The sequence below is a fragment of the Oncorhynchus tshawytscha genome, unplaced genomic scaffold (genome assembly GCF_018296145.1).
Source record: "Oncorhynchus tshawytscha isolate Ot180627B unplaced genomic scaffold, Otsh_v2.0 Un_contig_4824_pilon_pilon, whole genome shotgun sequence".
NCBI lineage: Eukaryota > Metazoa > Chordata > Actinopteri > Salmoniformes > Salmonidae > Oncorhynchus > Oncorhynchus tshawytscha.
Genome location: NW_024609172.1, coordinates 43255 through 115343, shown reverse-complemented (window position 1 = coordinate 115343; position 72089 = coordinate 43255). Strand labels below are relative to the sequence as shown.

Below are 72089 nucleotides of genomic sequence, written 5' to 3'. Positions count from 1 at the left end.
TCTTGTAAAAGAAGTGACATCATCTGCAGTGGCTATGTGTTCCGTATCTTCTCTTGGAATGACCTCCATAACAGTGTCAACTATGGCAGAGATGGTTTGCCCTGTGTAATTTGTTGACCCTTGTGAATGAGTTGAGGAGTCACTCATATCAATGACCGAACTCCTAATGATAGGACAATAGATTTCAACAGGCCACTCATCGGGGACTGGAGTGCCTGGAAGAGAATTTGTAAAATCACTCTGGGACCCTCTGGTCATGGCAGAGGTGATGGACAGGGAGGACTTTGAGGAGGATGGCCGGTGTATCTCGTGTCCATCAGTTCTCACCATGTCAACATCCTCCAACATGGAGCCCACGATGGAACGAGTCAAGAGGCCTTTCTCTGAGGTGCTCATCCTCTCTGACATAGACACTCTCCTCTGGATTGTCATCAGAGTCTGACTAATTAAGGCTTTGGAATAATTTACCATGCTGGTCTGGCTGCCTTCATGTTCACTGTAAGTCATTTGTGTAGAAGTAGCTGTTCTGCATATGGATTCGGCATGTTTGGGGGCCTCAACCACATTGTCTAGGAGGACCGGTTGTTGCTGGGCAAAAAAATCCTTGACCTTGATGAACACATTGTTGAACAGGTTTACAGTGCCTGGCCAAATGATCTTTCCTTTCACATTGGCCCTGTTGTGAACACTGACAGGAAGGGTTGAAGCTGACAGGGATCTCTCTAACTGGACAGACACTGAAGCATCAGACATTTTAGTCATCTGGGTGAAGCTATTAAGGTCTTTAGTGATGCTTATGACGATGTTGGATGCTGCAGAATTGGTGTGCAGAGAAGAGGTGAACAAAGGTGGAGTTCCACTCTTCTGAAGGATTTTGACATCTCTATCATCACCATCGTTACTGGACTCTGCGCAAATGTCTGCACTTCTACCATCAAGGCTGGTATTTACAATGCCAATTAACCCTGATTGAAGGATCCCACCAGCCATATGTGAGGCTTTAGTTTGAAACTCATCAGTACATAGTTTGTCAAAGGCTGTGGATTTAAGACTTCTAGAGGATGCCTCCTCCTCATCATTGTTGATCTCACCATGCAAATTGTCCTGTGTATTGACAGCATAGTCATCAACATATAAATATGATTTGGAGGCGGCAAGGACGTCAATCTGAGAAACAACGGCATCCAAAAACTTGGACAGGTCTTCTGTATCTCCTTTTAGGCTAGAGAGGCATTCCTCCATGGATTCCTCAGAGTGATACACAGTCAGGATCTGACTGTTGACCTCCTTGGTACAGGTTTGAAGGTCCACTTGGATTTCAAGAGAATCCCTATTACAAGTCACCTGAGAATCTAAACTTTCACTAGGAGCCTGTTTGAGAGTCTCATCATGTATTGGTGTAACACCATCGATGACCTTTACAGAGTCTTGGCAGGGAGTGAGAAAACGCCTCAGCATTTCTCGAAATCTATGATATATAATACGAGCAGCATGAAGGGTGCTTACTTTTGAAATTCTGAAATTTTCAGAGTGATGTGCCTGCATGGACTGAACAATAGTCTCCACATCTGTTACAAAAGTGTCCAGCAATTTAGATGCTTCAGAGTCTCCCAATAAGCTGTTTGTAATGGGGTTGACAGAATTTATTTGGGCTCCAATCTGAGGTGCAGTTAACTCTACTGAACGTATCCTCTGCAGCAAAGGTAACTCTGGGTCTTCCTCATGAGAGCCAGTTTCATTATAGCGGTTCATGGTTTTTGCGACCTCACTAGAAGAATCTTTCAAAGTTCTTGAAATGTTCCGTATTGACTGACCTTCATGTCTTAAGCAACAATGGACTGTTGTTTCTCTTTGCTTATTTGAGCTGTTCTTGGCATAATATGGACTTGGTCTTTTACCAAATAGGGAGATCTTAGTCCTGAGGCCTGGTCCTCCGAGAGAGAGAAAGAAAGAGAGAATTAGAGAGAGCATACTTAAAGTCACACAGGACACCGGATAAGACAGGAGAAGTACTCCAGATATAACAAACTGACCCTAGCCCCCCGACACAAACTACTGCAGCATAAATACTGGAGGCTGAGACAGGAGGGGTCAGGAGACACTGTGGCCCCATCCGATGATACCCCCGGACAGGGCCAAACAGGAAGGAAATGGTCCACCCACACAGACCGCATGGTGAAGAAGGCACAACAGAGACTCTTCAACCTCAGGAGGCTGAAGAAATTTGGCTCGTCACCAAAAACGGTCACAAACTTTTACAGATGCACAATCGAGATTATCCTGTCAGGCTGAATCACCGCCTGGTACAGCAACTGCACAACGCATCACCGGGGGAAAACTACCTGCCCTCCAGGACACTTACACCACCCGATGTCACAGGAAGGCAAAAAAGACCATCAAGGACAACATGACGTTTGGCCATCGCACATCCATATATTTATATGTACATATTCTTATTAATGCCTTTACACTTGTGTGCGTATTAGGTAGTTGTTGTGAAATTGTTAAATTACTTGTTAGATATTACTGCAAGGTCAGAACTAGAAGCACAAGCATTTCGCTACACTCGCATTAACATCTGCTAACCATGAGTATGTGATTTGATTGAATGTTTTCCCCATAAAACCTACCACTGCTTTGATTTCTAATTTGATCAGTATTGGTTTATGCTGTGTTAAAAATTCGATGACCTTTACAGAGTCTTGGCAGGGAGTGAGAAAACGCCTCAGCATTTCTCGAAATCTATGATATATAATACGAGCAGCAGAAAGGGTGCTCACTTTTGAAATTTTGAAATTTTCAGATTCATGTGCCTGCATGGACTGAACAACAGTCTCCACATCTGTTGCAAAAGTGTCCAGCAATTTAGATGCTTCAGAGTCTCCCAGTAAGCTGTTTGTAAAGGGGTTGACAGATCTCAGAGCTTCGCTCACTGCCTTTCTAGCCTTTGTCTGGAAAGACACACTGGAGAGTTTCTTCATATTTATAACTGGAAGACTCAGGGTAGATTCACTGTTGGTGGTGCTGTCCTGCAGACCAAGTGGAAAAGTGAGATGGGAGAGACATTGTTCACTGTCTAACAACTCAGATGGTGAGGGGGAACACGAACTGGTGAAATCATTCAAGTCAGACATGATGCCATCCACAAATAGAATGGCCTCCAGAGACTCTTCAGAATCACACTCTCCAACAGAAGATGAGAACTTCTCCATCACCTCAGTCTTATACAAGACAAGAACCTGGCTGGCAATCGCTTTTGTGGTGTCAAGGAGGACTTGGTCTTGCAAATACTTTTTGAGAGCCAAGAGAGGTTTTGGGGTCTCACTTTGTCCTTTTTGTTCATTCATAGATGAGGGGGTTATTAAAAGTGGTTTACAAGAAATGGAGTCCGATGTGTCAGCCTCACCATTACTGGAATGACCGATGTCTAGGCACAAAGTTGGAACCATTGTGAAATAATCTTTTGTGCTCTCCACAAATGTACTTGCGAGATACCCTTTTTCTGGACAGGTAAGAATCCTCTTCAGCGTATTTTTCATGTCGTAGTAACAGCCAACAGTGTAAGACCAGATCTTACTCTGATGGTTTTCAAGAAGGATCTGCTCACTCTGTGCAGGAGAGCAGGATGCCCTGATAGACTGGGTAAGATTGTCCATGTCTGAAACAAAGGTACTTACCAACTCAGAGGCCTCAGGGTCAATCATAAGGTCTCTGATCTCACCTATCCTAGGAGTTGGACAAGATGATGTAGTGCCAGAACAACATGATGTACAACCCCTGAATCTTTTAACAATCTCCCGGATCGATTCAGTGGCCTTGGTCTGAAACTCCTCAGTGAGTAGTCTATCCATACTTTGTGTTGACAGACGAAGACTAGATTTGGCACCTTTGATATTGAGGTTGCTCTCTCCTTGTTTTAGCATCTCCTCAGGACTTTTACAAGCTTCAAGCATCTTCATATGGTCAGCAACAACACAAAGCAGTTCCCTCTTGTCGGGGTCATTTTCTTCCTTATTGCTGAAGTTCAAAACAGTGCCACTGAGGGCTGTCATGACCTGTCCTGTTAAATGTGTCATATCCACCTCAACACCATCCTCTCTGAGAACAACAATCTGCTCAACACTCTTCCCATTAATATACATCTGAAGTATGTTGGAAACGCCAGACACCATCTCCTCAACAACCTTGGTTCTGGAGACACCACCACTGGCAAAAATAACAGGGGACATTCGGCCAGAGATGGGAGTTTGGATGGCCACAGAGATTATGGAATTGACCTTCTTTGACACTTCTCCAACAATAACCCGGGATAGACTTTGAGTGTCTACCTGGTCCTCTCTTTGGATACAGAGGACATTGTTCAGCGACTCTTTGAAGGAATCCTGGACACCAGTGAGGAGACTGTCCTCAGTGATCCCAAAAAAGTCCCTGAGTGGCTCAGATGATATAGACTCACCATCTCCCTGAGTATTTGGCAACACTGTCTGAGACCTTTGAGAATACAAAGCAAACAATACAGCATTCCATATTCAATAGTAGACACGGTAGTGACATTAATACATCATTCAGTAATCAGTTAAACTGGTCATTAAGAGTAAACTGTTATACAGATAACAAAACATATTTTCACAAAATGGGTTATGAATAGTTAGGTGAAACCGGTTTCTTTAGGAATGACTGAACATACCCATTACGTGAGGAGCTTGATTTGGCCGTGCAACACCTTGAGGATTTGCTGCTGCCTCTCTTGCGAACCTTCAGGTTTGTGCTAGAGGATCTCTCTGATTCTGTCAGAGACTTGCTGGATACTGGAGACACATGGCTGTATATCCGTACAAAACGGAAAATTGCAGGGATGATGACCTCCAGGATGGCCTCAGATACAAACCGCACAATCTCCAGGCACATCTCTGCAAGCAATGCCCTCATCACCTGTAGGACCGAAACAGTGTAGGTAGATTACTCATAGCCGGGCTCTGAAACCAAGCTCCTCGAAGAGATACCAACAATCTCACATATGTTCATGAGAATCATGAAAGTGGCATACATTGGAAAGCATGAAAAGCAGTAGGCTACTAAAAAGCTATTTTAATGTAACTGTTTATGATAATGTGGATGATACTGTAGATAGATAAAAGGTTTGTATCTAATATTCTTGAAACATCTATTAATATATCTATTAATCATTTTCAGGGTTAAGGGACTTACAGGGTCCATCCTGCCAATGCTTAACTGCCTCCATTGCCTATAGGAGATAATTAGATGTTTTTAGCACCAAAAAGCACACCAACACACATACAATTTATAAAATCCTCCAGATGACATTGCATTCAAATACTACAATAGAAGTTTGGACATACTCCTCAGTAAGTTTTTCCAGAAACCGGATGATAATCGGGTTGAAAGCATCCGGATCGATTGGCGGGAGGTCAAGAGCCCTGGTCTGACAGGCCCTGGAGACACACTCACTTAGGATCTTCTCATTAGATTGTCCCTGGTGAGATGTCCCCTGAACTGCCATCCCAGAGAATTCCACAGATGTAGAGGGACCTGTGTGCAAAGCAGCATTCACCAAGGTAAAGAAGTCAGAAAACATGTAACCTCCTGAGGCAAATATGTATTAGCCAACTTTGTGTACTTTGTGAAGTTAAGTAGCCAAGAAAGTATAACATGTGCACTCTGCTATTAGTCCTCTGCTCAATAGATGTCCATACTAAATTACATTTACATGCAAAAGGATTACATTCAGTGAAATTAGAGTTTCATTTATGACCTGCATCAGTGGTCTGCTCCACTTTGTTTCTCTTGGTCCTCTTGGCCTAAAAAGACAATACAGTCAATGATATACACGTAGATACTGTATGAAGCCATTCCAATACAGCCCTTTGAGTAGAGCAAGGGTAAGACTGATTGCAGGGCTGTCCCCGACCAAAAAAGTCTTTGTCGACCGAGAGTCATCCTGTTCTAATGTTAAAATGTATTTTTCCATATCAGACACAGCCTATGTGTTTGAATACAATCACCTACATAGGCACTGAGCTTGGCTGATGCTTTAAGCATACTGTTTAATTAAATAATTAAGACACACAAATGACTCAAGAAAGAGCCCGATGGTGACACTGTATTAAAAGAAATGACAGCGAGTGCCTGTGTGACAGGTGCACGTTGTCTCGCTCTCCTCCCTACTGCAGCGAAAAGGCACCACATAACAGCAACTGTTTATTGTGCTGTCCATGCTGAAGACGCAATATCATTTCAGCCATTTAGTTTCTTAGCATTGTTCTCAATCCCAATATGCTGGTTAACATTTTGCTATGCATGAGGCATAGCAACAGAATCAGTAGGCTATTAAACAAATACTCAAACAGGCAACAGAAGCTATATCTGTCTTAGTATACCATGTATACAGTACCAGTCAAAAGTTTGGACACACCTACTCATTCAAGGCTTTTCTTTATTTGTACTATTTTCTACATTGTAGAATAGTAGTGAAGACATCAAAACTATGAAATAACACATATGGAATCATTTAGGTACCAAAAAGTGTTTAACAAATCAAAATATATTTTATATTTGTAACGGTTTTCTTTAGGTGAAGTAGAGGCGGACCAAAATGCAGCGTGTTGTTTATTCATTGTACTTTAATAAAGAAACTGTACACGAATAAACTAACAAAACAACAAATGTGCGAAAACCTAAAACAGACTAACACCTGCCTCTGATTGAGAACCATATCAGGCCAGACATAGAAATAGACAAACAAGACATCCAACATATGTGTGATCACACCCTGACCAACCAAAATATAGAAAACACTCTGGTCAACAATTTCTAAAACTGGTTAAATCACTTTGCTGATGACTTTAACAGAACGTCTTTGATGGCATTTCATCTCTCAACCAGCTTCACCTGGAATGCTTTTCCAACAGTCTTGAAGGAGTTCCCAAATATGCTGAGAACTATCCATGGCTGTTTTTCCTTCACTTGTGGTCCAATTCATCCCAAAACATCTCAATTGGCCGAGGTTGCAGTGATTGTGGATGTCAGGTCATCTGATGCAGCCCTCTCACTCTCCTTTTGGTCAAATAGCCCTTACACAGCCTGGAGAACGCAAACCAGATGGGATGGCGTATCACTGCAGAATACTATGGTAGCCATGCTGGTTAAGTGTGCCTTGAATTTTAAATAAATCACAGACAGTGTCACCAACAAAGCCCCCAATTATCACACCTCCTCCATGCTTCATGGTGGGAACCACACATGCGGAGATCATCTGTACGCCTACTCTCACAAAGTTGTTGGAATTTGGACTTATCAGACCAAAGGACAGATTTCCACCAGTCTAATGTCCATTGCTCGTGTTTCTTTTAAAAATCAAGTCTCTTCTTCCCTATTTTTTGTCCTTTAGTAGTTTATCACACAGTCTTCATAGATCGATATCTAGGCTATATATGGACCGATTTAATCGAAAAAAAGACCCAGTATTGATTATGGGACTGATTCAAGCAGTGCCTCTGAACAGTTGATGGTGAAATGTGTCTGTGATTGAACTGTTTTATATTTTATTTGGGCTGCAATGTGAGGTGCAGTTAACTCTAATGAACTTATCCTCTGCAGCCGAGTTAACTCTGTCTTCCTTTCCTGTGGCGGTCCTCATGAGAGCCAGTTTCATCATAGCTTGGTTTTTGATGCTTTTTGCACTTGATGAAAAGTTCAAAAATTCTTTAAATTTTCCGGATTGACTGAACTTCATGTCTTTAATTAATGACGGACTGTGTTTCTCTTTGCTTATTTGAGCTGTTCTTGCATTTTAATATGGACTTGGTCTTTTACCAAATAGGGCTATCTTCTGCATTTCCAACCCTACCTTGTCACAACACAACTGATTGGCTCAAATGCATTAAGAAGGAAAGAAATCCCAGTCAACCAACAGCCACACAAACTGTAGACCAAATGGGGTCAGCCCTAGATTTACTATTAGGAGATAAAAGGGTAAAGCCATGGGCAATTTACCTTCCTCAGAACAACATGCTGTGAGGGGCAGGTAATAGATATGAAAGATATCACAAATATCCACATCTCTGCTCAATCTATTCCCTTACCTTGACTTTATTTCTCTTTACAAAGCCAGGCCTTTCCATCTGAGGCAGGGGATCCTATTCACCTCTTCTTCTCATTCTGATTATCAACAAAATCTCTCTCAGCTGCATCAGTATCAGTGCTCTGTTCAACTGTGGACCTGTTGGCACTGGTCCTCCTCTTGGTCTAAAAAGACAATACTGTCAATGACATACTGTTCTCAATGCCAATTGCTATACAGGCCTTTGAGAAGAGCTACAGTAAACAATTGGTGATTGAATATTAAGAGATGAAGATCTGTTGAACCACGGACAATTTACCCTCCAACCTCACAACAACATGTTATAAAATGGCATATTTTACAGGTTTAAATTTTGGACAAGATAAGACCCCAGATTTCCCTTTCTCTCCTCAATCTATTCTCTCACCTTAACTTTTCGGCAATGGATTAGTCAACTGAGACAGTCGAATCAGACAGTGTCCATGTGGACAATGACCTTGTCACAGCCTTCAGCTAGATCTGAGGCAGGGGCATCCCTTCCTTCAACAATCTTCTGGGGGCAGGTTATAAACTGAGGATATCATTCTTCATTTTCTGGACTTGACTTAAACTTTGATGATCATGGGATCATCTTCTTTATCTGATTGGAAGAAATTACTTCATTCTTTAAATTCATCATTCTGATTATGGACAAAATCCACAGCTAAGAGCTGTTCAGTACACATGCACAACAACTGTGGATGTATAAACTGGTTACCAACTTAATTAGAAGAAAAACAATATAGTCAATGACATACTGTATGTTGCGCGTTGATATACAGGCTTTTGAGAAGAGCATTCAGTAAACAATTTATTGAATATTAATAGATGGAATTCTTTTGTACAGAACAATTTTTCCTCCAAATACAACAACATGTTATTGCCTGATATCAAGATTCGTAATTAATGGTTATGGAGTCACCTATTATTATAATAATAATTTAGGTTTCCCTTTCTCTCCTCAGTCTAGTCTCTCAATTATGATAAATAGCCTACAGCTGATCTTTGGCAGGGATCCTTTTCAAATTCACTATCTTCTGGACAATTAAAACCCAGGATATCATTCTTTATTTTCTGGACTTGACCTTCCAAACTTTGATGATCATGTGGATCATCTTCGTTTAAACTCTGGAAGAAATTAGACCATTCTTTAAATGCTCATGGATATGGACAATATACCACAGCTAAGAGCTGTTCTTACACATGACACAACGCACAGTTATTATAAACTGGTTACCAACTTAATTAGAAAAGTACAAATAAATGTTTTGTCATACCCGTGGTATACGCTCTGATATACCATAGCTTTTAGCCAATCAGCATGCAAGGCTCAAAACACCCAGTTTATAATGGCCAATATATAAAAAAATTTACAGAACAGGTTTTGACTATAAATACACATAGATCCTATTGCCTGATATCAAGATTCGTAATTAATGCGTTATGGAGTCACCTATTATTATTATAGTTTAGGTAAAATTATGATAAATAGCCTACTGCTCTTATCTTTGCAAGGATCATATTTCAAATCAAATCAATTTATATATCCCTTCGTACATCAGCTGATATCTCAAAGTGATGTACAGAAACCCAGCCTAAAACCCCAAACAGCAAGCAATGCAGGGGTAGAAGCACGGTTTGATGTATAACAAGTCCCATAGGTTATTATAATGCATACATTTTTTTACAATATTTAAAATGATAATATTAGCGGCACATTAACGTTAGCCCACACCGCCACCCAGCTGCCACTACTTGCGGCACCCCTACCGTCATGTCCTGTAAACCCTGTGGTTCCTGACGCAGCATAAAAAAAGACTGTGCAGCGATTCCTGCACCACTGCATGGGGCTTCTCTGTTAGCAATTCATAGGCTTACCTTATTATCCTCCATGGTTAAAGTCTATGGCTGGAGCCTATGTTCCCATCATGTAAAACTTTACCAAGTGATTACCAAAGAGATAAACTATCGCATTTTATAGGTAACTCAGCCAACGTCATAATGTGAATGCACTTTGACGTAATAAAACAACTTCAGGGATGATCTGTCAATCAATGCAATCAGCGACGCAATACTGGATCCCCATACCACTAAAAAGACCACTCGAAACAATAAATACTGGTGTATTAGCTACGTTTCCGTTTTTTTGTACAATCATGTGATGAGACAACAAATAAATAAGTAAAGAACAGCCAACACCAATGATGAGCAATACATAACATTGTAAATAAGAATGTGTTCTTAACTGACTTGCCTATTTAAATAAGGTTAAATCATTTTTTTTAAATCACAAAAAATTGAGGGCGACTACGAACCATTTTTGAATAAACGAGGACAGAAACTTGCCATGTGTTGTTGGGTCAGAGGCAAAGAGTCATAGTTGAAATGAGAAAAGATGGTGGCGCACGCAGAAATACACGTGGTTCACGGTGGTGGCAGCAAAATAAACTTCAGAGAGACAGTTATTACAAATGACATGAGCTAAACCTGAATTAACTGTATGACACAAGTATGTCATGGATGCAAACTGTAGCCCTGGCTAGCTACTGTGGCTAGCACGTTAGCTAACCTGTTACTGTATAGCTACAACACAAGTATTCTAATCTTGAGAGAAACGTAACGTTGGCTATTGTTGTCTGTGGTCCTGTAGCTCAGTTGGTTACAGCATGGCGCTTGCAATGCAATAATTATGGGTTCGATTCCCTGGGAGCACCCATACGTAAAATGTGTACGTGCATGGCCATTGCTTTGTCCCACAACGAACTATTGTTTATACAGACGACTCGTTGCAGAAGCTTCCGTACGTATTCTTGCGTCCTTTATCAAACAACTCAAACGAAAATAACGTTTCCACTGAACAGCGACATATTCAGTATCTCTAGGAACAATACTCGTAGCTAAGTCGCTTTGGGTAAAAGTTATTACTAAATCGCTTATACACAGAACAGTGCAGTGGTGGGAAAAGTACCCAATTGTCATACATGACTGAGTCATTTTCTATTAAGGTATCTTTACTTTTACTCAAGTTAAAGTCACCCAGTAAAATACTAGAGTAATAGTCTTTGGTTTTAAATATACTTAAGTATCAAAAAATGTAATTGGATAAAATATACGTAGAAACCTATAAATAATTTCAAATTCCTTATATTAATAAGCAAACCAGACAGCACCATATTCTTGTTTTTTTTTCATTTATGGATAGCCAGGGGCTCCAACACTGACATAATTTACAAATTAAGCAGATATAGATTAGAATGTTAGATTAGAACATTGTGCAAGGTTATTGTCCATTGTGCCAATGAAGCTGTTCTTATGCTACACCCTCGGGAGTGTGGTGTCAGGAAAATAACCTCACGCTCAACGTCAACAAAACAAAGGAGATGATCGTGGACTTCAGGAAACAGCAGAGGGAGCACCCCCCTATCCACATCAACAGGACAGTAGTGGAGAATTGGACAGTTTTGCGTACACATCACAGACAAAGTGAAAAAAAAGTGAAAGTGTGAATGGTCCACCCACACAGAACGCTTGGTGAAGAAGGCACACTTCAACCTCAGGAGGCTGAAGAAATTTGTCTTGTCACCAAAAACGGTCACAAACTTTTACAGATGCACAATCGAAAGCATCCTGTCAGGCTGTATAACCGCCTGGTACAGCAACTGCACAACGCATCACCGGGGGAAAACTACCTGCCCTCCAGAACACTTCCACCACCCAATGTCACAGGAAGGCAAAAAAGACCATCAAGGACAACAACAACCCGAGCCACTGCCTGTTCACCCTGCTATCATCCAGAAGGCGAGGTCAGTACAGGTGCATCAAAGCTGGGACCGAGAGACTGAAAAACAGCTTCTATCTCAAGGCCATCAGACTGTTAACCAGCCATCACTAACATTGAGTGGCTGCTGCCAACATACTGACTCAATCTCTTAGCCACTTTAATAATTAAAAATTGGATGTAATAAATGCATCACTAGTCACTTTAAACAATGCCACTTTATATAATGTTTACATACCCTACATTACTCACCTCATATGTATATACTGTACTCTATACCATCTACTGCATCTTGCCTATGCTGTTTGGCAATCGCTCATCCATATATTTATATGTACATATTCTTATTTATTCCTTTACACTCTTAGTCATTCATTTACACTTGTTGATTATTGTTAGATATTACTTGTAGAAACAAGCATTTCGCTACACTTTTATTAACATCTGCTAACCATGTGTATGTGATTTGATTTGATTGAATGTTTTCTGCCATAAAACCTACCACTGCTTTGATTTCTAATTTGATCAGTATTGGTTTATGCTGTGTTAAAATTTGTGTTTAAGCAATCCGGGTGTCGTGGGTGTGGAGTCAAATGCAGGAAACAGAGAGTTCAATGCTGTGCGTCTTTTAATAGCGCTTAACACACCACAGGGTGCTCACAAAAGTAACGTTCCCAAACACAGGGAATCAAAATGTACAATGGAACAAATCACGACCAGGCACAAAACACGTACCTCTACAACAGAGCCGAAGGTTACATAGAAATAATCCCGCACAACAACCAGGCGGGCCGGCTGTCTAATAAAGACAAACTAATTAACCCTACACAGGTGCTACCACTAAACATACAAGGAGGGGGAGGAAAAACAATCAGTGGCAGCTAATAGGCTGGTGACGACGACCGCCGAGCGCCACCCGCCCGGGAAAAGGAAACACCCTCGGTCGGACTCGTGACAGTACCCCCCCTTGACGCGCGGCTCCCGCAGCGCGCCGACACCGGCCTCGAGGTCGCCCCGGAGGACGAGGTGCAGGGCGATCTGGATGGAGGCGATGGAAATCCCTCAACATGGAGGGATCCAAGATGTCCCCCACCGGTACCCAGCACCTCTCCTCCGGACCGTACCCATCCCAGTCCACGAGGTACTGCAGGCCCCTCACCCGGCGCCTTGAGTCCAGAATGGCCCGGATCGTGTACGCCGGGGTCCCCTCGATGTCCAGAGGGGGGAGGGACCTCCGGTACCTCACTGTCCTGCAGGGGACCAGCCACCACCGGCCTGAGGAGAGACACATGAAACGAGGGGTTAATACGATAATAGGAAGGGAGTTGTAATCGATAACACACCTCGTTTATTCTCCTCAGGACTTTAAAGGGCCCTACACACTGCGGACCCAGCTTCCGGCAGGGCAAGCGGAGAGGTAGGTTTCGGGTCGAGAGCCAGACCCTGTCCCCCGGTACAAACACGGGGCCTCACTGCGGTGGCGGTCAGCACTCCTCTTCTGCCGTCCACTCGCTTGTCGTAGAGAGTCCTGGACGGCCCTCCAGGTCTCCTTGGAGCGCTGTACCCATTCCTCCACCGCAGGAGCCTCGGTCTGGCTCGGATGCCATGGTGCCAGGACCGGCTGGTACCCCAACACACACTGAAAAGGGGACACGTTAGTAGAGGAGTGGCGTAGTGAGTTCTGAGCCATTTCAGCCCAGGGAATGTATCGTGCCCACTCCCCTGGCCGATCCTGGCAATACGACCGCAGAAACCTACCCACCTCCTGGTTCACTCTCTCCACCTGCCCATTACTCTCGGGGTGATAACCGGAGGTCAGGCTGACGGAGACCCCCAAGCGTTCCATGAACGCTCTCCATACCCGAGACGTGAATTGGGGGCCCCGATCAGAAACGATGTCCTCCGGCACCCCGTAGTGCCGAAAGACATGGGTGAATAACGCCTCCGCAGTCTGTAGGGCTGTAGGGATACCGGGCAACGGGAGGAGACGGCAGGACTTAGAGAACCGATCCACAATCACTAGAACCGTGGTGTTCCCCTGAGACGGCGGAAGATCGGTCAGGAAATCTATGGACAGATGTGACCATGGCTGCTGTGGAACGGGGAGGGGTTGTAGCTTCCCTCTAGGAAGGTGCCTAGGAGCCTTACTCTGAGCGCACACTGAACAGGAGGAGACATAACCCTTAACGTCTTTAGCCAACGTAGGCCACCAATACCTCCCCCGAAGGCTCCCCACTGTCCTCGTCACCCCAGGGTGACCCGAGGAGGGTAGGACGTGAGCCCACCGAATCAGTTTGTCCCGAACACCAAACGGCACGTACCTTCGCCCCGCTGGACACTGAGGAGGCGCGGGTTCAGCCCGTAACGCCCGCCCGCTCGATGTCCGAGTCCACCTCCCATACCACTGGGGCTACCAACTTTGAGGCGGGAAGGATGGGAGTTGGTTCGGTGGACCCATCCTCCGTGTCGTAAAGGCGGGACAGTGCGTCAGCCTTTACGTTCTGGGAGCCCGGTCTATAAGACAAAGTAAACCGGAACCGGGTGAAGAAGATGGCCCACCTTGCCTGACGTGGGTTAAGTCTCCTAGCTGCCCGAATATACTCCAGATTCTGGTGGTCGGTCCAGATGAGAAAGGGGTGCTTAGCCCCCTCAAGCCAGTGTCTCCACACCTTCAGTGCCTTAACCACCGCTAGCAACTCCCGGTCCCCCACATCATAGTTACGCTCCGCTGGGCTGAGCTTCCTTGAGAAGAAAGCGCAGGGGCGGAGTTTTGGTGGCGTACCCGAGCGCTGTGATAGCACGGCACCCACCCCAGCCTCGGACGCATCCACCTCCACTATGAATGCTAGAGAGGGGTCCGGATGCGCCAACACGGGCGCATCAGTGAACAGCGCCTTCAACTTGTTGAATGCTCCGTCCGCCTCTGCTGACCACTGCAAACGCACCGGGCCCCCCTTCAGCAGTGAGGTAATGGGAGCCGCTACCTGGCCAAAACCCCGGATAAACCTCCGGTAGTAGTTGGCAAAACCCAAAAACCGCTGCACCTCCTTTACCGTGGTCGGAGTCGGCCAATTACGCACGGCACTAATGCGGTCACCCTCCATCACCACCCCGAGGTGGAAATGCGATATCCCAGAAAAGAGACGGCTCGTTTAGAGAACACGCATTTCTCAGCCTTGACGTATAGGTCATGCTCCAGCAGTCTACCAAGCACTTTGCGCACCAGAGACACATGCGCGGTGTGAGTGGCCGAGTAGATCAGAATGTCATCGATATAAACAACCACTCCCTGCCCGCACAGGTCCCTGAGAATCTCGTCTACAAAGGATTGAAAAACGGCTGGAGCATTTTTTAACCCATACGGCATGACGAGGTACTCATAGTGGCCTGATGTAGTACTAAATGCGGTTTTCCACTCGTCTCCCTTCCGAATACGCACCAGACTATACGCGCTCCTGAGATCCAGTTTTGTGAAGAACTGCGCTCCGTGGAACGATTCCACCGCCGTAGCGATGAGAGGTAGAGGGTAACTATACCCCACTGTGATGGCGTTTAGACCTCTATAATCGATACACGGACGCAAACCTCCCTCCTTTTTCCTCACAAAAAAGAAACTCGAGGAGACGGGTGAAATGGAGGGCCGAATGTACCCCTGTCCCAGCGACTCCGTGACATATGTCTCCATTGCCAACGTCTCCTCCTGGGACAGCGGGTACACGTGACTCTTGGGAAGCGCAGCGTCTACCTGGAGATCTATCGTACAATCCCTTCCCGGTCGATAAGGTGGTAATTTAGTCGCTTTCACTTTACTGAAAGCGATTGCCAAATCGGCATACTCGGGGGGAATGCACACCGTGGAACCCTGGTCTGGACTCTCCACCGACGTGGCACCGATGGAAACTCCCAAACACCTTCCAGAACACTCCTCTGACCACCCCTGGAGAACCCCCTGTCTCCACGAAATTTTAGGATTGTGCCGGGCCAACCAGGGAGTCCCCAGCACCACTGGAAACGCAGGCGAATCAATAATAAAGAAACTGATACGCTCCCTATGATTCCCCTGCGTCACCATGTCCAGTGGGACCGTGGTCTCCCTGACCATCCCTGACCCTAATGGCCGGCTATCTAGGGAGTGCACGGGGAAGGGAGAATCTATCGGCACCAGCGGAACCCCTAACTTAAGGGCGAGTCCGCGATCCATAAAGTTCCCAGCTGCGCCTGAATCGACTAGCGCCCTATGCTGGGAAGAGGGAAAAAAGTGAAGGAAAAAGGTTAAGACAAACATGTGGCCAACAAGGGGTTCTGGGTGAGTTTGATGCTGACTCACCTGGGGTGACCGAGAAGCGTTCCGCCTGCCATCTCTACTCCCAGACGGACCCCCCAGCACCGATCAGACGTGTGTCCTCTCCGACCACAGTTGGTGCAGGGAAGGCCTCCTCCTCCGGTACCCCTCGGCGCAGCCCCTCCCAACTCCATCGGAATGGGAGCGGAGGGGCTGGGTGGTGGAATGCACAGGACCCTCTCTGAACGCCCGTGGGCAGCCAGCAGATTATCCAGTCGAATGGACATGTCAATCAGCTGATCCAGTGACAGAGTGGTGTCCCAACACGCTAACTCCCGGCGGACGTCCTCTCGGAGACTACACCTGTAGTGGTCCATGAGGGCCCTGTCGTTCCACCCAGATCCGGCTGCCAAGGTCCGGAACTCCAGCGCGTAATCCTGGGCGCTCCTCCTCTCCTGCCTGAGATGAAATAGACGTTCTCCCACCGCTCGGCCGTCTAGAGGGTGATCAAACACGGCACGGAAGCGGCGGGAAAACTCTGGGTAGTGCTCCCGCGCTGAGTCTGGGCCATTCCAGACTGCATTCGCCCACTCCAGAGCACGACCCGTGAGGCAGGAGATGAGGACACTCACCCTCTCTGCTCCTGAGGGAGTGGGTCTGATGGTGGCCAGGTATAGCTCCAGCTGAAGCAGAAACCCCTGGCAACCCGCCGCAGCTCCATCATAAGCCTTCGGTAGCGTCAGACGGAGGGTGCTGGAGTCGGGAGATGGAGAGTCCGGAACCGTGGGTGCCGAAGGTGGAGAGAGGAGACCACTCCTCTCCCATCTGTCCATTCTCTCCATCACTTGATCCATCGCGGATCCGATCCGATGGAGGACGGTGGTGTGGTGGAGAACCCGTTCCTCCATCGATGGGAGAGGGTTGGCTGCTGCTCCTGCTGACTCCATTCAATTTGATAGGTGCGGGATTCTGTAATGCTCCGGGTGTCGTGGGTGTGGAGTCAAATGCAGGAAACAGAGAGTTCAATGCTGTGCGTCTTTTAATAGCGCTTAACACACCACAGGGTGCTCACAAAAGTAACGTTCCCAAACACAGGGAATCAAAATGTACAATGGAACAAATCACGACCAGGCACAAAACACGTACCTCTACAACAGAGCCGAAGGTTACATAGAAATAATCCTGCACAACAACCAGGCGGGCCGGCTGTCTAATAAAGACAAACTAATTAACCCTACACAGGTGCTACCACTAAACATACAAGGAGGGGGAGGAAAAACAATCAGTGGCAGCTAATAGGCCGGTGACGACGACCGCCGAGCGCCACCCGCCCGGGAAAAGGAAACACACTCGGTCGGACTCGTGACATTTTCAGACTACTGATGCCAGACAAGTGTTTTATCATGTGGCCACAGATACTCCCCTATTCTGTCAGTGGTTCCAGATCGACAACAGACAACTGTGTGCGCATAGCATACAGTATTGAGCAATAGAGAAGAAAATTGAACACTAGACCAAAAATCTACAAAGTAGTTGGTGAACCAGGCAAGGCAGTATTTAGAAAAACCGAGGCTACTGAGTCTGCCGATAAGAATATGGTGATTGACAGAGTCGAAAGCCTTGGCCAGGTCGATGAAGACGGCTGCACAGTACTGTCTTTTATTGATGGCGGTTATGATGTTGTTCAGTACCTTGAGCGTGGCTGAGGTGCACCCGTGACCGGCTCGGAAACCAGATTGCACAGCGGAGAAGGTACGGTGGGATTCGAGATGGTCAGTGATCTGTTTGTTGACTTGGCTTTCGAAGACCTTAGATAGGCAGGGCAGGATGGATATAGGTCTGTAACAGTTTGGGTCCTGGGTGTCTCCCCCTTTAAGAGGTGGATGACTGCGGCAGCTTTCCAAACCTTGGGGATCTCAGACGATATGAAAGAGAGGTTGAACATGCTGGTAATAGGGGTTGCGACAATGGCGGCGGATAGTTTCAGAAATAGAGGATCCAGATTGTCAAGCCCAGCTGATTTGTACGGCTCTAGGTTTTGCAGCTCTTTCAGAACATCTGCTATCTGGATTTAGGAAAAGGAGAAGCTGGGGAGGCTTGGGCGAGTAGCTGTGGGGGGGAGCTGTTGGCCGAGGTTGGAGTAGCCAGGAGGAAGGCATGGCCAGCCGTTGAGAAATGCTTGTTGAAGTTTTCTATTATCATGGATTTATCGGTGGTGACCGTGTTACCTAGCCTCAGTGCAGTGGGCAGCTGGGAGGAGGTGCTCTTGTTCTCCATGGACTTTACAGTGTCCCAGAACTTTTTGGAGTTAGAGCTACAGGATGCAAATTTCTGCTTGAAAAAGCTGGCCTTTGTTTTCCTGACTGACTGCGTGTATTGGTTCCTGACTTCCCTGAACAGTTGCATATCGCGGGGATTATTCGATGCTATTGCAGTCAGGTCTGGAGTGAACCGAGGGCTATATCTGTTCTTAGTTCTGCATTTTTTGAACGGAGCATGCTTATCTAAGATGGTGAGGAAGTTACTTTTAAAGAATGACCAGGCATCCTCAATTGACGGGATGAGGTCAATATCCTTCCAGGATACCCGGGCCAGGTCGATTAGAAAGGCCTGCTCGCAGAAGTGTTTTAGGGAGCGTTTGACAGTGATGAGGAGTGGTTGTTTGACTGCGGACCCGTAGTGGATACAGGCAATGAGGCAGTGATGGCTGAGATCCTGGTTGAAGACAGCGGAGGTGTATTTGGTCAGGGGGGCCAGTTGGTCAGGATAACGTCTATGAGGGTGCCTTTGTTTACAGATTAAGGGTTGTACCTGGTGGGTTCCTTGATGATTTGTGTGAGATCTAGCTTAGATTGTAGGACTGCCGGGGTGTTAAGCATATCCCAGTTTAGGTCACCTAACAGAACAAACTCTGAAGCTAGATGGGGGGCGATCAATTCACAAATGGTGTCCAGGGCACAGCTGGGAGCTGATGGGGTTCGGTAGCAGGCGGCAACAGTGTGAGACTTATTTCTGGAGAGAATAATTTTTTTAATTAGTAGTTCGAACTGTTTGGGTATGGACCTGGAAAGTATGACATTACTTTGCAGGCTATCTCTGCAGTAGACTGCAACTCCTCCTCCTTTGGCAGTTCTATCTTGACGGAAAATGTTATAGTTGGGTATGGAAATCTCAGAATTTTTGGTGGCCTTCCTAAGCCAGGATTCAGACACGGCAAGGACATCAGGTTTGGCAGAGTGTGCTAAAGCAGTGAGTAAGACAAACTTAGGGAGGAGGCTTCTGATGTTGACATGCATGAAACCAAGGCTTTTTCGATCACAGAAGTCAACAAATGAGGGTGCCTGGGGACATGCAGGGCCTGGGTTTACCTCCACATCACCTGAGGAACAGAGGAGGAGTAGTATGAGGGTGCGGCTAAAGGCTATCAAAACTGGTCGCCTAGAGCGTTGGGGACAAAGAATAAAAGGAGCAGATTTCTGGGCATGGTAAAATATATTCAGGGCATAATGCGCAGACAGGGGTATGGTGGGGTGCAGGTACAGCGGAGGTAAGCCCAGGCACTGGGTGATGATAAGAGAGGTTGTATCTCTGGACATGCTGGTTGTAATGGGTGAGGTCACCGCATGTGTGGGAGGTGGGACAAAGGAGGTATCAGCGGTATGAAGAGTGGAACTAGGGGCTCCATTGTAAACTAAAACAATGATAACTGACCTGAACAACAGTATACAAGGCATATTGACATTTGAGAGAGACATACAGCGAGGCATAAAGTAACCGCAGGTGTTGATTGGGAGAGCTAGCTCAAACAACAGGTGAGACAACAACAGCTAATCAGCTAACACAACAACAGCAGGTAAAATGGCGATGACTAGGCAGAGAGGGTCGGATTAACTACACACAGAGCCTGAGTTCGTGGCTGGGTCCGACAGACAAAAAATAAATAAACAGAATGGAGTACCGTGATTAATGGACAGTCCAGCAGGCATCAGCTATGTAGCCAAGTGATCATAGTGTCCGGGGGGCAGCAGTAGATGGAACAGGGAAACCGCCACTACGCTAGCGACACGGCGTTTAAAGTTAGTAGCCCTCCGACGGAGGCCGGTTGAAGGCACAGCGGATGGAGTATTCGTCGGCAGACCAGTCGTGGTGGTGAGGCGGGGCGCCGTGTCGACAGAGAATCCAAGCCAGATGGCGAAAGAGGTATTGTAGAATTTAGTTTGCTGGTCGGGCTCACGGCTAACTGGTGCTAGCTTCGTGGCAGTGGCGTTAACCACTATAGCCAATCGGTAGCAGCGGTTATCCGGTGCCACAGCAAGGATCCGGTGGAGTATCGGGCTCTAGCCGTGTATGAGTGGGGATAGGGTGAACAGCTGAGTAGGCCGGGAGGTAGGCCTCAGGGATAGCTTCGGTACTGGGTGTCACGGTGAGCTAGCTAGCTGCAAGCTGTGAGCTAGCTAGCTGCAAGCTAGCTGTGAAGATCAGAAGTATGATGTTGCCTACCCTCACCACCTGGGGCGGCCTGTCAGGAAGTCCAGGATCAGTTACAAATTGGACCCTCACCAGTTACAGGAATTGGATAACTGGTTTCAAGTGGCCAAGAGAACTCATGTGATCTCCTACTGCTAACTAGTGGATGAACTGGGAATCAGACAGGGGAATATTTATATCAATGGATAGGTAGAGACTTCAGCTTTCTTCTCATGTGTATATCCTGTAAAACGAAAAACGTTGCACAAACCCCGCGCTTTTAAAATGGCTATGTTCCTATGGAAATGTGCACATGTTTAGAGCGAGTAATTGTTTACATATTTTATGTCAAACCTAGACTTTCAAACCTCTTATTCCCCAACAACTGACAATTTGGACCTCCACCGTATCTCGGGCTCTGTAATAGTCACATTGTTTCTGACGATTATCAGAATCCCACAGTTCTTAGCTTTCTAACAGTACTTAACTGTCGTTCTGCCCCTGAGCAAGGGAGGTAACCCACTGTTCCCTGGGCGCGGATGACGTGAATGTCGATTAAGGCAGACCCCGCACATCTCTGATTCAGAGGGGTTGGGTCAAATGCGTAAGACACATTTTAGTTGAATGCATTCAGTTGCACAACTGACTAGGTATTCACCTTTCCTTTTCCGTAAGCATGTTTCTGTAAGGACCGAAATGTACTTTATGAGGGCAGAATACAATATTATGCATCGTTTATAAAATGCCACCAGAGGGCGTCAGAGTTGAACAGGTTAAGAACAGCTATGACTACAGACAAACAGGTATTTGTTGGTAAGCTTGTCCAAGGTAAGGATATGCATCAAGCTATAGCCTACTTTTAATGTTTTAGTTCGAACTCAAGTTACTCCAGTCAAGTGATTAATCGTAAAAGTAAGTTGTTTTGACTGAGCAGTCCAATGACCAATGCTGTTTTTGGACTATGAGACCCTCGGCTATATACTATGATGAGCCAATAACATGCATAGATTATGCATTAGGCATTGCACAAGTCAGTGTCTAGGTCAGAATATAAAGTTGCTACTTCCGTCAACTCAAATTACTCAAGTCAAGTGATTAATCGTAAGAGTTAGTTGTTTTGACTGTCAAAATAACTTTGATGGAATATTCCAAATTACAATTGCAATTATGCATCACAAATTCACAATATTACTTTTATTTCAATGATTCATCCATGCCCAAGACATAAAGTCTCCTGAAAGCTGTGTAACAATCATTCCATTGCTGACCCATAGGATGGTAATCACATACATGATTGGCTTCATCTAGAATCCAATATCTGGAAGCACTGTCTCGTGTACAATTGCTAATGCAATCTCTGAAATGTCTAACAAAATGTTGACTTGATCGTTTCATCAAGACCTTCTCATCACAAGTTGGAACTAGTGGTCAACATTGGGACAATGCAGCCATAAATAACATGGACCAATGTTTTCATGGAGGTAAGCACTTCACTTCTGATGGGTTTAAAGATTGTATTACATTATCTAACAGTGAGAAAGTAAACCCCAGCTGTTATTCTTTTCACAGGGAAGGACAATCCCCATTATGCCATGAACGTTTCATTGATGAACAACCATAGATATTTTTCCTCTAATTTGGCTCCCGTTTCTCCAACAGTGAGCAAGACCTGCCAGCAGAGCTCACTGGAGCAGGGAGACATGCCGTCATCCTTTTGGCGCCTGACAAAGTACACTTTTTTTACTTCTAAATAACACGATAGTAACATCTTCTGCACAAAGTTACATTCCTAATTAGATTGGTGTTAAGTGAGAAAGAATCCTAAAGATGGTCCAATGGGCATGGTCTGAAGCCTCTCGTCATCTCAGTGTGTTGAACCACCTGATTTCTTGCAGGCTTGAGATTCAGATCCTGCTGAACAATGTTAAGCAGTCGATTAACCACATGCAGGGGACGCTGAACACCATGCAGGGGCAGTGTATTGAGTTGCAGACTGCCATGTCTAAGGTAGTGTCAGATGAGTCTCAGGTACAGAAGAATAAGTCTATGATGGTATGGTGATAATGAATGAGATGGTCATTATAATAATGATGACTAGCGGTACCCCACCCTACGGGCGGTAAATCATTGGATCTGATTAATTTAACTTCAATGCAATTCAATCTTTGAGGATCTTGCAACCATAGAAATACAACTTTATCCTTTACACTAATAATAAGCTATTGTCAAATTACCTGGGGCCATGTAAATATGCTTATCTTGCACAAACACAGGATATGGGCTACACATGGTATCACATCATTACATATTAGGCCCTACTGCACCTGCATTCCAGCACCATTCCAGCATCTGGAATTGACTCAACATGTTTGAGGTGGGGGATCAATACATGTGGGGGAGGTAGAATGTAGATTCTGATATGTACAGGTAAGTTCATTGTCTATGTGTGGGGGGGGGGGCGTCCATGTTTGTGTCCGTACTCTGAGGTGTGTTTGAATATGAATGAGCAGCAGTGTTGTGATGTGTCCTATCCCGTCCTTGCAGAGTGATCTTCCTTGGCCTCATCACATGTCTCAGTTGCTTCTCCTTTGGAGGGAGGGGGACACCACCACGGGACAGCCCCTACACTTATCGCTAGAGATCGAACTTCAGACTCCCTCCAAAACCACTGAACCCCTCAACACACCGAAAGAGATTATGATGCACACCCTTAGAGGGCGCCGGAACAGGATAACTCCCTCCACCCTCACAAAGACATAGAGGAGGAGGAACTATCCAATACCCAGTGAGAGAGAACGAGTGACCTCAATCAAACACAGCCAGAAAGAGGAGGTGGAAGAGGCATTAGATAGAGGAGGAGGTTACCCCAGAGGCCATTCCTCCTGTTCATGTGAGCAAGAAAGAGCAGATGGCTTCTGATCAGCCAAATGGCAGGCAGAGGGAGAGGTCATAGTGATTCACACCCACAGAGAAAAGACAACCCACACAAGCTCTTGGTTGAGATGAACCACACAGAGGTAGAGGCACAGGGCTAGCCAGTCAGCCTGCCTGCTCTGATCCTCAAGTCAATTGTATTTAAATTCTTGTTCATTAAAGATTTGTATTCAAGAATTGAAAAGTCCCATTTACTTAATGATCATTTTTCACTGTCTTCAACCCTCAAGAACCAGGGTGAGTCTGGGTCACCCTTTTACTGGGCAAACAGAACTTGCATATCGTCAAAGACTAGGCCGAAACGTTAATCTTTTAACCTTGCTTGAATAAAACAATGCATTTTTTATAGTGAGCAAGAGTTGGGCTTTTTCCTTTTCTATGATGATTCAAATATTTGGTTGCACCTCAACTCAACGTTGGTTGAGCGCCCTCCGTTTTTGTTGTCAAATAAGACATGTTTTTTTTAAATGTACAAAGTAAATTATTCAAAGCATCAACATTGGGATGTGTCCCACTTATTTACACAACCTAATCCACACTTGCAAAGTGAAAGTTCATAGAAAAGTTAAGAAATTAAGTAGTAAACAGAAGAAAAGCAGAATTGAGTTCAATTATAATGTGAATAATTTAATGCTCTATGGTTCAATCCCTTTTCTGCAGGTGTGATGAATAATTAATATTGTTCCTCCTCTTCCTTGTGGCAGGCGCAGCAGCACACTGCCCTCCAAAGCCTGCAAAATAATCGCCGGACTGCCCCTTTCCTAGCTCTGCATGGAACATCCAGTGTCACGTCCTTGGTGACGTGTGGGGTGACATCCGGGATGACCACAGCAACATCCTCTGGAAAGGGAAAAAAGAGGAACAGAATGCAAGCAAATGCAAACCGTAGCTTCTAAACACTGGCCAGTTGAAAGGTTCTACTAAGATGTCATGACAAACGACACCTGTCAGAGTGCTCTAAGTGTTACTCACCTGCTTGGATGTCAGCTGGCAGAGTGGCGAAGACGGCCATCGTGAGAGTCCTTTCTTCAGGTGTGACGTCCACAACCTCCAAGAGGGAAGAGATGGGCTCTGCCTCTGTATTAGGGGTGATGTCCACCACATTCAGGTGGGAAGAAGCCGGATCTGCCTCTGTGTTAGTGGTGATGTCCACAACCTCCAGGTGGGAAGAACCGGATCTGCCTCTGTGTTAGTGGTGATGTCCACAACCTCCAGGTGGGAAGAACCCGGATCTGCCTCTGTGTTAGTGGTGATGTCCACAACCTCCAGGTGGGAAGAAGCCGGATCTGCCTCTGTGTTAGTGGTGATGTCCACAACCTCCAGGTGGGAAGAAGCCGGATCTGCCTCTGTGTTAGGGGTGATGTCCTCAACCTCCAGGTGGGAAGAAGGATCTGCCTCTGGATCTGATGTCCTCAACCTCCAGGTGGGAAGAACCCGGATCTGCCTCTGTGTTAGTGGTGATGTCCACAACCTCCAGGTGGGAAGAAGCCGGATCTGCCTCTGTGTTAGGGGTGATGTCCTCAACCTCCAGGTGGGAAGAAGCCGGGTCTGTATTGTGGGTGACAACAACAATCCTGATGAGCTCTACTACTACAAGGCACCAAGATGTCATCAGAACAGGCATCTGTCAGAGTGTTCTCTATCATTTCTACTCACCTGCTTGGATGCCAGCTGGTAGTGTGGTGGAAACGGCCACCGTGAGCACAGGGGGGACTGGTAGGGTGGCTGCAGGGGGCTGGAAGCAGCTCTGCACCTCGTCAGCCACAAAGCCACAGACAGAGCTCATATAAAAAGGGCTCTGCAGGTCATCTGTGGAGAAGGACTGACTGATTCTCCCGAGGATCGACCGCACAGAGTCAAAAGCAGCAGCCCGGGAGAAAGGGATGTGAGGGGAAGGGTCCTTTAACATGCAGGAGAGCTTCTCCACTACGGCCGCCACCATGCCCACGGCCATCCCGCTTATTAGGATTGGGTGCTCTGAATGGCCTTCCTCTGGCTGAAGCCACAGGGCCAGGAGGAGCCTGGGCACCACCTCCACCACCACCTGAGATGGGCTGAGCAGGTTGCTACGGGGCTCATTGGACTGCTCGCCCAGAATGCTTCTCACAGCTTTCTCCACGATGCTGTGGACCTTCGGATCGCTGAAATCAACAATAAGGAGAAAACAAAGGTAAACGATGTGCAATGTACTCACTTAGAACACTGTCTTAGTCTGTTTCTGCGTAGTTCCAGATGTGTAGATAAATGGATCAAGTCATATGCAGGGCAGTACATGGAACTCACATGTCAGCTGGCGAGGTGGGGTGCATGGAGCGGCGGAGCTTGCAGAAAGCCTCGTGCTCTATGTTCATCATTTTTAGGCAAGTGTTTACTTCCCAGGCCTGCAGTATGAAACAGGAAGTCCCATTGGTGTAATTTCACAACAGATCTATTCTGCTGTGCTAACTCGTTGTTGAAAGGCTAGTAAAGAGCTCACTAACTTGTAGTGTCTCTAACTCTCATTCTCTTACCAGCCGAGCGAGGTCGTTTCCTTCCTCCAGGGTTTCCTTCCACACCCTTCAAATAAAACACAGAGCAATTCAACTTTCCTGGCTTCTGATTTTTCTGTTGTTTATTTTACCCACATCTCCTGGAGTGCTGCTGGTGGCAGGGAATGGCAGTGAATGTGAGTGCTGACGTGGTACTCACCTCTCCCTAAGAGATTTTTTGCCCTGAGACACCAGCCAGTTGCTCATGTGCTCCGTGGTGACATGGGGAGGGACCTGGCCTTGACTCTGGAGCAGCAGATAGTGGACCATGAGCTTCTTCTGCAAGATGAGGTAAGGTGTGAGACCGTGCCACGAAATACCATATCATGTGCTTTCAGAAGGGCCTCTCGCAACATTTCACAACTGCTCATGCCTCACAATTTGCAAGTGATTATTAAGAACTCTTATGACCACCTTCTCTAAACTGTCTTGAAATACAACTCTTTTTCTGTTGTTTATGTTTTTGTGGGATTAATCTTACCTGTTTATTGTAATATGTTTCCTCCCAGCAGGCCTGCAGAGTCTGAAAATAAAGGCTGCTTCTACAGAAATCCTTTGAAGATAATGAAAATAATGATGCTTTGTTATGCACATTATGCACAGGCATTTACGGTATGCTAAAATGAATTTCTCCTAAGATTACCTTTGTGGGACCATAAGTGAACTCCGGAATGCACCAAACCCTATCCATGGTAAGATGGGGAAGAAATGCAGCGCTATAGATATACGAGATGCTCTAGAGATAACAGGAATGACTTAAAGTCGCGAATGATCAATGGCTGGAGTCCTCCAATATGCTGCACTTAGAATTGAGTTGTAGGGATGTTTGGCGCAAAACAGAATGTTTACATTCTATTGCCATGGAGAAATGGAATGTGTAGAACCTGTATAAATGGGTATGCTTCTATGTCTTTATTTCGTGAAAGATTAAACTCTTTATTTTGTCATAATGTGTATATGAGGATGTAGGAGCCCGTCCAGATTCATGACCCGATTATCCAGGTGCATGTTGCTTAGACCAACTAATCCAACCTTGGTTTCCAAGTTAAATACATTGTTTATATATGCCTATACAATATCTTTATATTATCCACATTGTAACAAAGTGTTTGTACACTTTAGCTATGCAGCTGTAATAAAATTTTAAAAAATACACTGAATTATGAGTATTATTATCAAATTATTAACATCCCCTCTTGACCTGGCCGATTTGAATTGGTCCTTGTGTGCAATTTGGTGCATAATATAGGGGAACAACATCACACTGCTACACCTATACAAATCTATCGACCACATCCATTTAAAGCAATGATTGTCAATTGAAAATGTGGTTGTTGTGTTATCCTGTTGTGCGGCTTGAGTGTCAGTCCCCTTAAGCACATTATTCCAATATTTTTCCAAGCTCTGAATTGACAGAATGGACACTTTTGAAAAGATATTCGGTTAAAAATAAGAGTATGAATGACAATAAACGTATGACTTGGATTGTATGCATAATAGTGTAGTAAACAATATCGCTCAGCGTGGGAACTTTTGGTGTTTGGAAAGTATCCGTTTTTAGTCTCCATGACACGTATCACTTCGTTGTCTTGTTGGTAATAGTAAAAATGCATGACAGTCCGCATTGTAATCGTCTAACAGGTGTTTTTCCTTTTGTTTCTCACAATAAACAGACATTTGAGAACGGAATTGCTTACTGTTGTACCTATGATGCACAGACACACAAAAGCTGTACAGTGTAGTTTGAATAATCAGTTTCAATTATTTGCAGATGTATTCCCTATCATTTACAAATCGAAAGATATAACATTTGAAGTGAATGTGGCAGAACAGTTTAGCATAGAGTTCTTGTGGGAGTCTTCTCCTTCAGTCTTTTTGCCTCCTAGGCCTCGTTTCTCATTACATGGGATTTCCCCAGCGCCAACTTCACATGAGATGGCCGCTTTCTACTGTCATGTGGTGCTGAATGACAGATATCGCTATGCCGATATTGCTGCTGTCCATGGACCTGAAATATACAGTCTTGCCTATTTGCATATGTACGACCGTCCAAACTTGACCCCACACACACACATACACACACGTTAATGCTAATCTCTCACACACTTTCGAACATTGCACAACCTGCAACAAGACACTGAAAGATAATTTTATTCCACGTGTGTTTGTGTTTGAATAAAGACCCGAAGAATGAAATCAATGTGTGGATGTTGATTGGACAATGTATATGTGCTTTGCAGAAGCCATTTTTTGGGGGAATTCCCTGTAGCGTGTATTTTACTGGAGTATGATCAGATTGCTTTGTTTAAACCAGAATGAAGATTTGGTCTGAGAAACTATGCCGATTATAGCACGATAGCTTTTCTTTTTCTTTTTAATAAGGCAATGTATATATGACCCCCTTTCAAAGAGTCGCTCATTTATCACTTTCTTGCAGATATACAGTGCCTTCAGAAAGTGTTCATACCCCTTAACTTATTCCTCATTTTGTTTTCTTACAGCCTGAATTCCAAATGGATTAAATTATAGTTTTTTATCATCTCACCCAGCTACAGACAACACCCCATAATGACAAAGTGAAAACATGTTTAAAAGGTTTTTTTCAAATGTATTGAAAATGAAAAACAGAAATATCTAATTTACATAAGTATTCACAATACATGTTAGAATCACCTTTGGCAGCGATTAAAGCTGTGAGTCTTTCTGGGTAAGTCTCCAAAAGCTTTGCACCCTTGGATTGTACCATATTTGCATTACCACAATATATACAGTACCAGTCAAAAGTCTGGACACACCTACTCATTTAAGGGTTTTTCTTTAATTTTACAATTGCTTACATTGTAGAATAATAGTGAAGACATCAAAACTATGAAATAGCACAATTGGAATCATGTAGTAAGCAAAAAGTGTTAAACAAATCAAAATATATTTTATATTTGAGAATCTTCGAAGTAGCCATCCTTTTCCTTGACCACTTTGCACACTCTTGGCATTCTCTCCAACCTTTTCATGAGGTAGTCACCTGGAATGTTTTTCAATTAACAGGTGTACCTTCTTAAAAGTTAATTTGTGGAATTTCATTCCTTCTTAAAGCGTTTGAGCCAACAGGTTGTGTTGTGACAAGGTAAGGATGGTTTACAGAAGATATCCCTATTTGGTAAAAGACCACGTCCATTTTATGCCAAGAACAGCTCAAATAAGCAAAGAGAAACAACATCCCATCATTACTAAAGACATGAAGGTCAGTCAATACGGAACATTTTAAGAACTTTGAAAGTTTCTTCTAGTGCAGTCGCAAAAACCATGAAGCGCAATGATGAAACTGGCTCTCATGAGGAAGACCCAGAGTTACCTTTGCTGCAGAGGATAAATTCAGTAGAGTGAACTGCACCTCAGATTGGAGCCCAAATAAATTCTTCACAGAGTTCAAGAAACACACACATCTCAACATGCACTGTTCAGAGGAGACTGCGTGAATCAGACTTTCATGGTCAAATTGTGCTCCATTGAAACCACTACTAAAGGACGGACACCAAAAATAAGAAGACTTGTTTGGGCCCAGAAACACGAGCAATGGACCTTAGACTGGTGGAAATCCGTGCTTTGGTCTGATGAGTCCAAATTCAAGATTTTTGCCTTTCAATGTGTGTGTAAAGAATCCAGGGTGTTTACTTGGGTCTACTCTTCATTATAAAACTATTTGTTGAATGGTTTAAAATCCATCAGAAGCTGAATAAGTCTTGACGGGGACAGAGCTTGTTTTGACAAGGAAAGTGAAAAGGACTGAGGGAAAGTAAAATGGAAAATACATGGAAAGGAACATGGAAGAACCTCAAAGAACATTGCATTTTCAAGATCATGTAACATCATGTCACATCAAAATGCATCTTATATTCCTGCCCTTACAGAAAAACCACATGATTTCAACTTACATTTTATGTGAGCACAAATTACATTTTGGAACACAACGTGATCACATTTTCACATGTGTAGTTTAATGTAATCACATGTTGCTTGACATGTTATCACATTATCTTCACATAAGATTACATTAAAACATGTTTTTGGTACACTTCCCGTGTTCATGTGAAATTCATGTGTTTTTTGCGTAAACACCCTGCAGTTCCACACTCAAGGATCTTAATAATGCTTTAAATGCACATGTATGATTGTGCATGTGTAATGGGTTGAAAACAAAGTCACTAAAAACAGACACCCATTTATTATTTATCCCCCCTAATTGTTTCTGTATTTGTCTTAATGAATCTTAATGGGATTTTCTACATACTTTAGCGTTAGCAGTCCATCAGGCCAATAGATGGCGCTGTTGCACTGTTGTAGCAGGAGAAACATTAAGTTCTGGCCAAGCGCTCACCATTCTGCAGAATAAGGACCAGAACTTTACAGAGGTAAACTGTGTCAGTTCTTTTACTATTACAGGTATGTAACAGCACTTCAAACGTTCAAATATATACACAATATGTAATAACATGCTATTTAACAACTTTGTCCAGATATTATCACGTTAGGAAAGGTTTTGTTTTGGCTTTGTGTCGAACTGAGTGAGAGAAGAAGGTGATTTACATTGAGTGAGAGTATATGTTAGCTTGATGCTAGCTGAGGTAAAAAAAAAACATTTACGAGTCACAGAGACTATGTTTACTGAGTAGCTGACTTGTACTGGATTTTGTCTAGGAGATTTTTTATCAAGAATCCATTTGTTAGGGATTTCTGAGTTGGTTTTAGATGTTATTGGTTGTTTTGTGTAAAATTGTGCTCACTAGCTGGTAAACTGGCCGAGCACGCTCAGTCTGGTGGACTTTTAGTGCATACAGTGAGAGAGAGACGATTTTCTGGAGGTGCCACTATCTTAAAGCTGAATGTAATGTTGTCACTTTTCTATAGAGGTAGCGGTATATAGAAAAACATTCAGTTATTTATGGTTTCATATATAGGTGTTTCTATTGTATGAATGTGGAATACATTGTGGTTTTCATGTGAAACCGTACACTAAGACAGGGTTATTTGTGGAACATTTTTTAATTCTGCTTTAGGTAAAGTGCATTTATGTTGTTTAATTTAAAGTGTGCACTTGTTTGATGTGAATATTTTCAAAGTACTAACAAGAAAATAGATAATTGAACAAGAGAAAAAAAATATTCTTCAAAATAAAGAAAGCGGCAGAACTTTGCAGACTTTTTACTATTGCAGGCCACCTCAGCTACACATGTACTCTGTCTGCACACGCATCCACACATGCACATACACACGGACAAACACACACTAATGTTCTCTCTCTTGTGTTTGTCAGCAGTTCATCGTGGCCCTGTAGTTCGCCTCCTTCACCAAAGCTCTGTCAGGGACCTACATGAAGAGTGCCATCACTCAGAGAGACACTTTGACCTGTCCAGCTCTCTCATCGGACTCATAGACGGCAGCTTTGAGATGGGTATCAACAATAACATTGAGTTGCTTGAGAATTCATGTAGTAAAAACCAGCCGGTCATCAGGGGCAACAGTGGATGTTGTACTTGACAAGACAGAGGTTCTTCTGACATGGTCTGGAGTCGGATGTGAGAGAGTATGTCAAGACCTGCAAGAGGTGTGTGTTCAGTAAGCCAGTAGGCCAGAGCTCCACTGGAAAACATCACGACTGAGCCCCTCAAGTTGGTGTGTGTGGACTTCTGGTCTGCTGAAGACTCCAACAAGTCCTTGGATGTTCTGGTCGTCACTGATCATTTTACTAAGATGGCCCATGCCTTCTTGTGTCCGAACCAATCAGCTAAAGCAGTGGCCCTTCAGCTGTGGAACAACATCTTCTGTGTGTATGGTTTTCCTCGTTGTATCCACTCTGACCAAGAGGCCAACTTTGAAAGTAAATTGACTGCTGAGTTGTTGAGTGCTGCAGGAGTCGCACACAACTCCCTACCATCCGATGGGGAACGAGGGAGTCGAAAGGTTCAATAGAATGCTGGGAAACATGATCAGGGCTTTACCTACGAGAGCGAAGCACAGGTGGCCACGGAAGCTGAAGTCGTTAACCTTCGCCTACAACTGTACAGTCCATGAAACCACGGGCCACGCCCCTTTCCAGTTGATGTTTGGGAGAACCCCACATCTGCCTATCGACATGATGTTTGGTACGGCGCTACAAGACTCAGATGTTGTAGACTATGACGAGTACATCAAGTCCCTGACGAGAGACCTGAGGGAGGCCATGGAGATACAGGTGTTGGCAACCAAACAGCTGAAGAGTCATGCGGGCCTCTACAACAGGAAGATCAGAGGAGCTCCAGTGGAGATCGGTGATCGGGTGCTACTGGCGAATAAGGGTGAACGTGGAAAGAGGAAGCTGGCGGATCGCTGGGAGAACAACCTCAAAATTGTTACAGAGAAGAATAGTGACGTCCACATCTTCAAGATACAGAACATGTCGACTGGACAGGAGAAAACGGTCCACCGTAATCTGATAATGCCTGTAAACTTCTTGCCTCTCCCTGACACTGCCTTAGAGGATGGGGGACAATGGTTTATTGAGGAGTATGAAGGAAATGTTAGGTAATATACCTTTTTTAATAGAGAAGTGTTTGAGGCTTGGGGGCAGTTTTTAGCAAATAGTTATTATGAATGTACCATTTTAGAAAATATTTTAAATCAGTCAATATTTTATTTTTAAATCCAAAGATAAAGTGTAATAATATGATGTTTTGTAAATATTTTATGAGGGCTGACACCAAGAGAACCGTAACAGAATCACCCACCACAAACGGACCAAGCAGCGTGTCAACAGGCAGGAGCCGCAGGAGAAGCAACAAAGGCAGCAACAGCGGCGCAATGAGGATTGGACATGGGACGACTATATTGGATGGCAAGGGTTTGCTACATGGGAGGAGATCCAAATCGCCTTCCATGGGAACATGGAGGCACTTAGGAGAGCAGAGGCAGCCGGAGAGAGGAGCCGGCGATAAGGGAACACGGTTGGCAAGGAAGCCAGCGGTCAGTCAGCCCCAAAAATGTCTTGGGGGCTCACAGGGATATTGCCAGGTAGGAGACCTGCGCAAACTCCCTGTGCTTACCGGGGGCTAGAGAGACCGGGCAGGCCCCGTGTTATGCAGTGGTGCGCACAGTGTCCCCAGTGCGGGTGCATAGCCCGGTGCGGTATATTCCAGCTCCTCGTATGGGGCTAGAGTGGGCATCGACAGGTAAGGTTGGGCAGGCTCGGTGCTCAAGAGGGCCTGCACGGTCCGGTCTATCCAGTACCACCTCCACACCCCAGCCCTCCGGTAGCAGCTCCCCGCACCAGGCTTCCTGTGCATGTCCTCGGTCCAGTACCACCAGTACCAGACCACGCATCAGGCCTACAGTGCGCCTCGCCTCTCCTGCGCTGTCGGAGTCTCCCGCATCTCCAGCGCTGTCGGAGCCTTTCTCCTCTCCTGCGCTGCCGGAATCTCCCGCCTGTTCAGCGCTGGCGCTGCTGGAGTCTCCTGCCTGTTCAGGGCAGCCAGAGCTGCCAGCCTGCATGGAGCAGCCAGAGCTGCCAGCCTGCATGGAGCAGCCAGAGCTGCCAGCCTGCATGGAGCAGCCAGAGCTGCCAGCCTGCATGGAGCAGCCAGAGCTGCCAGCCTGCATGGAGCAGCCAGAGCTGCCAGCCTGCATGGAGCAGCCAGAGCTGCCAGCTGCATGGAGCAGCCAGAGCTGTCAGTCTGCATGGAGCAGCCAGAGATGTCAGTCTGCAAGGAGCTGTCAGTCTGCATGGAGCAGCCAGAGCTGCCAGCCTGCATGGAGCAGCCTGAGCTGTCAGTCTGTATTGAGCAGCCTTGTCAGTCTGCATGGAGCAGCCAGAGATGTCAGTCTGCATGGAGCAGCCAGAGATGTCAGTCTGCAAGCAGCCAGAGCTGCCAGTCTGCATGGAACAGCCAGAGCTGTCAGTCTGCAAGGAGCTTTTGCATGGAGCAGCCAGAGCTGTCAGTCTGCATGGAGCAGCCAGAGCTGTCAGTCTGCATGAAGCAGCCCGAGCTGTCAGTCTGCACGGAGCTGTCAGTCTGCAAGGAGCTGCCAGTCTGCAAGGAGCTGCCAGTCTGTAAAGCTGCCAGTCTGTAAGGAGCTGCCAGTCTGCAAGGAGCTGCCAGTCTGCACGGAGCCGCCAGAGCTGTCAGCCTACAATGGAGCGGCCAGATCCGCCAGTCAGCGTGGAGCAGCCAGAACCGCCAGTCAGCATGGAGCAGCCAGATTTTCAGTCTGCCAGGATCCGCCAGTCAAGACTCTTCCAGATCCGCCAGTGCCAGACTCTTCCAGATCCGCCAGAACAAGACTTTCCAGATCCGCCAGACTCTTCCAGATCCGCCAGTGCCAGACTCTTCCAGATCCGCCAGTCAGCCAGACTTTCCAGATCTGGTCAACCAGACTGATCCGCCAGTCAACCAGACTTTCCAGATCCGCCAGTCAGATCCGCCAGTCAACCAGACTCTTCCAGATCCGCCAGTCAACCAGACTCTTCCAGATCCGCCAGTCAACCAGACTCTTCCAGATCCGCCAGTCAACCAGACTCTTCCAGATGCCAGTCAACCAGACTCTTCCAGATCCGCCAGTCAACCAGACTCTTCCAGATCTGCCAGTCAACCAGACCAGATCTGCCAGTCAACCAGACTCTTCCAGATCTGCCAGTCAGCCAGAACTGAAGTCGGCCAGGATCTGCCAGTCGGCCAGATCCGCCAGTCGGCCAGGATCCGCCAGATCCGAGATCAGCCAGGATCTGCTGATAGCCAGCCAGGATCTGGAGATCTAGAGCTTTCCCTCACTCCTGAGCTTTCTCTCATACCTGAGCTTTCACTGGGTGAGGACTCTGATCCAGGGACGATAGAGGGGACTAAGACATTAACTGAGTGGGTTCCACGTGCTTAAATGTTTTGATGCCCACCCGGACCCTCCCTATTGTTTTGAGGTGCCTTAGAGTCCGCACCTTGGGGGGTTCCAACGCCCTGGTCTAAGTGTTTTTTCTTCATGTATTGGGTCAGGCCAGGGTGTGGCATTTGGCTGTTTGGTTCTCAATCAGAGGCAGGTGTTTATCGTTGTCTCTGATTGGGAACCATTTTTAGGCAGCCATATTCTTTGAGTTTGTCGTATGAATGTCCTTATTTTAGAAAACATTTTAAATCAGTCAAATATTTTTAAATTTTTGTTAGATTATTGTTTTTGTAATAATTCATGATTTACGTTTTGTAAATATTTTATGAGGGCTGGGAAGAGGCAGATAGGTGACATAACATGAGGTAATTCCTGCGTTCCTTCCATTTCAGGCAATATATGATAATGTGGTTGAAGTAGATGAAGAGATAAGTAAAACTACTGTGGAGAATATGTACAGGATGTATTCCTGGGGAGTGGGTGATTTTAATAAATAAAGAGGTGGTCAAAAGATCTAGGGTTTTACCAGTTTTATATTATGAAAGTAATTTATAGAATGTGAAGACAATGATTTTAAATTGAAACATAATAGGATTTTTACAAATGTGGTTTTGCATCAAATAAATAGGGATATTAAAAGAGAATGTGATATTTGTGGTACGGGGGTGGAACATTTTCCACTCGTTTTTAAAAGGGCTTTTAGTAAAACATTGGGGAGAAGAGATTTTTACTGGGGTGGAGGAGGTTGTTTCTTTTTGGTTTAAATGGGAAAAGTAACGTTTTAAATTTTAATTTGGTGAATTTTGTACTAAGTCATGCTAGATATGCAATGAGATTAAGAAGGAATTTAGGTCATTATGAAGGGAAAATTGTGAGTGTGGAGTTTTTTTTAAGGAGTATTTTAGAGAAAGATATAGAGATAATATAAAGATACTGTCACGTTCTGACCTTTATTTCCTTTGTTTTGTCATTATTTAGTATGGTCAGGGCGTGAGTTGGGGTGGGCAGTCTATGTTTGTTTTTCTATGATTTGGATATTTCTATGTTTCGGCCTAGTATGGTTCTCAATCAGAGGCAGGTGTCATTAGTTGTCTCTGATTGAGAATCATACTTAGGTAGCCTGGGTTTCACTGTGTGTTTGTGGGTGATTGTTCCTGTCTCTGTGTTTTGCACCAGATAGGACTGTTTTGGGTTTTCATGTTTCTTGTTTTTGTTAGTTAGTTAGTTAGTTAGTTAGTTGGTTAGTTGGTTAGTTGGTTAGTTGGTTAGTTTGTTCATGTGAAGTGATTTATTAAAACATGAATCAAAATAACCACGCTGCGCTTTGGTCCGCCTCTCCTTCACCACAGGAAAACCCTTACAGATACGGTGGAGGCAATGTTGAAAAACTGTTTGTGTGGGGGAGTACTTTTATTGAAATTCTGTCATATGGAAAACTTGTATTTAATTATTAATTGGTTTTAGTGGATAATTGTGTTAATTGTTTTTCTTTACTTTTCAAAACTTTTTTCTTCTGATTTTGTAAAGGGTGAATTGTTCATCCTTTTTTGTTGCCTGAATGTTGTAAATATTGTGTTTTTTTTATATAATAAAATATATATATTTTAAAAATGCGCCCGATCTCGGAAGCTAAGCAGGGTCGGGCCTGGTTAGTACTTGGATGGGAGACCGCCTGGGAATACCAGGTGCTGTAAGCGTTCTGCCTTTTATTTATCACCCTAATAATGTTGTCTTTTTATTGGACTAAATGCAGTTTGTTAGTGCTTCCCTGCCCTGATCAAATCAAATAATGGACAGTGCGTTTCCCTCAATCTAGGCAGTGCATTCAGCATTTGTTTTTAGGCTAGGAGACTGTCAATGTCTGTAGTCCATTAGGGCCCTGTAAAATCCATTCAATGTTTTGCCTGATTTCCCCCCCCCAAAACAATTCCCCCTATTCTCTGTTTACATTTCCCGTTGACCATTTGTCCCTGTTTCTGCAGGTTTTCGCTGTCAAAAGTACACCTTTTTAATAGAAACATAACACGATTGGATGTGCTATGTCCACGACAACGTTTAAAACCCTAGCAGGAAACCACTTTTGAGGTCAGGGAAAAAATGAAGACCTATCAATTTTGGGGTGTAGTTAGCCTTTATAAAAGGCAAGTGTGCGACAGGAAGAGCATGACAGACGTAGGTTTACCATGTTGAGAAATAAGGTGATGAAAGAAATCAGACAGACCAAGGCAAAAAAAATGATTAACATAATTGGTGAAGAAAGGGGAAATTCTAAACTGACCTGGGAGAAACTAAAAAGTTAACAGGAAAGACCATAGTAACACTGCAAAAAGACTAGAAATCATGGTGAATAACAATCTAACACAGGATTCAGTCAAAATAGCAATAGCCTTCAATTCCTACTTTATTGACTCTGTCAGGGTACTGACACAGAATCCCTCTACTGGTTTCTTGTGCTCAGTGCTAGTGAATGACGCTCAACCTGTCTTCATCATAAGGGAGGTTTCTGAGTCAAAGGTGAACAAGGTGATTAGCTTACTAAAGAACTCTAAAGCCAAATATGTGTTTAGGCTGGACTCTACTTTGCTTAAAAACTACAAAGAGTCACTCATTGGCCCCATTACTAAGGTCACCAACACATCTATTGGTCTTGGGGTGTTTCCAAGGGTATGGAAGTTGGCCATAATAACGGCCATCTTTAAATCAGGAGGCCCTGCTGACGTGAGTAACTACAGGCCCATTAGTATACTATCTGTGGTGTCAAAGGTTGTTGAAAAGTGTGTACTTTTAAAATCGGACAAAACAGAGACGCTTGTTCTAGGTCCCAAGAAACAAAGAGATCTTCTGTTGAATCTGACAATTAATCTTAATGGTTGTAGTCGTCTCAAATAAAACTGTGATGGACCTCGGCTTTACTCTGGACCCTGATTTCTCTTTTGACGAACATATCAAGACTGTTTCAAGGACAGTTTTTTTCCATCCACGTAACATTGCAAAAATCAGAAACTTTCTGTCCAAAAATGATGCAGAAAAATTAATCGATGCTTTTGTCACTTCTAGGTTAGACTACTGCAATGCTCTACTTTAAAGCACTAAATAAACTTCAGTTAGTGTTAAATACGGCTGCTAGAATCCTGACTTGAACCAAAAAATGTGATCATATTATTCCAGTGCTAGCCTCCCTACACTGGCTTCCTGTCAAAGCAAGGGCTGATTTCAAGGATTTACTGCTAACCTACAAAGCATTATATGGGCTTGCTCCTACCTATCTCTCTGATTTGGTCCTGCCGTACATACCTACACGTACACTACGGTCACAAGACGCAGGCCTCCTAATTGTCCCTAGAATTTCTAAGCAAACAGCTGGAGGCAGGGCTTTCTCCTATAGAGCTCCATTTTTATGGAACGGTCTGCCTACCCATGTCAGAGACGCAAACTCGGTCTCAACCTTTAAGTCTTTACTGAAGACTCATCTCTTCAGTGGGTCATATGATTGAGTGTAGTCTGGCCCAGGAGTGGGAAGGTGAACGGAAAGGCTCTGGAGCAACGAACCGCCCTTGCTGTCTCTGCCTGGCCGGTTCCCCTCTTTCCACTGGGATTCTCTGCCTCTAACCCATTTACAGGGGCTGAGTCACTGGCTTACTGGGGCTCTTTCATACCGTCCCTGGGAGGGGTGCGTCACCTGAGTGGGTTGAGTCACTGATGTGATCATCCTGTCTGGGTTGGCGCCCCCCCCCCTTGGGTTGTGCCGTGGCGGAGATCTTTGTGGGCTATACTCAGGCTTGTCTCAGGATGGTAAGTTGGTGGTTGAAGATATCCCTCTAGTGGTGTGGGGGCTGTGCTTTGGCAAAGTGAGTGGGGTTATATCCTTCCTGTTTGGCCCTGTCCGGGGGTGTCCTCGGATGGGGCCACAGTGTCTCCTGACCCCTCCTGTCTCAGCCTCCAGTATTTATGCTGCAGTAGTTTATGTGTTGGGGGGCTAGGGTCAGTTTGTTATATCTGGAGTACTTCTCCTGTCCTATTCGGTGTCCTGTGTGAATTTAAGGGTGCTCTCTCTAATTCTCTCTTTCTTTCTCTCTCTCGGAGGACCTGAGCCCTAGGACCATGCCTCAGGACTACCTGACATGATGACTCCTTGCTGTCCCCAGTCCACCTGGCTGTGATGCTGCTCCAGTTTCAACTGTTCTGCCTTATTATTATTGGACCATGCTGGTCATTTATGAACATTTGAACATCTTGGCCATGTTCTGTTATAATCTCCACCCGGCACAGCCAGAAGAGGACTGGCCACCCCACATAGCCTGGTTCCTCTCTAGGTTTCTTCCTAGGTTTTGGCCTTTCTAGGGAGTTTTTCCTAGCCACCGTGCTTCTACACCTGCATTGCTTGCTGTTTGGGGTTTTAGGCTGGGTTTCTGTACAGCACTTTGAGATATCAGCTGATGTACGAAGGGCTATATAAATAAATTTGATTTGATTTGATTTGAAATAAGACTGACTTACCGATATTAATTTTCCAAGCCGAAACTAAGGACCTCATTCCGGTCTCTTAAAAATATTACGGTTTCGACCTGGCATTAATAGAAAAAACAGAAATGGACATTTACTATCACGGTGACTATATGAAGAATATTAAACTTGTATACGTTCACATGAATCAGGGTCTCACAAAAAGAACATTTCGATTTAGAGCAATAAAGAAATGGAATAAATTAACTGAGCAAACTAGAAACCTTTCAATATATACGTTTAAACATTATTTAAAAACATTTTAAATATAGTATATAGAAATGTTTTGGGACTATAGTAGATGAAGAATCAATATTTCTTTAGATTGAGTATTTATTGGGTCATTATGCTAGTGTATTATGTATGTTTGTAATAGTGTGTTATATGTGAAAGTGTGTTTGTATTATAAATTGTATTTTAATGTTAAGGACTCTTGGAAGATTAGTTCAAATGGGGACTAAAAGAGATCCTAATAAAATCAATTAAATCAAAAATCTTACTAGTTGCAAATAAAAACAGTCCTTTGCACCACGCAAGTGGTTGACCTAAATTATATATATATTTTTTAATACAATTTCAAATAACATTGTACCATAAATTGGTAAAAACGAATAGCCATCAAGCTAACATTAAGTGTCAGTGCAAATTTCCCTGCCAAAAATAAATATATAGATAAAAAAGTTTGGCTCACACAAACAATCCTCTTTCCTCAAGAAATATAAAGTTTTGATTCAAAAGGTAAAACAGGAAATTCATCAGATTTATAGAGAAGAAGTAGAGAAAAAGCATAGTTTCCTGAAACAGCGATATTATGAAGCAGGCTCAAAGGCAACCAAATTACTAGCATGGAGACTCAACAAGCACAGAATACCATTTTCAAAATAAAAGACCCCAAAACAAAAAAGATCACATGCAAATTAGATGAAATACAGAATGCATTTGAATCATATTACACAAATCTGTACAAGCAACCAGAGAAGGCAGATGCACAGACAATAGAGCACTTTTTGAACTCACTCGATCTCCCCTCAATTGGGACAGAGCAAAATGATAGACTAACTTCAGAAATATCCACAGAAGAAATTAATAAAGCAATATCTCAGCAAAAAGCCAAAAAGTCTCCAGGCACTGATGGCTTCCCTTCAGAATGGTTCAAGACCTTCAGAGAACAATTAGCACCTCTACTTAAGGCCTGTTTTAACTGGACTCTGAGGGAGGGGGGTCTCCCACCGTCATGGAGAGAGGCCCTCATATCAGTAATCCCAAAAGAGGGTAAAGATAAGAAAGAATACAGTTCATATAGACCTATCGCAATTCTTAACACAGATTATAAACCATATGCATCAATAATAGCCAAAAGAATGGAGAACATAATCCCAGAATTGATCGTCGGAGATCAAACTGGTTTCATACAAAATAGGCAGACACAGGACAATATAAGGAGAACACTACATGTCATGGACCACATTACTCAGAATAAGACAAGTGCAATATTAAACATCCTAGATGCAGAAAAAGCATTTGATTCAGTGGGATGGGATTACCTATTCCAAATTATGGAAAGATTTGGTTTCAACAAAGAAGTGATACAGTGCATCAAAACACTGTATTCATGTCCGACCGCTAGAATAAAGATAAATGAACATTTGACACGAATGCTAAAATTAGAGTGAGGGGCAAGACAAGGCTATAATCTTTCACCCACGCTCTTCTCCTTGTACCTAGAACCATTAGTACAGGCAATAAGACAGGACCCAACCTTAGAGGGAATAACAATAAGAGGCAGTGAACATAAGATATGCATGTATGCTGATGACGTTCTGTTATTCCTTAAAGACCCAGGCTCAAGTGTACCTAGATTGATGGATGTTTTACAAACATTTGGAACATATTCAGGGTATGTGCTTAACGTACACAAGACCCAAACCCTAGTATATAATTATACCCCACAGGAAGAGCTGAAGAGTAGGTATAGCTTCACCTGGACCTCTTCATCTGTCACACCCTGACCATAGTTTACTTTGTATATTTCTATGTTTTGGTTGGTCAGGGTTTGAGCTGAGTGGGCATTCTATGTTTCATTGTCTAGTTTGTCTATTTCTATGTCTGGCCTGATATGGTTCTCAATCAGAGGCAGGTGTTAGTCATTGTCTCTGATTGGGAACCATATTTAGGTAGCCTGGGTTTCACTGTGTGTTTGTGGGTGATTGTTCCTGTCTCTGTGTTTTCACCAGATAGGGCTGTTTCGGTTTTTGTTACGTTTGTTGTTTTTGTAGTGTTTGTATTTAGATTTGTGTTTTTACGTTTGTTGATTAAACATGGATCGCAATCTACACGCTGCATTTTGGTCCGACTCTCCTTCACCACAAGAGAACCGTTATATCATCCATTAAATATCTGGGAGTAAATTTACCAAAAGATATACCCAAACTTTATTGCATGAATTACGATCACATTAACAAGAAAATATATGATGACCTAGACAGGTGGAATTCACTTCCCTTAGATCTTAGTAGTACAATTGAAACAATCAAAATGAACATCCTGCCGAGGTTACTGTATTTGTTCCAATCACTGCCCATAGAAATCCCGCCTAACCAGTTTAGGGAATGGGATAAACGGAACAGTAAGAGACCAAGAACTAGATATACAACATTACAGTTACCAAAAAACTGTGGGGGTATGGCCTTACCAAACCTAAAAGATTATTATGTGTCAGCCCAATTGAGACCCCTGGTGTGTTGGTGCAATTCAGAATACGAATCCAAATGGAAAGACATCGAGACTACTTTGACAGAGATACCCATACAGTCAGTACTGGGAAATAAGGAGATGGTAAAATAAATATACAATAGACAAAATCAGTCTATTAATTTCTCTCTGAAGACATGGTTTAGGGTAGTTAAGCTAAATAATTTAGACAGAGAGATCAAATTGCTGAGTTTGCCCACATACGACCCCAGCTTCATCCCTGCAACTCAGGACAGCAGGTTTAAACAATGGACGCAGAAAGGCATCACATCATTCAGTACAATTATAAGGAATGGGAACCTAGATAACTTCCAGGACCTAAGTAAAAAACATGGCTTGGATAAACAAGATTTTTACAGATACCTACAAGTACGACACTATTTCTTAAGGGAGATAAGTGACTGACCCTCGAGCACCTCCAAAATTAATCCAAGTATTCACTAACGCATACAACTTGGGGAGTAACAAAAAAACTATTACAAATCTCTACTTGGGTATTCAATCCTCAAAGAAACATTCTACAAACTATTTCAAAAAGAAATGGGAGGAGGAACTTAACATTGAAATAACTGATGAAACATGGTTGAACATATTAGAGACTCAACAAAGCTCCACCAACTCAAGGTCATGGAGAGAATTCTGTTGGAAGAATGTTATACGTTTCTTCATAACACCTAAACTGAAATCAAACAGACTGGCTCACTACACCCTTGTTGGAGAGAATGCGGTCTATTGAGGGCGGACCAGTCTGATATCTTTTGGACTTGCCCCACAATCGAAACTTACTGGGGAGAAATAAGATCTAACATTGGAAAAATAATGGGATTTGACATAGAACAAACATTGATTTCTTTGTACATGGGTGAAATACCTGATGACTTACACAACAGAGAAAAGTACCTCTTGAAGGTCCTACTGGCAGCCAGTAAAAAGGCTATCACTAGGAAATGGCTACAAAAAGACCCTCCCACAGTGACACAATGGATAGACATTGTAGAAGAAATACACCACATGGAGCGTATGACCTTTGCTTTAAGAACTCAACAGGAGAGAGGTCAAGAATACTGGGAAAAATGGGTTTCGTACTTGGAAAAGGTCTAATTCAAAGATGTCAATGTAACTAATATGATGGTATGATGATGAAGGTATGAAGTGCACTGTAACTGCCAGATCTTTTTTTGTTCTTTTATTTGGCTTTATTTGTACTTTCTTTATGTTCCTACAATAAAAACTAAATATTAAAAAAAAGAATTTAAAAAAAAGAAATCCAGGTATTTCCAAAGGGTTCACTTACTTTTTTTTTTTCACAAATATTCCCCCACCCATGTCCAGGGGTCTCAGTGTTATGTCCCTTGAAATATATGTACTTTTGGTAATACTTTGTGAGTAGGCAAAGAATACAATATTCTTAAATTGACATGTTGAATTTTTTTGCCATAGTAAATTGTAGAGTCGGTGCAGCCAGCTGGTTTCTCCACGCATCGCACCGACAGAAATAAACATCTTTATGGTAAGAAGAGGGGCGGGGCGTATGCTTTATGGTTAATGAGACGTGGTATGGTCACAACAACATACAGGAACTCAAGTCCTTCTGTTCACCTGATTTAGAATTCCTCACAATCAAATGTCGACCGCATTATCTACCAAGGGAATTCTCTTTGATTATAATCACAGCCGTATATATTCCACCCCCCAAGCAGACACATCGATGGCTCTGAACAAACTTTATTTGACTCTTTGCAAACTGGAATCCATATATCCTGAGGCTGCATTCATTGTAGCTGGGGATTTTAACAAGGCTAATCTGAAAACAAGACTCCCTAAATTGTATCAGCATATCGATTGCGCAACCAGGGCTGGTAAAACCTTGGATCGTTGCTATTCTAACTTCCGCGATGCATATAAGGCCCTCCCCTGCCCTCCTTTCGGAAAAGCTGACCACGACTCCATTTTGTTGCTCCCTGCCTACAGACAGAAGCTAAAACAAGAAGCTCCCATGCTGAGGTCTGTTCAACACTTGTCCGACCAATCTGATTCCACGCTCCAAGACTGCTTCCATCACGTGGACTGGGATATGTTTCGTATTGCGTCAGACAACAACATTGACGAATACGCTGATTCGGTGAGCGAGTTCATTAGAACGTGCGTTGAAGATGTCGTTCCCATAGCAACGATTAAAACATTCCCAAACCAGAAACCGTGGATTGATGGCAGCATTCGCGTGAAACTGAAAGCGCGAACCACTGCTTTTAATCAGGGCAAGGTGACCGGAAACATGACCGAATAAAAACAGTGTAGCTATTCCCTCTGCAAGGCAATCAAACAAGCTAAGTGTCAATATAGAGACAAAGTAGAATCGCAATTCAACGGCTCAGACACAAGAGGTATGTGGCAGGGTCTACAGTCAATCACGGATTACAAAAAGAAAACGAGCCCAGTCACGGACCAGGATGCCTTGCTCCCAGGCAGACTAAATAACTTTTTGCCCGCTTTGAGGACAATACAGTGCCACTGATACGGCCCGATGCGGACTCTCCTTCACTGCAGCCGAGGTGAGTAAAACATTTAAACGTGTTAACCCTTGCAAGGCTGCAGGCCCAGACGGCATCCCCAGCCGCGCCCTCAGAGCATGCGCAGACCAGCTGGCTGGTGTGTTTACGGACATATTCAATCGATCCCTATCTCATCTGTCTGCTGTTCCCACATGCTTCAAGAGGGCCAACATTGTTCCTGTTCCCAAGAAAGCTACGGTAACTGAGCTAAACGACTACCGCCCGTAGCACTCACTTCCGTCATCATGAAGTGCTTTGAGAGACTAGTCAAGGACCATATCACCTCCACCCTACCTAACACCCTAGACCCACTCCAATTTGCTTACCGCCCAAATAGGTCCACAAACGATGCAATCTCAACCACACTGCACACTGCCCTAACCCATCTGGACAAGAGGAATACCTACGTGAGAATGCTGTTCATCGAATACAACTCAGCATTTAACACCATAGTACCCTCCAAACTCGTCATCAAGAGACCCTGGGTCTCGACCCCGCCCTGTGCAACTGGGTACTGGACTTCCTGATGGGCCGCCCCCAGGTGGTGAGGGTAAGTAACAACATCTCCACCCCGCTGATCCTCAACACTGGGGCCCCACAAGGGTGCGTTCTGAGCCCTCTCCTGTACTCCCTGTTCACCGACTGCGTGGCCACGCACGCCTCCAACTCAATCATCAAGTTTGCGGACGACACAACAGTGGTAGGCTTGATTACCAACAACGACGAGACGGCCTACAGGGAGGAGGTGCGGGCCCTCGGAGTGTGGTGTCAGGAAAATAACCTCACACTCAACGTCAACAAACCTAAGGAGATGATTGTGGACTTCAGGAAACAGTAGAGGGAACACCCCCCTATCCACATCGATGGAACAGTAGTGGAGAGGGTAGTAAGTTTTAAGTTCCTCGGCGTACACATCACAGACAAACTGAATTGGTCCACCCACACAGGAGGCTCAGGAGTCCACCCACACAGGAGGCTCAGGAGGCTGAAGGAGGCTGAAGAAATTCGGCTTGTCACCAAAAGCACTCACAAACTTCTACAGATGCACAATCGAGAGCATCCTGTCGGGCTGTATCACCGCCTGGTACGGCAACTGCTCCGCCCACAACCGTAAGGCTCTCCAGAGGGTAGTGAGGTCTGCACAATGCATCACTGGGGGCAAACTACCTGCCCTCCAGGACACCTACACCACCCGATGTCACAGGAAGGCCATAAAAATCATCAAGGACAACAACCACCCGAGCCACTGCCCGTTCACCATGCTATCATCCAGAAGGCGAGGTCAGTACAGGTGCATCAAAGCTGGGACCGAGAGACTGAAAAACAGCTTCTATCTCAAGGCCATCAGACTGTTAAACAGCCACCACTAACATTGAGTGGCTGCTGCCAACACACTGACTTAACTCCAGCCACTTTAATAATGGGAATTGATGGGAATTGATGTAAAATATATCACTAGCCACTTTAAACAATGCTACTAAATATAATGTTTACATACCCTACATTATTTATCTCATATGTATATATATCTACTGCAATTTGCCTATGCTGCTCTGTACCATCACTCATTCATATATCTTTATGTACATATTCTTTATCCCTTTACACTTGTGTGTATAAGGTAGTAGTTTTGTAATTGTTAGCTCGATTACTCGTCGGTTATTACTGCATTGTCGGAACTAGAAGCACAAGCATTTCGCTACACTCGCATTAACATCTACTAACAATGTATATGTGACAAATAAAATTTGATTTGATTTATATTGCGCAAATTTCCCAAATGCGGACAGTTTGAGTTACTACCTTACACAAGCTTGCATTTTCACCCTATAAAACTTAGTAGAATTACACAAAATGTTAACCTCAGATCACGATGACAAGATTGATTGTTTTAAACAGATCTGTCACGACTTCCACTGAAGTCGGTTCCTCTCCTTGTTCGGGCTGCGTTCGGCGGTCGACGTCACCGGTCTTCTAGCCATTGCCGATCCACCTTTCATTTTCCATTTGTTTTGTCTTGTTTTCCCACACACCTGGTTTACATTCCCTCATTACTTGACGTGTATATAGCCCTCTGTTTCCCCCATGCCTGTGTGTGGAATTGTTTGTTGTAAAGTGTATGTGTACTTCAGACTGGTTTGCGACGGGTTATTTCAACCCATATTCTGTTGTTCTGGGTGCCTTTGGATTTTTCCTCATTAAACTGCTCCGGTTAATACCCAGTTCTGCTATCCTGCGCCTGACCTCCCTGCAGCCCGTTATGCAACTCTTTCAAGATCAATATCTTAAGGTTTGTACCATTGATTTATCCAAGCGCTGGGATGCGCAGAGCTTAGAACACGGAGTTAATGAAATGGCCAGGAAATGGCACAGAAAATTTGGGGCGGTCTCTCCATAAAAGTCAATGGCCACATACCAATACATGGATTTGACAGTCAAATTATTACTTAAATAGCAGTCAACTGTTGTCACTGTTGTTATTCTATAGAGGGTGGTGATTTGTTTAGGTTAACTAACAAAAAAAGTGGTCTGGTCCCTTTTCCATGATTTTTCCCGAAATCATCATCCAACATTCCAAAATATAGATATAAGCCTTCAAGTACTCATCTAACCAACTTCTTCAGGGCCAGCCAGGCTCCGTCGCCCCCAGGCATCCTGAAACCCAACCCCCATAAGAAGAAGCCCAAATACGACCTGGCCTTGCCCAGTATACATACAAGGTCAGGGGGCAACACTGGTTTTTTGTCTTGTAGTTAAACTTGTTTTATACACAGTTTAAAGGGATAAATCATCCCAATTACAAAATTACTGAAGTTGCGTTTACATTTCATTTGAAATCCAATGCATCCAAAGTGGACATTAGTCTTTCCTGGTTCATAACATATTTTTTGGTCCCTTTCAGATCACATGTCAACAGTGGGCGTCAGGCTTGTAAGAGAAATGAATTATCTGTGAGATTCAGTGAACAAGGCTGGAAGGTGAGATTCTATCTCTCTTAACTACACATTGTACTGAATAGATAATCATGAGCTAATATTGTACCACCTTATTTGCTGTAACACACAGTATTTTTAGGGAAGCAAGGCATTTGTGTAGGATGTGCATTGTAGAGTATGTTCTTTGCATTCTTTATCATGTATTTCTCATAGAAAGAGTCTATTCTAGTCATTCATCTAATCTTGTCATTCGATTTCTATGGTATTTCTCTCCATTAGGACTGGGTATTGGCTCCTACGGGTTACTCTGCCTTCTACTGTGATGGAGAATGCCTCTACCCTCTGTGTTCCTGCATAAACTCCACCACCCACACTATGATCCAACTAGTGGTCAGTATGCACTACTACACCCTCTCTCAAATGAACGCTCACATTACTGGTTTCAGTGGGAAAGACGGGAAATGGTTCAGACATTAATGGCAAATATAAAAAACTAAGATACCGAAGTTACCGGAGTCTACAATGGCAGACTTTTAATGTAGGGATAGTGAGAAGTAACATTCAAGACTGAAGCAATTATCCCCTCTAGTGGTATACTTTATACTGTACCAGGTTACTACACACACTGATAATACAAAACATCGAGGACACCTGCTCTTTCCATGACATAGACTGACCAAGTGAAAGCTATGACCCCTTATTGATGTCACTTGTTGAATCCACTTCAGTCAGAGTAGATGAAGGGGAGAAAGAAATATTTTAAAACCTTGAGAGAATTGAGACATGGGTTGTGTGTGTCATTCAGAGGGTGATTCGGCAAGAGAAAAGATTTAACTGTCTTTGAACGGTGTATGGTAGTAGGTGCCAGGTGCACCGGGTTAAGTGTGTCAAGAACTGCAACACTGCTGTTTTTTTCATGCTCAACTGTTTCCCATGTGTCTCAAGAATGGTCCACCACCCAAAGGACATCCAGCCAACTTGACACAACATGGGCCAGCATCCTTGTGGAACGCTTAGGGCAGCTTGTACCATGCTGAGACGAAATGAGGCTGTTCTGAGGGGAAAAGAGTGTGCAACTCAATATGAAGAAGATGTTTCTTATGTTTTGTGCACTCAGTGTATGTAGTCCTACATGTTTTTAAATAGTACAGTATCACAAACCACAGTACAAAACCATATAATGTGTGGGCCTGTAGTATCTGTAAATCAACTAAACGTTGTTTTTTATTTCCATATGCAGATAATAAAGAATCATTGTTCATGTAATCTAATATTAGCATTATAACTCTAGGAAGAGGAAATTGTCATAAATCAAATAGATGAAAAGACAGAAACAAAAATGTTTTTGAACTACAACTTATTTTATTTTAAAATGTCAAATTCAGTGCAAAGTAATGTAGGGCATTGGTGTCTAGATCCCTGTTGGGTGGCAAAGTGTCACAAGAATCCTGTGGGGAGAGAAAACAAGAGAATACATTAAATTCATGGGTGTTAACTAATCATGGTTCAACAAAGCACTTCAAGTCCTCAATTCCTTCAAAAGAGAGAGAGAAGGAGAAAGGAGTATGCTCCCTGCAGTAGGACTACATGCTGGCCATGAGGCTCTCCAAGTGGTACTCCAGGAGGCTGGAGAGCTCAGAGACCAGAGACTCGGAGTTAAAATACCAGGCCAGCTGCTGGCCAAACATCTCATCTAGCAGAGCCATCAGTCCGCCCTGAAGATAACACCACACAACACATAGAAAATGGTTCTGAGTTACTAGCTTATCAAGAGGAGAGAGACAATTAGAAATACTCCCCTTAAAATGGCATTGGAACCTGGTTAACCATGAATAAGGAAGTACACTAAGAATATGGAAGTAAACAGGAAGTAACCTCTTGACTCTTACATTGAGCAGCAGCAGGTATCTGTCAGCCTCTGGCTCCATGTTGGCAGCAGTGGGCAGGAAGGAGTACAGGAGAGCGTTCAGACGCACCACGAACCCACCAGGGTGCTAAAGGAAACAAAGGAGGAGAAAAGAGGAGAGAATAGAAGAGATGAGGAATTTAAGTGAAACTGCTAATAGAGAGATATCAAAACATGTACCAGTGAGATGCTACTTACCACCATCAGGGACTTCTGAGCTGTCATCATCCCAAACAGCACCAGTTCAAAGAGGACATCTATCATGTTCACATGATGGATCTAGGACAAGAAAACACATTTGGAGAAAATAGGAATGATTTCATATAGATCAGCTACTGTGATGTATAAAGACATGCATGTGGAAGAACTCAGTGACACTTGAAAGAGTTAATGAACTCACCTTTGCCTCAGCCAGCTCCCTCTCAATGTCATTCCGCTTGGAGGGGTCACTCAGGTAGTCCACAAAGTCGTTATAGGTACGGATGAACTTGGCCTCGTCCTATGACAAAGAAAAGAGTGGCCTCTGCCAGTGGCCTCCTAAAGCAGAAAGCAGACAAGAGATTTGTTTCATGTCAAAGTACCTCAAGGATAGTCTGCACATCTGGCACATCCTCAAGGATGATAGCAGCATTCTGGTCATCAAGGAGGACTGGCAGCTGTGGAACATCTGGCACATCATCCAATGGCACATCCAACTGGACCTCATCCAGGACAGTTGTTTCTAAAATGAGGAACATTGGAATATAAAATAAACTATTGTTAGGACATAAAGATTGCTAATACTAGCTAGCTAGGTAGCAAAAGTCGATCGCTTAGCAACAGTTACTAAAGTTAATGTTAACTAGCAAGCTAGCTAGCTACAACATCTCTAGCACAAGCATTTTTGCCAAGTCTGAATGATAGAAAACACAACATTTCGCAAATTATAATGACATTGTTAAATGTAGTAAAAGAAGAGTTTTAAACTCCACATACCCTCTTCGAAATCGCTGTCCACCTGTCGACGATCACGAGTCCTGCAAAATAGAAAAAGACAAGAAAAACAAGCCACAAATGAATTTGAACAACCTGTCGATGCAGTAGGCCGCCGACGTCCACACACTCTCTCTGCCAGTCTTGAAAAGCACCCAGGCATTTTCCAGTCGATTGTTCTCAGGTCTCAAAAATCAAACAAGTTTGTTGTCAAGCAGCAAACTGAAGTTGTTGTTTTCGCACAGAAAACGTTCCATAGAACGTCGGTTAGATGTCTCTTGGCAACACACGTTCGAAAATGATTGTTTACAAAATTGACAACTGTGTTGCCATAGAAATGAGTTTGGAATTCTATGATTCCCTTTAGAATCAGTTGAAATGGCTTGTCATCATTCTAGTGACGTGGACGTGCTCCTTCGTAGCTCAGTTGATAGAGCATGACGTGTTGTAAACATTGCTAAAAAGATGGATAATGATTTCAGGGATTTTTGTGATGATGAGTTATCTGAAATTGAGATAAAAGACTGTATTAAAAGCCTTAAGGACAATAGGTCCCCTGGAAGTGTATGTTTAATAAGCGAGTTTTATAAAGCATTCAATGATAAATTGATTCCTTTCATTCTTGCTATGTTTCACCAATCAATAGGAAATGGGGAGTTAATGGCTTCCTTAAAGCAAGGTGTAATTACTTTGATTCCCAAACTTAATAAGGATACTCTTTATATAGACAACTGGAGAACCATTAGCCTGTTGAATAATGATGGGAAATTTTCACATTAGATATTTTCGCATCAGCTCTTTTTCAGAGCATATCTGATTGGTCAATAGAGCAATTACTCAAAACAATTGACTGAATTGGGCTGCCTGTCTCAACAAAGCCATAGAAACCTGGACATGCTCCAGCTGAAATGTTCCATCCTGTCAGTACTGATGTTGAACGGCATTAAATACACTTTTTTTGTTCTCTCCCAAACCCTGTAGGTTTGTTGAACATGAGTGGAAATGAAACTCCAGCACACTGGTAGCACTAAAGACGTGTGAGTATAACTTTTCCAGGTGAGTTGAACCTGCCTGTGGGTGCGGTAGGGATATTCCTGGGAGGTCTACTGATGAAGAGGTATAAGCTTGGCGTTGTGTCTGGAGCCCAGCTGTCTTTCGTCACCTCCTTCATGGCCTACCTCCTCCTCCCTCTGCAGTCTGGCACTAAGTGTGACAACATTCAGGTGGCTGGTCTGACCGTGTCCTACAACGGGTAAATATGATATCTGATTAGTTGGTTGGTGGGTTGATAAAAACAAAAGTTTTGATCAGTGGAATATGAGGGAGAGTTTGACCAAAACACACATGGGCTTGTGCCGGGGCTCCCTCTTGTGGGAATATACAGTATGGTTGTTACTGAGCCAATGATAGTTCAGCAACAATTATTTAAACATCATTATTACCAGCCATTTTCTCTGTCCCCCAGGTCCCCTGGTGTACGATGGCAGCCTGTTGTCAGAGTGTAACAGAGACTGCTCCTGCTTGGCTGGGGAGTGGGACCCTGTGTGTTCAGACAACGGCATCACCTACACCTCCCCCTGCCTCGCAGGCTGCTCCAGCTTTACAGGTTATGGCAAGAACACGGTACCAATACTATTAATGTACTGAGTGTACAACACATTCACAGGGATGCTGGCCCATGTTGACTCGAATGGCTCCCACAGTTCTGTCAAGTTGGCTGTATGTCTTTTGAGTGGTGGATCATTCTTGATACACACGGAAATCTATTGAGCGTATAAAACCCAGCAGCGTTACAGTTCTTGACACAAACTGGTACCCCTGGCACCTACTAACATGCCCCGTTGAAAGGCACGTAAATATTTTCTCTTGCCCGTTCACCCTCTGAATGGCACACACACACAATCCATGTCTCAATTGTCTCAAGCTTTACAATATTTTTTTAAAACCTGTCTCCTCCTCCTTATCTACACTGATTTAAGTGGATTTAACTAGTGACATCCATAAGGGATTATAGCTTTAACCTGGATTTACCTGGTCAGCATAAGTCATGGAAAGAGCAGGTGTTCTTAATGTTTTATACACTCAGTGTAACTCATGGCACTGACACTTACCACTGCATATACATTCAGAGAGTCTAATCTAGAGTCGGCTTTCTATTCCACAACAAAGCCTCCTTCACTCACGCCGCCAAACTTACCCTAGTAAAACTGACTATCCTACCGATCCTCGACTTCGGCGATGTCATCTACAAAATAGCTTCCAATACTCTACTCAGCAAACTGGATGCAGTTTATCACAGTGCCATCCGTTTTGTTACTAAAGCACCTTATACCACCCACCACTGCGACCTGTATGCTCTAGTCGGCTGGCCCTCGCTACATATTCGTCGCCAGACCCACTGGCTCCAGGTCATCTACAAGTCCATGCTAGGTAAAGCTCCGCCTTATCTCAGTTCACTGGTCACGATGGCAACACCCACCCGTAGCATGCGCTCCAGCAGGTGTATCTCACTGATCATCCCTAAAGCCAACACCTCATTTGGCCGCCTTTCCTTCCAGTTCTCTGCTGCCTGTGACTGGAACGAATTGCAAAAATCGCTGAAGTTGGAGACTTTTATCTCCCTCACCAACTTTAAACATCTGCTATCTGAGCAGCTAACCGATCGCTGCAGCTGTACATAGTCCATCGGTAAATAGCCAACCCAATTTACCTACCTCATCCCCATACGGTTTTTATTTATTTACTTTTCTGCTCTTTTGCACACCAGTATCTCTACCTGCACATGACCATCTGATCATTTATCACTCCAGTGTTAATCTGCAAAATTGTAATTATGAACTCTTTTTTCTTTTTTCTACTGTGTTATTGACTTGTTTATTGTTTACTCCATGTGTAACTCTGTGTTGTTGTCTGTTCACACTGCTATGCTTTACCTTGGCCAGGTCGCAGTTGTAAATGAGAACTTGTCCTCAACTAGCCTACCTGGTTAAATAAAGGTCAAATAAAAAAATCTGCCAAGCTGACCCTCAACACGGGGACCCCTCAGGGGTGCCTGCTTAGTCCCTTCCTGTACTCCATGTTTACCTGTTGCTCCAACACAATCATTAAGTTTGCCAATGACACAAATGTGGTAGGGCCTGATCACCAACAACGAGAGCCTATAGGGAGGAAGTCAGAGACTTCAAAGAGAGTTTGGCATTTTTCCTGGAGGGCCAAAATGTGTAGTAATCTTTGGCCAAACCAGGCACACTAGAGTTTATGGAGCGATATGATGTTGAATCTGAAATTCAGTTTATGTTGGCACTAATATCACTCCATAACATTCTAGCTATGTCTGGTTGGAAAAAAAATGAAAAAGACTGTAGCTCCTAAAGACATGATGGGCCACCACTTGGGTAGAAGCACTATATGGTCCTGTAGCCTACTTTGTCACATGTAAACAAGTTTAGGATGCCAAATGTTACCAAACATCCTACGCTTCCACTAGTCCCAGTCAAACTTATCTTGACCTTTATCAACCCTACTGCATATGCCCTTTAGCTTTAATTTCAATTTCATTTTATTGTACGTTGTTTGGGATGGCACAAGACACTTTAAAATAAAATGGTGTATATTTTTGGTCTAGTGTTCAATTTTCTTCTCTATTGCTCAATACTGTATGCTATGCGCACACAGTTGTCTGTTGTCGATCTGGAACCACTGACAGAGTAGGGGAGTATCTGTGGCCCCATGATAAAACACTAGTCTGGCATCAGTAGTCTGAAAATAGGAGGAAACCAGTTGGACATGTACATCAACATATGGCAGTTGACATTAATATTGTCAAAAACTCATCCTCGATGACTTGTGCCTTTGGCCAGGATCCAATTTTCCCACGGAGCTGGTGGGTAAAGGACCATATAAAATCATCTGAATGAGGCTTATTCATGTTTCAGTGGGATTATAGCATAGTTGAATTCCATTTCATTTCCAATGAGTTTAAGAAATTAATGGAAAGCCATGTACTGATTGTATTTGTATGTTATGAATCGCTACTTGAATATGTACAAAAACAGTTAGTTAATTTAGTGTGTCAGTTTGGTGGAGATCCAAAATTAATGTAAAATCCAGACAGTTGAGGAATGACACGCGCGATACCAAAAACATAGCTACTGCAGTCAGTTTACAACCAGAGATGTTCTTTTTAAAATTTGTTTATTGCTTAAACAGAAATTTTAACAGCATAAACCAATACTGATCAAATTAGAAATCAAAGCAGTGGTAGGTTTTTTGGGGAAAACATTCAATCAAATCACATACACATGGTTAGCAGATGTTAATGCGAGTGTAGCGAAATGCTTGTGCTTCTAGTTCTGACCTTGCAGTAATATCTAACAAGTTATCTAACAATTTCACAACAACTACCTTATACGCACACAAGTGCAAAGAAATGAATAAGAATATTTATTCATTTATTACATCCTATTTTTAATTATTAAGGGTGTGTAAAGTTTTTTATAAAATTTTGCTATTTTTGACTTTTGACTTCCTATGAAATCATATTGCAAATGGACAAAACATGTGCCTTATGCGCAAGTAATTTAAAAAAATGATAATAAAATTGGACAAAAGTATATTCATACAGTTCTTGCACATGTGTAATTGACAAAAAAATCGAAAGAATTTCGAAAAACGGTCCAGAAAGCACTTTTTTGGGGGGTGATAAGTTTGTGAACAAAATTTCACTTTTTAAAAATTTTGCATTTGGATGTTGACTTGGGTTGCATTTGCAATATGAAAAACCCCGGTGGAGCGCATTCACCACCTGTTTCATTTTTGAAGTGTTACAACTGGCATTTGCCATATGGCATTTGCAATCAACTTTACACGAATCAACGCCACATCGGGTGGTATTGGACACCGTGTATATGGTTTGTCCAATGCCAATGTTTTGCCATTCTTTTTTGTCCATTTCAGGGGGGTAATTCCCTTACATTGAGTGGCTGCTGCCAACATACTGACTCAATCTCTAGCCACTTTAATTAACAGCGGCATATTCAGTTTCTCTAGGAACAATACTTTACGGGACGAAGCAAGCATGATCGTATCTAAGTCGCTTTGGGTCAAAGTTATTGCTAAATGGCTTATATACAGAACCAGTGCAGTGGTGGAAAAAGTACCCAATTGTCATACATGACTGACTCATTTTCTATTAAGGTATCTTTACTTTTACTCAAGTTAAAGTCACCCAGTAAAATACTAGAGTAATAGTCTAAAAGTATGTGGTTTTAAATATACTTAAGTATCAAAAATGTAATTGGATAAAATATACTTATAAACCTATAAATCATTTCCAATTTCTTATATTAATATGCAAACCAGACGAAACCATATTCTTGTTTTTTTCCTTTTATGGATAGCCAGGGGCTCCAACACTGACATAATTTACAAATTAAGCAGATATAGATTAGAATGTTAGATTAGAACATTGTGCAAGGTTATTGTCCATTGTGCCAATGAAGCTGTTCTTATGCTACACCCTCGGGAGTGTGGTGTCAGGAAAATAACCTCACGCTCAACGTCAATAAAACAAAGGAGATGATCGTGGACTTCAGGAAACAGCAGAGGGAGCATCCCCCCTATCCACATCAACAGGACAGTAGTGGAGAAGTGGAAAGTTTTAAGTTCCTCGGCATACACATCACGGACAAATTGAAATCAAATCAAATTTATTTATATAGCCCTTCGTACATCAGCTGATATCTCAAAGTGCTGTACAGAAACCCAGCCTAAAACCCCAAACAGCAAGCAATGCAGGTGTTGAAGCACGTTGGCTGGGAAAAACTCCCTAGAAAGGCCAAAAGCTAGGAAGAAACATAGAGGAACCAGGCTATGAAGGGTGGGCCAGTCATCTTCTGGCTGTGCCGGGTGGAGATTATAATAGAACATGGCCAAGATGTTCAAATGTTCATAAATGACCAGCATGGTCAAATAATAGGTCTGGGACAGGTAGCACGTCCGGTGAACAGGTCGGGATTCCATAGCCGCAGGCAGAACAGTTGAAACTGGAGCAGCAGCACAGCCAGGTGGACTGGGGACAGCAAGGAGTCATCATGCCAGGTAGTCCTGAGGCATGGTCCTAGGGCTCAGGTCCTCCGAGAGAGAGAAAGAAAGAGAGAATTACAGAGAGCATACTTAAATTCACACAGGACACCGGATAAGACAGGAGAAGTACTCCAGATATAACAAACTGACCCTAGCCCCCTGACACAAACTACTGCAGCATAAATACTGGAGGCTGAGACAGGAGGGGTCAGGAGACACTGTGGCCCCATCCGATGATACCCCCGGACAGGGCCAAACAGGAAGGAAATGGTCCACCCACACAGACCGCATGGTGAAGGAGGAAAACAGCGCCTCTTCAACCTCAGGAGGCTGAAGAAATTTGGCTTGTCACCAAAAAAGGTCACAAACTTTTACAGATGCACAATCAAGAGCATCCTGTCAGGCTGTATCACCGCCTGGTACAGCAACTGCACAACGCATCACTGGGGGAAAACTACCTGCCCTCCAGGACATTTACACCACCCGATGTCACAGGAAGGCAAAAAAGACCATCAAGGACAACAACCACCCGAGCCACTGGAAACTCTGGTTGTAAACTGACTGCAGTAGCTATGTTTTTGGTATCGCTCATGTCATACTGCGTGTCATTCCTCAAATGTCTGGATTTTACATTAATTTTGGACCTCCACAAAACTGACACACTAAATCAACAAACTGTTTTTGTACATATTCAAGTAGCGATTCATAACATACAAATACAATCAGTACATGGCTTTCCATTAATTTCTTAAAATCATTGGAAATGAAATGGAATTCAACTATGCTATAATCCCACTGAATCATGAATAAGCCTCATTCAGATGATTCTATATGGTCCTTCACACACCAGCTCCGTGGGAAAATTGGATCCTGGCCAAAGGCACAAGTTCATTCAAAAAGTGTGAGACATCTAAGGATGAGTTTTTGACAATATTAATGTCAACTGCCATATGTTGATGTACATGTCCAACTGGTTTCCTCCTATTTTCAGACTACTGATGCCAGACTAGTGTTTTATCATGTGGCCACAGATACTCCCCTACTCTGTCAGTGGTTCCAGATCGACAACAGACAACTGTGTGCGCATAGCATACAGTATTGATCAATAGAGAAGAAAATTGAACACTAGACCAAAAATATACACTATTTTATTTTTAAAGTGTCTTGTGCTCTGAATGTATATGCAGTGGTAAGTGTCAGTGCCATGAGTTACACTGAGTGTATAAAACATTAAGAACACCTGCTCTTTCCATGACATATGCTGACCAGGTGAATCCAGGTTAACGCTATAATCCCTTATGGATGTTACTAGTTAAATCCACTTAAATCAGTGTAGATAAAGAGGAGGGGAAAGGTTTAAAAAAAGATTGTAAAGCTTGAGACAATTCAGACATGGATTGTGTGTGTGTGCCATTCAGAGGGTGAATGGGCAAGACAAAATATTTACGTGCCTTTCAACGGGGCATGGTAGTCGGTGCCAGGGGTACCAGTTTGTGTCAAGAACTGCAACGCTGTTGTTTTTTTAACGCTCAACAGTTTCCCATGTGTATCAAGAATGGTCCACCACTCAAAAGACATACAGCCAACTTGACACAACTGTGGGAAGCATTGAAGTCAACATGGGCCAGCATCCCTGTGAATGTTTTGTACACTCAGTACATTAATAGGATTGGTACGTGTTCTTGCCGTAACCTGTAAAGATGGAGCAGCCTGCGAGGCAGGGGGAGGTGTAGATGATGCCGTTGTCTGAACACTCAGGGTCCCACTCCCCAGCCAAGCAGGAGCAGTCTCTGTTACACTCTGACAACAGGCTGCCATCGTACACCAGGGGACCTGGGGGACAGAGAAAATGGCTGGTAATAATGATGTTTAAATAATTGTTGCTGAACTATCATTGACACAGGCACAGTGACAAAACAGCCAGGAATCCGGGCTCAGTAACAACCATACTGAATATTCCCACATGAGGGAGCCCCGGCACAAGCCCATGTGTGTTTTGGTCAAGCTCTCCCTCATATTCCACTGATCAAAACTTTTGTTTTTATTAACCCACCAACCAACCAACCAATCAGATGTCATATTTTCCCGTTGTCACACTTAGTGCCAGACTGCAGAGGGAGGAGGAGGTAGGCCATGAAGGAGGTGACGAAAGACAGCTGGGCTCCAGATACAACGCCAATACCTCTTCATCGGTAGACCTCCCAGGAATATCCCCACTGCACCCACAGGCAGGTTCAACTCACCTGGAAAAGTTATACTCACACGTCTTTAGTGCTACCAGTGTGCTGGAGTTTCATTTCCACTCATGTTCAACAAACCTACAGGGGATGGGAGAGAACAAAAAAAGTGTATTTAATGCCATTCAACATCAGTGCTGACAGGAGGGAACATTTCAGTTGGAGCATGTCCAGGTTTCTATGGCTTCGTTGAGACAGGCAGCCCAATTCAGTCATTGTTTTGAGTAATTGTTGTAACTTTAATGTGTTCATGTTTAAGTTAATTCATTGAGCTGTAATTAAAGATATTTCTTTACAGTTATTTACATATGTAATTGTATTGGTTAGTATTGAATTACGCTTTTGACTGCAAGTTCCAGAATGCCTTGCGACAGGAACGAGAGTGAGAACGCGCCAGTTATGTGCTGGTGCAAAGTGATTAGGCTGACCTTTCCGCGAGCATCTTACCTGCATTGCTCTGTAGAATCTAGAGTTCTTAAATGTAACGTGAACAAGTAATATTACTAAAAGAAGCGTTCATATCCACCCCGACGTCCCAAATCATTACTTTGAAGACAGTTATTCGAAAAGTAATTGCTCTTTTGACCAATCAGATATGCTCTGAAAAAGAGCTGATGCGAAAATATCTAACGTGATAATTTCCCATCATTATTCAACAGGCTAATGGGTCTCCAGTTGTCTATATAAAGAGTATCCTTATTAAGTTTGGGAATCAAAGTAATTACACCTTGTTTTAAGGAAGCCGGTAACTCCCCATTTTCTATTGATTCTTGAAACATAGCAAGAATGAAAGGAATCAATTTATCATTGAATGCTTTATAAAACTCGCTTATTAAACCATCATTTCCAGGGGACCTATTGTCCTTAGGCTTTTAATACAGTCTTTTATCTCAATTTCAGATAACTCATCATCACAAAAATCCCTGAAATCATTATATCGTCGACAGGTGGACAGTGTCGCGGAGAATCATTTCAAAATATAACATTTACAAGAACTTGTGAATTCAATATAGGCTTCTAATACAAACATATCAGAAGCCTAGATGGTCCGCGGAACACACCCTTTTCCAGAGCACTGGCTCTGATTTATACACATACAACATGTGAGTCCATCCCACATGCAAATGAAGTTACTTCCCTCAGTCCATCTGCCACCATTATATCCCAATCTGTGCATCCTGCTTGTTCAGCTCGATAATGCCCATATCTGCTTTCAGTCAAGTTATAATGGTGACAGGACCTCTTCATGTCCCAAAAATAATACATGCCTATCTTATGCTATGGGCCCCCTACTTTCAGCCTGGTGTGTTCTTTGGTATGTCTGTCCTTATTAGGACTCGTAGACTATGTGTCTCTTCTGACATTCCTTCAGCATCATCATGTCCTAAAAATATTTGGCCTATGTCTATAGTCCATCAGTTGGTCATTTGGCTGACCCCCTCCTTTGTATGTCCCTCTGACCTTGGTATGTCCAGCTGTCCTATGCTCTCATGGCCTTACTCTGGCCTCCTGTCCTATACAATAGACAATGCATTTTACCAGAATGGCAAATGCACTCTAAGTGTATCTTTCTCTTGTGTTACAGTATTATGTTCCTCCCTATATGTATATCTTTCTCCCACAAAACCCTCCTCTGGTGCTTATTTAGCACCAAAAATTACACTTAAAGGACATATAGGGTGGAGGCAAATACCAACAGTTGACAAAAACATGAACAAAAATAAAGCTTACAAAACCCAACTAGACCAAACATCTCCAAACAATAACATAGATGGGAGTAAAAGATCTAGTCTGTAAAGAATAAAACACTTATAATCAATCATTATATTGTGAAGAAGCAATGAGCATGTAGTATGCCCACACATCCAGAACCAATCAGCTATTCCTCAATCCTGATTCTTTAACATTTCAAGATATAATGTTACTTGAGTTATATTACCACATTTTACCTTTGTGTTTTACAATTATTACTTTATCAAATTGACTAACTCCTGCAGTGTCTATTACCCAAATAGTTTATTCAATTAACTATAGTGTTTCCCACATCCCATTATCTCCATAGCTGTAGAAACATTCATTTTTTCCCCCTTTCTTTTCTTTTTACAATAGTAAACCCATCATTATGAGGATCATTCAATTCAGTTCTTATGTTGCACATTCATGTTCTCCCAACATATTTTTATTTAATTCACTTCTGCCTTTAGTGTTACCTAGTGCCAAACTGCATTCTATGTTACACAAAGGAATGTAGTATTTTCTCTGAGTATTGAACATTTTACATTTAACACATTCTTCAAATGATGCAAGTTCAGGTACTATCAAAAGATCAGACAAAGGTGATTTTCTACACAAAATACAATTGTCCATCCTATGTTTGTTTTTGCTTTATACTTGGCCCATTCGTACCACTCGTTTTTCACTACTTCTTCTCGTGTGGTGTCCTTGAGTGGTTCTGATTCTGAGATATATGTCGCTTTTACAATGTTTTTGTCTTGAGGTATATCATTAGATTTTGTCAAAAAGTTCCAAATGTCAGTAAAGAACCCTCCTGGTTCTGATGCTTTAGGTTTCTTTGTGGGTACATTGGACTGCTTGGTAAGGGCAGTTGATGTTATCTTAGTGGTAGCTACTGTGGTCTTCACAGCAGCTTCCACTGTTGTTGTCGTTCTAGCTACCACAGGCTCTTCCTGTTTAGGTATTGGCGTAAGACCAATTCTAATGACTGAGGTGCTACTCCCTTCGGTCAATCTTCTTCTCGTTATTTCAACTATTAATTCTTCACCTTCAACTGGTTCAATCTGATTCATGGTGAGCACCCACTCGTCTACTTCGTTTGTTAACTTCTTGACGCTACCCATCCCTGTTGCGGGATCATTTTCGTCAGCAACTGCTGAATAGCATAGCGCAACAGTCAAATAATATTACAAAAAAATATTAATATTCATGAAATCACAAGTGCAATATTGCAAAACACAGCATAGCCTTTTGTTAATCACCCTGTCGTGTCAGATTTTGAAATTATGCTTTACAGCGAAAGCAATCCAAGCGTTTGTGTAGGTTTATCGATAGACTAGCATAGCATTATGTTCACTTAGCATCAGGAAGCTTGGTCACGAAAATCAGAAAAGCAATCAAAGTAACCGTTTACCTTTGAAAATCTTCGGATGTTTTCACTCACGAGACTCCCAGTTACACAGCAAATGTTCCTTTTGTTCCATAAAGATAATTTTTATACCCAAAATACCTCCGATTGAAGTAAGGAGTTCTGCCTAGGGTTACAACGTTCAAGATCAGTTGTTGAGGAAATGGACGCCTCACAGCAAAAGTTGTGGGTGATTGTAACGGCTGTCTTCCTCTTCCGACGACGAGGAGGAGTAGTAAGGATCGGAGAACCAATGCGCAGCGTGTTACGTGTTCATGCTCTTTTTTTAAACAAGCCAACACTGAAACAAAACAATAAACGACTTGTGAAATAACCAACCGAAACAGTTCCATGTGGATCACACAGACACAGAAAATAAACACCCACGAAACACAAGCGGGAAAAATGACACCTGCCTCTGATTGAGAACCATACCAGGTCAAACACAGAACACAACATAGAAAACGGAACACAGACAAACACACCCAACTTTCGCCCTGACCATGCTAAAACAAAGACATAACAAAGGAACTAAGGTCAGAACGTGACAGTACCCCCCGGAAAGGTGCGGACTCCGGCCGCAAAACCTGAACCTATAGGGGAGGGTCTGGGTGGGTGTCTGTCCGCGGTGGCGGCTCTGGCGTGGGACGTGGACCCCACTCCACCATCGTCTTTGTCCGCCTCCTCAACCGGTGACCCTCGCCGCCGACCTCAGACTGGGGACCCTAGCAATGGGTCCCGAATGGACAGGAGATTCCGGCAGCACTGGACAGGCGGGAGACTCCGGCAGCGCCGGAGTGAAGGACGGCGCCGGAGTGAAGGACGGCTCCGGCAGCTCCTGGCTGACAGGCAGACGGAGACTCCGGCAGCTCAGGACAGACGGGCGGCTCCGGCAGCTCAGGACGGGGCGACTCCGGCAGCTCAGGACAGACGGGCGGCAGCTCAGGACAGACGGGCGACTCCGGCAGCTCAGGACAGACGGGCGACTCCGGCAGCTCAGGACAGACGGGCGACTCCGGCAGCTCAGGACAGACGGGCGACTCCGGCAGCTCAGGACAGACGGGCGACTCCGGCAGCTCAGGACAGACGGGCGACTCCGGCAGCTCAGGACAGACGGGCGACTCCGGCAGCTCAGGACAGACGGGCGACTCCGGCAGCTCAGGACAGACGGGCGACTCCGGCAGCTCAGGACAGACGGGCGACTCCGGCAGCTCAGGACAGACGGGCGACTCCGGCAGCTCAGGACAGACGGCGACTCCGGCAGCTCAGGACAGACGGGCGACTCCGGAAGCTCAGGACAGACGGGCGACTCCGGCAGCTCAGGACAGACGGGAGACTCCGGCAGCTCAGGACAGACGGGAGACTCCGGCAGCTCAGGACAGACGGGAGACTCCGGCAGCTCAGGACAGACGGGAGACCCCGGCAGCTTTAAAAAAAAAGGTTTTTACTTGTGCATAAGGCATATGTTTTGTCCATTTGCAATATGATTTCATAGGAAGTCAAAACTCACTTTTTTAGGCCAAATGCCATAAGAAATGTCTAAATGCAATATGAAAGATTTGAAAGTGCCAAATCAGGATGTTATATCCATTTGCCATGTACAATCAATGGAAGTCGGTTTACAAACACAAAAGTCAGTGAACCATGTCCAAAAGGCATTTATACTGCCAAAATGACATATAGCACTATGTTAAGCCATGAATCAACCTAGATGGTCTATTTGTCATGTATGATGAGGGAGAGGTGGGACTGTTGTTTTTGAACGATTTTTTGAAAAACGTCCAAAATGACAAGGGGGGTGTTCCCTATCCAATTGTGGACCTCTTGCTACCCCGTAATGGTAACCCATTCGAATCACCAGGTGCACGGCTGTGCATTTGCAATATGTTTCAATGGGCGTTTATCATCACGAATTTGTAATGCTCAAAAATACTGCAGAAATGCAAAATTGACTGGCATGATGAACTCGGGATGGCCGGGCAGTGATTCTGGTTCCTCTCCATCGCTCGTTGGGGTTGATTTCAGAATGTCACTTTGGTGATGGTACCTCACTGTTTAAACATATTGCAAAAAGACAAAAGTCACCAGCAAGTCATCATTCTGACACCAAACTGATACAAACTGACACCACACCCACTTTTTCCAACTCGTTTAGAAGCCAACTATCACATATTTCAGAGCTGGCCCAAAATTCACAGCGCCTTCTGTTCAAACCACAATAAAAACGTAAAACAGGTAGTTACGTTCTAGCTGCGGGTCCAGTTCTGACATTATGTGTAGGCCTAGCTGAGGTGACCCCGAATCCCAAGTTTCGGCCCGATAGGTCATTTGGTGCACGAGCTAGACCTTAATTGGTGCTGAAAATCCACTTTTTTCCATGCCTTGCTACGGGGTCCTTGAATGTGCTATCGGACAGAAACGTTGGGGTCTGTCTCTATGGGCCGAGGCGGTTGCAATGCACCTAGCCTTGCGGCTCTGGGACATTTCTAAATGTCGTAATTTTCGTGATGTAAAAATTTATTGAAGTCATTGCAAATGTACGAGGCTGTTTCTCGGTCCGAGAACCTTCTAGAGCCACATAACTCACCATTCACTATCAACCTGAGCTCTAGGTCTGACGGTTCTAGTTCGAACAAAGTTAACTATTGCAGGCTCTGTCTGTCTCGACACACCCCACTGTGTCCCTCCGTCCAAGCTGTGTGTGTGTGTGATTGAGTTTTTCTTGGACATTTTATGGGAGACATGACTGATTTACAGTTCATGAGGGTTGCCTAATCGCACATATGAAGTTTTGGAAAAATCTGACTTTTTTAACCCTTTGAAACAGCCCCTGTGACACCAATTATGGCACTTGACACAGGAAGCTAAAAGTAAAAGCATATCCTCATTGGAGTATGCTTTTACAGAATCCTGAGTTTTAAGTATATACGTTAAGAACTGACTGATTTACACAGGATTGAATTCACTATTTCTATCAAACATCAGTTTGGATATGGAAAAACACTTTTAGGGTGATTTTAACCACTTCCGGTTGCTTCAGGAAGCTTAGAATCAACACAGGTAAGCCTCATAATGGCCTGATGGATTGTCATTGAAGACATGTTAATAAGGCAATATTAACCCACATAGGCTCTAGGTTGAATTTAGGGGAGCAGGCAATGTTTTCCTGTAAGGAGAGATGTCATTGTAAGCTGTGAGATAAAAAAAAAAAAAGATTTTTCTGTTAAGGGTTAATTATTGCCACACGGTGAAGGTTAGGCTTGCACAGATCGGGAGGACCTCAGGAACGTACCGGAAGTCGAATTGTGCTTTTCACCCTAACGGTTCTCTCACTGTCACCCAAAAGCAAATGACATTTAGGGCCAGGCGTAATTTTGGGCCTACTTTTTTCACAGTCGCTGCACTCAGAGCGAGCTACGGTCAAGTGGGGCATCTCGTTGAACTCGGCATGGCCTTGAGAATATGGAAATCCATTGCAGGCTCTGTGTGTCTTTAAGCACCACACTTTGTCACTCCATCCTTGCTGTGTGTGTGTGTGTGAGATAGCTTTTCTTTGACATCTTTTGGGAGAAATGACTGACTTACAGTTCATGAGGGTTGACCTTTAATCCCAGAAAAATGGCCATAACTCAAAAAACGTTGAGGCCTAGACGCCATCTTGTTCATGGCCAACTGCCCATTATGCCAAACCTACGCTCACCAAGTTTCATCTTCGAAGTCTTTTCCATTTAGGGGATGAGGCCACATCGTGATTCGTGATTTTTTGTACATTTGCAATATGATTCCATTCGCCCTCTTGTGGGATTTACCGGGACAGCGGAAAAAGGATCAAAATTTGAATATTTTATAAAACGGAAACCGAATGTCCGAAAGAGTTCGTTTGATGACTTCCAGGAAGATTCGGCCCTGTCGCACGGCCCGACGCCGTCCGCGAATTTTACAAACGTTTTTGGATGTCTAGTAAGGGACCGTACATTTGCAATATGGACTTTCTCACTAACCATATGGCAAGCGTCAAAATGTTCCCTTAAGGTATGAAAGCATAGAGGAATATCCAATTCCAGCTCCCATATTGGAATTCCCATGCCTTCCACAATGTGTCAACAGTCTTTGTTCTTGGCTTCAGGCTTGTAACTTCAATAACGAGTGATAAATATGAGTTTTAGTACAACGACACCAGTTTGGAAATCTGTGTTTGCGCGTGCAATGAGGAGGACGCGCACCTGCTAATATTGCTTTCCTATTGAACATACTTCTTTCCGTATTAAATATTATACTTTAATTACATTTTAGGGTACCTGAGCACTAACTAGAAACGTACTTTGACTTGTTGAATCAAAGTTTAGATGCAGATTTTCGGATTGCTTTCTCTGCATGTTGAACGAGTAGATTACTCAAATCGATGGTGCCAACTAAATCGACTTTTTGGGATATGAAGAAGGATTTTATCTAACAAAATGACACTACATGTTATAGCTGGGACCCTTTGGATAACAAATCAGAGGAAGATTTTCCAAAAGTGAATATTTAATGAAACCTACGATTGTGGAAAATGTTGATGTGGGGCACTGTCCTCAAACAATCTTATAGCATACTTTCTTAGATTTTGCACTGACAACTGGACTGTTACCCACTCCCACGGATGGAAGATTGTGTTTACCAGGTTGGTGCTGCCCGGTTTTTCAGCAAGTTTGATTTGTTGAAGGGTTACTGGGAAGTGCCTTTGTCATCAAGAGATCGTGAAATATCTACATTATTCCTTCGGGTCTTTTCTCCTATTCGGTCAGGAGTTGAGGCCTACGCAATGTTCCTGCTATGTTTTAGCGTCTAATGAATAGGATGACTTCTGGCCTTGAAAGCTGTGCTGTTTATCTAGATGATGTGGTTGTTTTATAGTGACACTTGGGAGCGCGATCTTGTGCAGATACGGAGTCTGTTTGAACATTTGGCTGAGGCCTGTCTCACTGTGAACTTTGCCAACTGAGTTTGCCCAGGCAACAGTGACCTACCTCGGCAGAGTGGTCGGGCAGGGTCGTGTTCTCCCAGTGCGGGCTAAAGTGGCCACTATTAATCTGTTTCCACCGCCCACCACCAAGAAGGAGCTGCAACGCTTCCTAGGTATGGTTGGGTACTTTCGGGGTTTTGCTTCAACTTCTCCAAGGTTGTAGCATCTCTGACTGATCTGTTGAAGGAGAGGGCTGATTTAATCTGGTCTTCCTGCTGTCAGAGTGTTTTTGAAAAATGTGACACTGCTTCTTAGTTCTGACCCTGTGTTGGCTGCCCCATGATTTGAACTGCCTTCAGCCTATATGTGGATACAAGTAACGTAGGGGCAGGTGTAATGTTGCTTCAAGCAGATGGGGGTGTTGAACATCCTGTTAGTTATTTCTCCCGAAAGTTTAACAGCTATCAGTTGATTTATTCAGTGGGGGAGAAAGAGGCCCTTGCTTTAATCTGGGCATTGAAGCATATTGAGGTATGTGTGTGGTCCCTATTGTGGTTTACACTGACCACAACCCACTTACTTTCCTGCACACCATGCTTTGCCTAAAAAGCAGGATTATGCACTGGTGTTTGTTCCTGCAGGCGTTTGGGTGTGGATAATGTGCTTTAATGTGCACCGATTTCGTCGATCTTCGGACGCCTTCGTTGTTTGTTTTTATTTTCGGTTGGTGGTCTTTACAGGGTTTATTTTGTCATTCTTGTTGCTCTGGCTTCTGCTCTCCTGTCACTTGGTCTCCATTTCTTTCTCTTAAATTGTTGCTTCCAGGTACCGTGGTTGCTGAGGTTGGTTGGGGTCAGGTGATTTGGTTGGGTTGCCATCATGGGCATACGGTGGGCCTCTTACCTTTATGGTTTGTATACTATTTTGTGTCTGAACCGTTATTTTTTGATCAGCTGTATTGGTGTATTTGTGTGGTTGTGGGTTTTGTTTTCAGGTCTTTGTTAGTTCCTGCTTTTCATAGGAGTGTGTGTTATACCCCCTCGGTTTCCCTGCCTCCTTCTCTGTGTTTATATTTGCAGATTGGGGACAGGTGTAGCTGATTGGGTCGTTAAGGTGACAAGTTGCACCTGGGTTTGGGATCAACTAGGTGATAAAAGGTCCTGGTGCCCAGTCCTGCCACTCTCTTTCTCTCGCTCCACAAGCACCATTTTGTTTTGTGATCTGATTTATTTGTTTTTGATTAGGTGCACCATTAACACTTACACACATTTTACATTCATCCATGCATCTCCATTACATCCCTCACAAGTTAGTTTTCTTGTTCAAATCTAGGCTAAGCACTATGCCTCCCTCAACAGTCATATGTCGATGTCGAACAACATCTCTTATTGTACAAGTAATATCCATAATATCCCTCCCAGGAACGCTGTACATCTGACTCAGATACGATATTCCCCATCACTTTATTAGCACGGTTAGCGAAAACCCTTGCCAAAATCTTATCAGTATTCCGTGAACTTAAAGGCCTAACATTTTCCAGCTTCTCCCTGCTCCATTGGATTTATAATATTTAACAATCCTGTTGTAAATGATTCTGGAACTATCTGTGCCTGTTCCATGTACACGTCCAACAATACAGGTGCTAAAATATCCACAAATTGATGATTAAACTCACTTATCAGCCCATCTGATCCCAGACTTTTTTTCCTATTACTGGCCAAGATATCCTCCCATATCTCCTTAACCGTCATATCTTTGTTATACATTTTTCGTTCAGCATCAGATAATTTAGCATCAATGAAACCTAAAACCTCCTCACTACAGCCTTGATCGCCACCCCCCCATTGCCCCCATACATGCACTCTTTTCAAAGTTATGTACAGCTGCCTGAGCTTCCATAAAGCCTGCCACATCATAACCCTCCACCCTATCAACTTTTTCCAGCTCAATGTCAATTTGTTTATTCAAAGCTATCCGCTCCCTCTTTAAAATAAAATGTGTCCGTCTTGCGTAGTCAACACTCAACCCTCTAGTCTTCTTCTCTTTTAGACCCTCCCACCACAATCCAATATTAACACATTTAAAATCACTCAACATTACTCTCTTTAATACAATCAGCAATCATATCATATATTTTTCTTCTTTTAGTAGCTCAGCATTCAAACACCATACACCACCCCCTCTAGTAGGCACACTATGACCCAGCAGGAGCCCAAGAACGGCATAATCACATAAAACATTTAAATGATACCTAATCTTGAACATATTGCACCACATTTACAGCCGCTGAACAATAATCAATGCGGCTTGCCTGAGACGGTTTAAAACAACCAGCCTCTTCAAGAAAGCTCTCTCACCTGGATGCATACCCCAACATACATAACTCAATGATCCTTCATTACTCCCAGCAAGACTAGCCTAGACAGATCAGAGCAAAACAATGCACTCCTTGACGTGTCCAGTTTAGTCAAACTAATGTTAAAGTTACCCACACAATGTTGCTCAGGTGACTGAAAAAACATGGCTCGGTCAATCTCTTTATTAGGTGCATAAACATTTTAAAAAATGTAACACTTAAAAGCCTACCCTCACCCGTGTGCACTTCCCTAATATTCTGCACACTATCCCGCTTAATTAAAATAGCAACCCCACAAGTCCTCTCCCTACCATTATTAAAATAAAGCAAATCCATCCATCGCTTTCTTACTCCATCTATCATACTGTCAGTCCAGTGTCTCTTGAAGGCATTAAATAACCTGAAGTAGGCTTACTGTCCGGTCTAACTTTTTCATATCTCTTAGTCTCATTAATATTGACAGATATAACGCTCACCATGAGTAGGAGTATGATGTTTATTGTTTCCATAATACGGACTGCATCTGAAGCTGCTGTTTTGGCAGATGAGTTCAAGTTTACATACACCTTAGCCATATACATGTAAACCCAATTTTTCGCAATTTCTGACATTTAATCCTAGTAAAAGTTCCCTGTCTTAGGTCAGTTAGGATCACCACTTTTTATTTTAAGAATGTGAAATGTCAGAAAAAAATAGTACATTCATTTCAGCACATTCCCAGTGGATCAGACGTTTACATACTAATTTAGTGTATTTGGTAGAGTTGCCTTTAAATTGTTTAACTTGGGTAGCCTTCCACAAGCTTCCCACAATAAGTTGGGTACATTTTGGCCCATTCCTCCTGACAGAGCTGGTGTAACTGAGTCCGGTTTGTAGGCCTCCTTGCTTACACATGCTTTTTCAGTTTTGCCCACAAATTTTCATTTGGATTATGGTGAGGGCTTTGATGGCCACTCCAATACCTTGACTTCGTTGTCTTTAAGCGATTTTGCCACAACTTTGGAAGTATCCTTGGTCATTGTCCATTTGGAAGACACATTTGTGACCAAGCTTTAACTTCCTGACTGATGTCTTCAGATGTTGCTTCAATATATCCACATCATTTTCCTCCTCATGATGCCATCTATTTTGTGAAGTGCACCAGTTCATCCAGCAGCAAAGCACCCCCGCAACATGATGCTGCCACCCCCGTGCTTCCCGGTTGGGATGGTGATCTTTGGCTCGCAAGCCTCCCCCTTTTTCCTCCAAACATAACGATGGCCAAACTGTTGTATTTTTGTTTCATCAGACCAGGGGACAATTCTCCAAAAAGTACGATCTTTGTCCCCATGTGCAGTTGCAAACCATAGTCTAGCTATTTTTATGGCGGTTTTGGAGCAGTGGCTGGCTTCTTCCTCGCTGAGCTGCCTTTCAGGTTATGTCGATATATGACTCGTTTTACTGTGGATAGAGAATTTTGTACCTGTTTCCTCCAGCAACTTCACAAGGTCCTTTGCTGTTGTTCTAGGATTGATTTGCACTTTTCGCACCAAAGTACGCTCATCTCTAGGAGACAGAAGGTGTCTCCTTCCTGAGTGGTATGACGGCTGCGTGGTCCCATGGTGTTTATACAGATGAACGTGGTACCATCAGGCATTTGGAAATTGCTCCCAAGGATGAACCAGACTGGTGGAGATGTACAATTTTGTTTCTGAGGTCTTGGCTGATTTCTTTTGATTTTCCAATGATGTCAAGCAAAGAGGTACTGAGTGGTACACCACCAATTGACTCAAACAATGTCAATTAGCCTATCAGAATCTTCTAAAGCCATGACATAATTTTCTGGAATTTTCTAAGCCGTTTATAGCTACAGTGAATTTTCAGTGAAATAATCTGTCTGGAAAAATGACTTGCACAAAGTAGATGTCCTCACCGACTTGCCAAAACTATAGTTTGTTAACAAGACATTTGTGGAGTGGTTGAAAAATAAGTTTTAATGACACCAACCTAAGTGTATGTAAACTTCCGACTTCAACTGTACATACTGACCCACAAAGGCAGTTTTGGAGGATCCCGTATGCGAGATTGGGGGCATAGGAACAGTTCAGGTGGATTTCGGTCAGCAAATTGCATCTAGATCCAAACATGGTTCATGTGGACAGAATGATGTAAGTAAAATCTGTAACTATTGTCAAGGTGAAGACCACTGGAAGAATGCGTGTCCTGTTCTTGGTAAAAAAAAGTTCAGCAGATTGGCCAGCACAAATGTAAAACCTGTTGCGTTAGCTGGGCCTGTTCCTCATGTTAATCCTCTTGCAGAAGCCCAAGAATTGTACAAACCTTTTAGTACTGATTATTCGCCATTTTTCATGTTTCACTGTTGGGAAGTGATGTGCCAGTAAAGATTATGTGAGACACTGGTGCCTCTGAATTATTTGTTTGAGTCTGTTCTTACTTTTTCTTTGTAGACAGATACAGGAACCAGTGTTCTGATTCAAGGGATAGGTTTGAATACATTGTCTGTACCCTTGCACAAAGTCAAACTTATATCTGACCAAGTGCAAGGTGAAGTTTCCCTTGGGGTGTGTCCCTTTCTGCCCATTAATGGTGTTCATGTGATTTTGGTAACAACTTTGCCTGTAGTCGTGTCTGGCGGTTTCTCATACACCATCCCATGTAGGGATTATCGATGAAAACGTACAGTGAATCCTGGA

General features: G+C 43.6%; 2 protein-coding genes and 1 long non-coding RNA gene across 10 annotated transcripts in view; 2 read left to right on the top strand and 1 right to left on the bottom strand.

The window, feature by feature from the left end:
- LOC112225147 overlaps positions 1-5889 on the bottom strand; it is a 7433-nt gene extending 1544 nt beyond the window's left edge. For 2 of the 4 annotated variants that reach the window (XR_006081967.1, XM_042314402.1), the window contains exons 1-6: positions 5774-5887; positions 5361-5550; positions 5209-5245; positions 4688-4932; positions 2691-4491; positions 1-1416 (exon numbers count right to left, since the gene is read on the bottom strand). The exon at positions 1-1416 is cut by the window's left edge. Coding sequence is in view for 3 of the 4 variants with exons in the window: in XM_042314402.1 (XP_042170336.1) it covers positions 1-1416; positions 2691-4491; positions 4688-4932; positions 5209-5245; positions 5361-5521 (3660 nt within the window). In the remaining variant the exon portion in view is untranslated. Of the gene's footprint in view, positions 1417-2690; positions 4492-4687; positions 4933-5208; positions 5246-5360; positions 5551-5773 lie in introns of all 4 variants that reach the window. The other 2 variants (XM_042314403.1, XM_042314404.1) reach the window with 2 other exon arrangements.
- Positions 5890-30415: 24526 nt separating this feature from the next.
- LOC121844379 lies at positions 30416-32762 on the top strand. Of its 4 annotated transcripts, none has more exons than XM_042314407.1 (2): positions 30416-30517; positions 31423-32762. In XM_042314407.1, the coding sequence occupies exon 2, from the start codon at positions 32044-32046 to the stop codon at positions 32668-32670; it is 627 nt and encodes a 208-aa protein (XP_042170341.1). In that variant the 5' UTR covers positions 30416-30517; positions 31423-32043; the 3' UTR covers positions 32671-32762. The 4 variants fall into 4 exon arrangements, with proteins under 4 accessions (XP_042170341.1, XP_042170342.1, XP_042170340.1 ...); XM_042314408.1 differs by having other exon boundaries at positions 31420-32762; XM_042314406.1 differs by having other exon boundaries at positions 30416-30548.
- Positions 32763-47591: 14829 nt separating this feature from the next.
- Positions 47592-52343, top strand: LOC121844378. Of its 2 annotated transcripts, XR_006081969.1 has the most exons (4): positions 47592-47796; positions 48034-48144; positions 51614-51884; positions 52098-52342. It is a non-coding gene; the product is annotated as an uncharacterized LOC121844378 (long non-coding RNA). The 2 variants fall into 2 exon arrangements; XR_006081968.1 differs by having other exon boundaries at positions 47594-47796; positions 51614-52343.
- The last annotated feature ends 19746 nt before the right edge of the window (positions 52344-72089 follow it).

Coding starts and splice junctions, on each gene's coding strand:
- LOC121844379 (XM_042314407.1), top strand. CDS start 32,044: ATGGGGAACGAGGGAGTCGAAAGGTTCAATAGAATGCTGGGAAACATG.